Here is a 69,769-nt window from a genome sequence, read left to right as displayed (position 1 = left end):
GTCCTTATTATCACCCCCTCACTGCGTCCTTAGGACCAGCCCCAGGGAGGACAGGGCCCCAGGCCAGAACTACAGCATCAGGGGAGGGCCTTGGGGGTCTGTCCACATCCAGATCACTCATGGCTTAATGTTTGCCCCTCAGGGCCAGTCTCTTCAAAGGGGCCTGTGTCTGGGACACCAGATGCCCTGGGGGTGGGACACAGGGGGGTGTGAGCCTCTTCCCTGGTGGTGGCAGGAAACCCTAGGCCTGACTGCCAGAGAGCGCTGGGGATGCCTGGGTCCCAGCAGGGCTCAAGATCCATCCCCAGCCCCAGTGCTTTGCGGGGGGTGAGGATTTGTAGTGCTCTTCATCCCGTATTTCCCAGGCCATTAGAAGGTTCCGGCAAGGCACAGCACCTTCTCTTGGGAAAAAGAATGGACCGGGCATCATCTGCACGAGGCCATGGAGGGGGCCACTGAGTGGGAGGTCAGCCCAGCCAGAAAAAAACAGACCTGGGAAGAGCCTGAAGGAAGTCCAGCGAGGGGTGGGAGGGCCTGGGGCTGTGCTGAGGGCCCAAGGGCTCCGACCAGTGGGGAGGCGGACCCCCTGTGGGCCTGCTCTGGAGCCAGCCTCAACCCAGGAAGGCACAGACCAGAGCAGCCTTCAGCGTGGGAAGGGGGTGCAGATCGCCTCAAAAGGAAGGAAGGGGTAGCGGGAGAGAGACACGGGCAGGGCTTAGTAGATGAGGGGAAAAGATACATGATGAAGACAGAAGAGCCAAGTGGACAGTCAGACTGAGAAGGGACAGAGATGGAGGGAAGTGGGGAGGCCAGGGGGCCAGTCTAGAGCCCATCCCTGATGGGAGAGGCTCAGAGAGCCAGAGAAGCAGGAACATGGGGGGGAGAGAGAGAGAGAGAGAGAGAGAGAAAGAGATGGAGAAGGGAGAAGGGGGAGAGAAGGCGACAGGAGAGCCAGAACCAGATCGGATCAGAGCAGGGAAGGGAGTGAGCGAGAGGCAGCCTGAGAGGCTCTAATTATGGATATGGTGGTGGAAGCCCAGGGCAGCCTGTTTGAAGTTTGTGGTGAGAAGCATCAAAGAGAGAGGAGGGAGGCCAGCGGGACAAGGGGAGACACAGGAGGGGCCTCCCTCTGCTCAGGCCCACCTGGACCTCCCATCTCCACCCACCCCTGCCCCAGCCGCCAGCCCTCCTCCACCCAGCTGCTCAGCGATGATGACAGGCCAGGGGTCCGGGCCACCTGGTCCTCAGCCCGGCCCCGCTGCCCGCCGCTGCCCTCTCAGAGGCAGGCTTCTGGCCTCAGGGACTGGCCAGCCTGGGAAGGGGGCAGGCTTCCCTCACGGTTCCTGCAGCCACCATTATCCTGCCCATCTCCCAGAACATATGTCCCAGCACCCCCCAGACCCACTTTTGGGGTCCGGAGATGGGTCCCGAACCACCCAGCTTCAGTCCAGCGCCAATTCTCTTGATTTGCCTTTCCTCGGATTTGCCTTTCCTCTAGAAAAGTTCACACTCGAGATGCCCAAGGCCCACCCAGGGAGGAGATTCCACCCCCTTTTGGCTGCAAGGGGGTGTCTCCTGATGGCCTCTGGCCACCTCCCACCCCCCCGGCCCCCCGCCATCTCTGGCCAGCAATGCAGCCGGGCTGGAACCACCACAGGTCACCTTCTCTAAAGAATAGGTCTTGACACCTTTCCTCTTCTGCCCACTGCAGAGCTCTACACCTTGTAGGCCAGAAAGCCCTTCTGGAAACTTCCCTTATGTCTCTCAGACGTGTCCTTCAAGCTGCTGGTCCTTGGACCCATTCCCCGTGGCTGGACCTGAGACTCCAGGAGGGGCGAGGGTCTCCAAAACGAGAGCTTGCACGAGGCGGAGGAGCCAGGCCAAGTTAAATCGGAATCCCGGTGTGTGGCGGCCTCCCAGACAAGCAATCCTGGGCACACTCTTTAATCCTTTGGAGTCTGAAAAATGGAGGGAACAGCTCCCTACCTGGAAAGGACAGGACGCTGTGAGAACTATCCAGCAGGTACTCTGCCTGAGGCTCCTTTCATTGTCATGGAAAGCAAGGCCGTCCAGAGGGAGGGTGGTTTTCCCCAAGAGAGTCCTCTGGGACCCGAGAAGAGGCCCGGTACCTGGGATGGGACAGAGAAAGGGTCCCGCAGCCTACCCCATGCCCACGCCCAGTCCCTCAGCTCTGTGTGCTGTTACAGCTTCGAGTGCCCTCCTCTCATTCAGGGGATCAGCTCGGGGAGCTTTTCTGCCAGGGTCCGGCTCTGCTGTCAGGGCAGCGTTGCTGCTGTCGCCCTCCTGACAGCATGACAGCGTCGCACTGCTTGGCAGATGCCAGGCTAATCCCTGCGATTCTGAGCCTCTCCATGCTGGCTAATCTCAGGGAAACCAGAGGAAAGTACTGGACCCTCAGAGAGTCCAGTCACCTTTCCCCGATCATAGGGAAGGAGGAAGCCCACCAGAGAGATGCAGGAAAGTCACGCCAGTGCTGTCGGCACTCTGTCCCCATCTGGGAGGAGGAGATGCTGTCCTTCCCAGCATGAAGGAAGGAAGGGGGCAGCAGAGCAAGAGGAGTCAGAGCTGGACCCCAAGATGAGTCACACCTGCGTGTCTGGCTGACGTGTCACAAATGCTTAGACCCTCGCACTTCAGAGGTGACGGCCAATTGCCTTTCACCCATGAACAGGACATAAATCAGGTTGCGACCAGTCGGCATTTTCTAGATTTTTCCATGACCTGGTTTCTCTCCATCAGTCCTGATGATTAAGGGTTGACCCAAACCACGGTGGTTGTGGAAAACTCATTCCCTGTGTCTGGCTGGTCTTCTAAAGGCACCTCCAGGCTCCCCAATTTCGACCACAAATCTACTCATACACCCATTCACCCCTGTCCCATCCACCTGCATCCATCCTTCCTTCCATCTCTCCATCCGTCCGTCCATCCGTCCATCCATCCATCCATCCACTCTTCTCCCCATCCATCCTCCTCCTACCTTATAATTTAGCAATTCAACCATCCACCCATACATCCATGTACCTAAATACTCACTCAACCATCCATTCAAACACCACCACTCCCCCCTGCACCCTCGCCATCTGTTCACTGCACCGTCTATCCACTTGCCCACTGACCCACCTATGCACCCCCCCACTCACGTGCACATTCACCCCCTTCTACATCTTTACCCATCCACTCACCACTGTATGGCCATCTACACGTATTGATCATGTTTTATCTTCAAAGCGCCGAACCAGCTCCCAACTTCCAAGGCTTCCTCCCATCGATGGGAAATCCCAGTTTCCATCTTGGCAGTATACCCTCCATGGAACTGACCAAGAGACAGGCCTCATGTGTAGCAGGAGGGGACCAAACCCACAGAAGAGCATTGTCACGGAAAACATTCATACGGAGAGGTCTTCGGGACAAAGTAGATCCTAACCCACTTGGCAGGAAGAGGAAGGGAGTTTCCCCAAACGGGCCCAGAAGCACAGGAGGGACAGCAAGAAGTGTCCGGGGAATGGAGCCCTATCGCTTCAGGGTGGGGTGTGACTCAGGGAGGGGCCAGGTCATCTCCTCCAGCTCCCACTGGTTTCCATTCCCTGGTTTCCCCAGACAGCAGACTGTCCAGGAGCATAAGACAGGGTGCCGAGGAGGCAGAGGCCTGGCCACAGGAAGGAACAAGACCTCGGGGTCCATCCTGCCTCTGCCTCTCACCAGTTGTGTGACTTCCGGCAAACCCTTTAACTTCTCAGAGCCTCAGCTTCAACATCTCTGAAATGGGAAAAGATGCAGTACCTGCCCTATCTGTTGAGAACATCCAATGAGCGTTAAGGTGAAAGACCTCTGAGAATCATGTCTAGCTTTTCACAGCACAAAACGAGGGCTAGACTCAAAGCCATGAGGCAGTGACTCTAACAGTGCCAGGTCGTTCTTCCTGATGGAAGAGAAGCCACAGGGAGCTCGCCAGGTCCACAGTGCCCACCCAGACCCAAGGTCATGCCCAAGTCTCCGCCACTGAGCCCATCCCTCCTGAGCCAGTGCTGACACAGCAGGGGCGCCCACTTCTCCTTTGCTCTCAGCCTCACCGGCCCCATCGGGCCCTCCCCTAGGAAGGCAGAGGGAAAGAACTGGAAGGTCCGAGTGGCAGTCAGCAGACGGGGAGGGGTGCAAGGTCCAGGAACGATACTCCAAGACACAGGGGTGCCAATAAGAACGTGGGCATGGTAGGCATGTGCTTGGCTGATGGGGAAGCAGAAACGAAGGGGAGACCCCGCCCTGACCCGCAGTGCAAGGTGTGAGCCCCAGGACCCCCTTCTCTGTGGGCCGCGCCTCTGCTTCCGCCATGGTTCTGGGGGAGGAGACACACACACACACACACACACACACACACACACACACACACTCCAAGCTGGGGAGGTTGCGGTGAGGGCACCGCCCCTGGGCTCCGAGGTGTTGATGCCAGCCGGGTGGGCTGGCACGAGGTGGGGAGAGGGCGGCGCGGGCAGCTAATCCCCCCAGCGTCTCCCAGACGCCCACAGAGTCCGGGGTGAGCTCTTTGTCTGAGCGCAGAGACACAGAGGGGCGGCGGGCAGGCGCAGGCTCCTCTTTCCCTCCCCCTGCCTCCTGCCCCGGGGCAGGTAGAAGCCTGCCAGTCTGTGGGGATGGTCGGAGGGAGTGGGGTGAGGGGATTAGAGGAGAGACAGATGCTTACAACTTTGTAGGGCTCCCTCCCTCGGGCCCAGAGGGCCTGTGGCTTTGGGGCGGGGGTCCCCGGAAAGACAGTAGGACATGACCCACAGCGGGAGCAGACCTGCTTGGCAGTGGAAAGCCGGCTGGCGGATGCTCGACTGGCTGCACATCCACAGGCCCGGTCGCACCCAGAGTGACCGCCTGCACGAGCGCGCATGCGCATGCGGAGCCAGAGCCCCCCCCCCCCCACTGCCTCCACCTGTGTGTTTACGCAGTCTCTCACCTAGAGACCAGCACCCAGGGGGCTAATGACACGGCCCCACGAAGTCGCACAGCTCTGAGCCCCTCATCCGCCGCCGCACTCGCGGGCTCCCCCCCAGAAACATCACGGCATGCCGTCCCGGCCCCCCGCAGCGGGACCAGCGCCGCGGTCACCCGCAGGTCATCTCCTGCACACCACCTGCACACCACCACCGTCACACGCAGCTCACGGTCCCAGCCCAGGGGCCCCATCACAGCGCCTGGCGACTGCCGGCCGCCCGGAAGCCCGTAGCGCTGGGTCACACAGGGGGACAGCTTCTGGACACTCGGACACGCCACATAGTCCCACTGGGCACCACGTGGTGTCCCCTCTGCGCACCTGCTTCTTCTTCTCTTGTCCACACATGTACCTCTGCCCCCTCCCCCCCATGACCATTCCACTTTCTCCAAACATGGATGCCCAGACAGGTCAGGCTCTTCAGAGAGGACAGAAAGGCCACCCCGCTTCCTATTCCTCATGCTCTGTCCCCTGCCCACACCTCCGGACTAAGAATAGGCCCCCACACCCCCAGATGAGGGCAAAGCAGGTCTACCCCAGCCCTGCCCTCCCATCCCATCCCTCCCATAGCCCCCATCTGCCCTTGAGCCTGCAGAGCCATCCTGAGCATGGCACTCAGTGCCCTGGTTGGCATGGCCCCTGCTTCAGAGACGGGCAGGGTCACCTTCACCCCTTCTCCTCCGTGACCCCACTCCCTGCCGGCCCTCCAGCCCAGGAGCCCAGCGTTGGCAGGCCGAGCCCCACTGTGGCCAGCGCCTCCGAGGATGAAAGACCTCTGGCTCTTCCAGAAACCAGGGCTAAATATACCCCTCGCCAGCTTTCTTGTGCCTAACTGGAACCATCTGGGCTAGACCCACCCTTCCGCCTGCAGCACGGGCCGCGGACCATCGGACGACGCACAGGACGATCGTCATGGTAGGAGCCGTGCCTGCCCGAGCACTGGGCAGTGTATGCAGAGGAGGAAAGCCAGGCCTCTCCGGGCCTCTGTCTGTAAACCCCATCAAAGAGCCGAGAATGCTCTCTACAAGCAGGCCACGTGAGACCAAGCCTAGGGCATGAAAAGTGGGCTACTTCTGAGCCTCGGTTTTCCTCTCTGTGAAATAGGAATAAAATAGCACGCTGACCTCCTCGGGTTGTTGTAGACAGTGTGTGAATTGATAGAGGTAAAGTCCTGGCACACAGTAAGCACTCAATAAATGCGGGTTGTTACTTGGGACATGCTGGGCACCTCTCCCAGGGTGGCACTGTCCTCAGGGTGCTGGGGTTGTGCAACGCCGGACGCACACGGAGATGCGGGCTCGCGGCTCATTGCCTCGAGGCGGCAGGGCTGGGGGCACCAGGACAGAGGGATGGGCCAGTGAGGGGCCAGGGGAGGGGTCAGCGGAGCCAAGAGACGCCCCCACCCAGCCCTGCCTGGGGCCTGGCCACGTCCTGGTTCCCCTCCCCCGCCAGGACTCCGCCCCCGCTGTGGTCTGTCCTGTGGCTACGGCTCCCACGCCAGGGCCCAGTTTAGCGGCTCCAGCCCTCGGCCCCAGGACGGCCCACTCTCCGGCCCAGTCCAGAGGCCTGAAATAGGAAGGAAGAGGGGCCTAAAAATAGCCCTAATTACAGAGGGGCCCAAGGGGGTGGGGGTGGGGTGGCTCCTCTCTGGCTCCTGGACACTGCCACAGCGGGCTCAGGATCCTGCTCGGGCCCTGGGGAAGGGACCCCACCCTGGGCCCACTGCTGGTCTTCCAGTGGGACACGGAGTGAGGGGGTGTGGGGCAGGGCAATGGGCCAGTAAAGGAGCTTGGCCCAGATTAGGGCCACCAGGGTCCCCTCCCCTGCATCCGGGGCTCCAGCAGCGCAGCCCATCTGCTCCCCATACAAGAGGATGAGCAGCCCCTGGTCTGATAGCTGCCACGGAAGGCATTCCTTTCCTCAGACCACCTTCCCCTAGTCTTGGCCCCTGCCTCCTCCAGGAAGCCTGCCCTGATGACCATCAGCTTGCTCTGGCTCAACACCAGTAGGGGGCTCCGAGAAGGCTGTACCTCTGTCTCTCCCCTTCTGTGGCTCTTGGGACAGGGTTGTGCTTTCCCATAAGCCTGGGGGTTCCCGGCGCAGAGAGGGGCCGGCTCTTACCCATTTCAGTCTCCTCGGAAGAGACAGCATCAAGATACAAAGAGAGAACAAAGGGGAAGATGGAAACTTGTCCCAACTTGGACAAGTGACTTCATCTCTTTGGGTCCTGTCTTCTGCATGCGTTGAGTGGGGATGCTCTCCAGGGCTTCCCAGCTTCGAGGAGTAAATGCTGTAATGTGCGCGAACAGCCTTCGCAGGGTGTTACCCTGCAGGGATAGTCGAGCGTCTCCAGGGAGCTCCGGGCCCCCACCCCGGCCCTGCCTATATTTTGCTGCTCTGTTTTCCTCCATGTCTAAAGTCCCAAGAAAGCACTGGGCAGGGTGTGGGTGTTGTGAAGGGTCAGGGGTGGTTAATCATCCTGGTGTGGCGGCCGCGCAGGTGGGGGGGAGGGTGGAGAAGGGAAGGAGCCCCCAGCGAGGATGGGACCCACGATGCGCTGCTGCCATCTGGTGGCCATCAGAAGCAACGCCGGTTACAGGGCTGAGAGAAGAGCTGGAGGAAAGAAGGGGAGAGTGGATATAAGAGAAAAGGAGGCAGGCAGAAAGACCTGAGAGAGGAAGGGAGGGAAGAGGGGAGCGGAGAAGGACAGACGGGGAGAGAGTGAGACGGGAGGAAAGGAGAAGAAGCAAGATGGGGGCGGGGGAGGGGATATGCTGAAGCCCGGCCCCTCTCACACTCAGCCGCGGGCCCAGGCAGGCCAAAGCAGGAACCCAAGAACATTCGCCTGCAGCCTCCGAGAGGCTCCCAGAGGCCACAGGGACACCCCCCCCCCCGCCCCAGGCCCATGGGTCTGAGCCATGAGGCCTGAAAGCCGTGAGGCCGAGATCCAGCAGTTCAGACCAGGTGTTCTGGGGACCCTTAGCCTTCAGATCCAGCCTTGTGAGCCTTCAACTGGTGGCTCCAGACACCAGGGATGGGACGGAATGGTCCCCGTGAGCCCTGGCCAACTTGGCCCCTGGAAGAATTTGGCCACAGTTCCCCCGAGGACATGTGTGAGGGCAAACACACTTCTGCACACACCCCTGCAATAGCCCGGCACGGGCCACATGGGCACTTATCACGTGCACCTGTGTTACGCAGATGGCTTGGGCCAGGTGGAATGTTCGGGGAGCCCCCGCCTCACCCTCTTCCCTGCTTCCTCTCACGGGGCAGGGAGGCAGAGGTGAACTTGTTTACCACTTCTGCTCCGGGCAGGGGTGATGAGCTCAGACTGGCCCATTGCCCTCCATGGGCAGGGCCAGGCCTGAGTCATGGGGGTCAGATGACTGCGGAAGCTAAATGGGTCCCATCCCGCGGCCCCTGGGAGCTGCCGGACACCCCACCCTTCCCCGACGGTGGGCCGCCCTTCCGAAGCAGTCAGGGCCTCCCAGGCAAACGAACCGAGCCGTGGGGGAGGGTCCCCAAGTGGAGGCTGACACGGGTCCCCTTTCCAGACCTGAGGACACCAGCGCAGACCCCCTTCCCTCCGTCTCTGCCCAGCCAGGCCCACTGCACTGAGCACCCATCTAAAAGCATTCCCTACCCTCTGGGGGGCATCTCAGCTCAGGCCAACGCCCTCCCAGAATGCCAAGCACGCCTTCGCTCACATACAAGGCCTCAGACACATCTTAGAAATAAATATAATGTTGAAAAGAATGGTTTTATTGGAGACTTGTGTTGCTTCTCCCCGGCCCTCAGTCTGCTCCATGGTAAAATGAGGAGGGAGAGGGGCACCTGGGTGGCTCAGTCGGTTAACCATCAGACTCTCGATTTCAGTACAGGTCATAATCTCACGGCGTGTGAGTTCGAGCCCTGAGTCAGGCTCTGTGCTGAGCAGGAAGCCTGCTTGGGATTCTCTGTCTCCCTCTCTCTGCCCTTCCCCCCGCACACACTCTCTCAAAAATAAGTAAACAAACTCTTTAAAAAGTTTTTTTAAATGTTTATTTATTTTTGAGAGAGAGAGACAGCATGAGCAGGGGAGGGGCAAGAGAGACGGAGACACTGAATCCAAAGCAGGCTCCAGGCTCTGAGTAGTCAGCACAGAGCCCGACGCGGGGATTGAACTCACGAACTGTTGAGATCATGACCTGAGTTGAAGTAGAAGTCAGATGCTTAACCGACTGAACCATCCAGGTGCCCCAAACTTTTTTTTTTAATGAGGAGGGGGAACCAATGTTCTTCAGGGTCACTTCCCATCGTCCTTGGGCCTGCAGTGGAGGAAAATTAAGAGAAAACCCTTAGCTCTGCCCCCCAATAGACCTAGAGGCCTCAGGATTATCTGTTGATCAGAAGACCCACGCCCTGACCCCCTGGGCCTCAAGTAGCCAAGGTCAGCTCCAGACAGCCAGGAATAATCCCACCTTCATGATGTATCTTGCAAAGTCCTCTCTAGGACCATAGGCCATTTGATTTCCATTGAAAGTAAATTCTTAATGTATTTAGTGCCTCCCCATCACCCCCCCCCCACACCGAAGCCACAGCTTCCATAGCCCCACCCTCTTCCAAAGGTCCCAGGTCCCAGGAGGTACACTCCGCTGTTGCCCCAGAACCTTTCCCCAGGGGCGCGTGTGACCTTCCACTGCTGGCTGGGTTTGGATGTGTTTCCCGCTTCCCAGCCAGGACCACTGACTTCCTTGGCTAAGACTGGAGTCCATCACTCCAGGCACCCCCACCCCCCACCTGCTAGCCCCGGACCCAGCACCCCACAGGTCTGATATGGACCAGGACACGCAGGCAGGTCGGGTCCAGGTCCTGTCACTAGCCTCACTGGGTGGCTCTGGAAAGGCCAGCCCCCGCCCCCCCGCCGTGAGCATCATTATCCCCATCTGTGCAAAGAAGAGACTGGAAAAGATGGCCGCGGAGGGCCCTGTGAACTCTGAAACTCCCCAACAGGGGCTTTATAACTCACCCACAGAGGTATCTGTTTTTGTCGCAAAACTGAACAAGACCAGGGGGAAAGAGTAAGCTCTGGGGCTCCCTCCCCCCAACCCCCAGCCCCAAGCTGGCACTAGCTCTTTACCATTGCTCCCTTGGCACTACCCACTTCCTCCTGGCCGCCGCCCCCCCTGGCTCCACTGATCCCCCTCTTCCCCCCCCAACCCTGCCCCCGGCGGCCTCTTGCTTCAAGCCCTGACAGTGTCTGGGCCCTCCCCCATCCACTCCTCTGATCTCCGGCCCTGGCAGCCCCTCACCCCAGCTTGGCAGCGCATCTTTCAGCCCGCTGTCTGCCAAGCCTGGGCATCGCCCACTCTCCATGCCTGGGCACCAGGATTTGGCTTTTGCCTCCTCAGACCTTCAAGCCTCAACACTGTCCTCGCCCACCCGCCCCCTGGGCGCCAGAGACTCACTGACTCCTGCCGAAGTCATCATGGTCATCCCCCTGCCTCAGGGCCAATCTCCGCCTCCAGCGGCAGGGACCGCCAGGGCTGCTGTCACCCCTTTGGTCCTCAAGGAGTCTTTCCCAGGGTGATAACTGCATTTACTCTCTGGTGAGAGACGAGGACAGCTTCCCACATCAGCAGCAGCGACACCAAAGGCCCTCAGTGCCCCCTCATGTGTCCCAGGGCTGGACCCTGGCTGAGAATGGGTCTCAGAACCTTCTGGTCAGGGCTCTTAGCAGAAACACTGACTGGAGCAGACCCTCTGCCTCTGGGCCTGAAGCGCTGGTGGGCACCCCCTGCCCCAGGGCAACCCAGGCTCCACCTGCCGCCCCGACTTTACTTTTCATACTGCTGACCCTGCCCCTTCCTTAAAACCTCTCTCCCCTGTGATTTTTCATATTGCCCTTCTGGTTTTTCAAAATGGCTTAATAATTAATATCTGGCACATTAAAATGTGTATTTTCAATTCTCCTCCGCCTCCCATACGCAACCTCCCTCCTGAATGTATCTAGGATTCCCATGAGTATTTTCCATGTCCGTATTACACACGCACACACACACACACACACACACACACACACACACACTACATGTTTACATATCCATTTATACTATGGATCCATGTTGTTAAATTCTACACACATGGAATGGTACTATAGGTATCTGCTGCAACTCACTTTCCCTGCTTAATACTTGATGAGTGTTATCCAAGTTGATGTCCACATTCTAATCCGTTCATTTTCACTGCTGTGTAATATTCCACAACCACCATTGATCTATCCCTTCTCCTGTTAATAGGTAGTTTGAATCCTTCCTGTCTTGCTTAATTCATTTACTTATTTTGTTTGTTTAACTTTTTAACGTTTATTTATTTTTGAGAGAGAGAGAGACAGAGTGTGAGCAGGGGGGAGGCAGAGAGAGAGGGAGACACAGAATCCAAAGCAGCCTCCAGCTGTAAGCTGTCAGCACAGAGCCCGACGCGGGGCTCAAACCCACGAACCATGAGATCGTGCCCTGAGCCAAAGTAAGATGCTTAACCGACTGAGCCACCCAGGCGCCCCTCATTTACTTATTTTTATTTGAGAGAGAGAATGCATGCGCAAGCTGGGAAGGGGAGTAGAGAGAGAGAGAGAATCTTTTTTTTTTTTAAGTTTATTTATTATTTATTTTGAGAGAGGGAGAGGGCATGAGCATGGAGGGGCAGGGAGAGAGGGAGAATCCCAAGCGAGCTCCACACTAACAATGCAGAGCCTGACTCAGGGTTCGAGCTCACGAACCATGAGACCATGACCTGAGCCAAAACCCAGAGTCAGACATTCTCAACTGACTGAGCCGCCCAGGCCTCCTCCTATTCAACTGTGAATGTTTTAAATTGTGAAAGTAACGCATGCACGTATCTCACTGTAAAATATTCAAATGACGTTAGGATATGGAATAGATGATGGAAACCCCCATTACCCACTGCCCATCCCGAAAGTACCACCGCCAACTGCCTGTGTGTATTCTGCGGTGCTTTTTCTAGGCATTAACGTTCACATTTGTTCACATCCATACGTATCTTCCGTAAGCATCTCCTGCCTGTATGTCTGTACCTCTCCTCTCTGCCAGGCACCCAACCCCCCTTTTTTTCCCCCTTAAATTTATTTTTGAGAGAGAGAGAGAGAGCGCACAGGTGGAGGAGGTGCAGAGAGAGAGGGGGACAGAGGATCAGAAGCAGGTTCCCTGCTGGCAGCAGAGAGCCAGATGTGGGACTCGAACTCACGAACCACGAGATGGTGACCTGAGCCGAAGTCGAAGGCCCAACCAGGTGCCCCAGGCACCCACCCTTCTAATTTCTCCTGTTTAGTCTCTTGCCCCGTGCCCTGATCACCTGCCTCTTAAATATTGAGGCTGCTCAGATGTCCAGCCTCATCCCTTTCACTCGAGATTTCCCTGGGCTGTCTTGCTCTCCCCTGGCCTCACCATCGTCGCACACTGACCTCTTAAAGCTCTATGACCTTGTCCTCTAAGCTCCGAGCCCTTCCTGGTCCCCCCCAGGTCCACCCACAGACACTTCAAACTGTCAGACTGTCCAAACTGACACCCACCAGCGCCTCCCCACACTCCGCGACCTGTTTTCCTTCCTCTTCATCATCCCAGGGGCCCCCTCTGTCCCTCCAGGGCTCAGACCTGCCGACACCCCTGCAATGCTCCGAGCCAGCCCTCTTCCCCGCTGCCCTGTCTCCTTGGAGGATCCCCATTACCTCCTACCAGGCTCTCCTGTCTCCAACTCCTCCCCACTTTGAGCCCCTCCTCCTGGTCACCCCTTGCAGAGGAGGCTTTGGGAACCCAGGAAGGAAAAAGCAACAACAACAAAATCCCCCCATAAATCCTGTTCTTTTTTTTTTTTTTAATATTTTTATTTATTTCTAGGAGAGAGAGAGAGACAGCGTGAGCAGGGGAGGGTCAGAGAGAGAGGGAGACACAGACTCTGAAACAGGCTCCAGGCTCTGAGCTGGCAGTCAGCACAGAGCCCGATGCGGGGCTCGAACCCACGAACCGCGAGATCATGACCTAAGCGAAAGTTGGACGCTTAACCGACTAAGCCACCCAGGCGCCCCAATCCTTTGTTCTGAAAGCCTTCAGTGACTTCCCATGTCTGCTGGATGAAATTCACACTCCCCAGCCCGGCCTCGTCTCTTCCCTCCCGGCTCCCCGGCTCCCCGGCTCCCCCGGCAGCCTGCTCAGGGCTTCCTGAACTCAGCATTCTTCTGGGAGCTCCATCAGCTCAGGTGTTCCAGACAGCGGTCAGGGAGAGCAGGACGGAGGCTCAGTCCTGAGCCTCTGGCTGAGCCCCAGCCTGCCAAGTTACCCAACCCGTGGGTGCTGGCTCTGGGTGGCTGGCTCCAGAGTCCTCCAGGGCTTGAGAAACAAACTCTTCCGCAGACACTGGGATCTGGAGGCTCCGCTCGGTAGACAAAGGACAGTGCACCATAATTATATTTTCAATTAGCTGTTCACTTTTCTCCCACACTCGCTAACCAACATCCAGGAAGCCCAATTTATATCTGAGCTTCTCTTCTCCCACTAATGGGGTCAGACTCTGGATGCCTGGGAGAAGCAGACACTCAGAAGAGAGACTTCTTCCCACCCCACAGATGTGGGACCTGAACCCACACACCCCCCTACAAGGGGGGTTCACCCGCCTCCCTCCGCTCTCAGGCCCGAAGCTTCTGAACCCTACCTTTATTTTTGTTTTACCTTTTTTAAAATTTATTTTTCAGGGGTGCCTGGGTGGCTCACTCCGTAAGCGTCTGACTTTGGCTCAGGTCATGATCTTGCGGTTCGTGAGTTTGAGCCCCGTGTCGGGCTCTGTGCTGACAGCTCAGGGCCTAGAGCCTGCTTCGGGTTCTGTCTCCCCTTTTCTCTGCCCTTCCCCTGCTTGCAATCTGTCTCTGTTTCTCAATAAAAAAATAAATGCTTAAAATTTTTTTAATTTATTTTTGAGAGACAGAGTGTGAGCAGGGGAGGGGCAGAGAGAGGAGGCACAGAGTCCAAAGCAGGCTCCAGGCTCTGCGCTGTCAGCATAGAGCCCGACACGAGGCTCGAACCCATAGACTGTGAGATCATGACCTGAACCGAAGTCAGGCACCCTTGAGCCCTACCTTTAAAACCTGGCTCACTGAACCTTGTCTAGGAGACCTGGCCACAGGGGAACTCCTAGTCTGACAGGTGACACCCAGTCCCCATGTTTAGGAAACTCTCAGTCTGATGGCAAAATATCAAGCAATGCCTGAAATCACTTTCCTTAATCTGAGCTTTCCCATAAAACATGGACAAGGGTTATTGTTTAATTATATGATTAATGGCAATAAACTGCTACCATTTATTAAGGCTTACAGTGTGCCAGGTGCTGCATGAAGTTCTTTTATGCATCATCTCATTGAAACAAATCAACAGCCTTTTGGAGTGAATATCTTATTATCCCCACCTTATGGATAAGGTAAGTGAAGTTCAAAAAGGTTAAATGACTTGCCGCAGTCACACAGATGGTAAGTGATGGGGTCAGAACTTGAACCCGGAATCTTATTCTTAACGGCTTATTCTTAATGGCTTGCTTCTCCTCTTCACTTAAATCCTTCTTGAAGACAAATACTCCCCCTGCCCCACTGTGTTCTTCATCTGTCCTTACAGAGCCCAACTGCAAAAAAAAAAAAAAAAAAAGATGTGAGTGGGTGCCAAGGCCCTATGGAGAAAGGTGAGAAGACAGGGTGACATGATTCCAGGACCCGCCCCCTCCTCCGGGGGGGCCCCAGGACCCGGGATGTGCCTTTCCTGGTGGGGGAGGTGCCTGACCATCAGGGTGAGGTCGGAGACTGTTCTGGTTCATTCTAGGGACTCTGAGAATTTCTTTCGGAAACAAAACACCAGCAATAACACCAGCTCTTTCCGGAGATATTCGTCCCACAACTGAAAGGCTAGAGGTCAAAACCGAGGTAGGCTCGGGCCCAAATGTCTGGCATGAGTCTGGGCAGAGATATCTGCACATACAACCTCGGGGCACAGAGGACCACTCTGCCTGCTTCATCTGCACTCTGGCTCTTTGCCAAACCCAGGGTGTCCTGTCTAGGACAAATGTCTGCAGGGCACCTGCACCATAAATGTGGCTAAGGGAGGTTTGGGAATCGTCGTGTGTCCCCAAATGCCCCTTGCGTGGCGCTTTCCACACTGGGTTACTGTTACAAACGCTCGTTGGCTTCTTTCAGCTCTGTTCTGGAACAACTCCCATGCTGCAAGGCGCGCAGGAAATCCGGAATCGATGACCCCAGTGCGCGAGGGTAACCTCCGAGAGGCGGGGGAGTTGCCTTTTTCAGAGGGTTGTGCCCAATCCGGCACTCCGGCCGCTTTCACCCACTGCCCTCCCTTAGACGGCCCACGCCGGCGGCCCAGCCTCTCCTTTACCTCCTGTTCCTCTATCCGGAGGACAGGCCGTGGGGACCAGCACCCAGCTCTTGCCCCGCCTGGACCCGCCAACCTCCGAGACCTAGGAGGGGAGCTCAGGCTTCAGGAAAAACTGCCACATGGGGGCGCTGAAAGGGCGTGGGAAAGACAGGCAGGACCCCTGTGGCGTCATCTGGGGTGGTGGAACCAGGCCGCCACCCTGACGGCCGCCCCCTCCCCGCAAGGGTCCCCACGGGGCAGCCGCGACCCCGCCCTGGAGCCCCTCACCTCCACCACCATTCTCCCCTCCCAGCCCCCCTTCTTCCTCGCTCCGGGCCCCGCCGCTCCCCCTCCGGCTCGCGTCTGCGTTCTCAGTCAAGGCGAAAGAGCACGCGGCGGCAGGTTCGAATCCCGGGGCGGCCTTGTCCACGGCGCGCGGCCCCCATCCCCCCTCCTCCTGGGGCCAGAGTGGGCGCTCGGGAAACGTCAGCTTCCTGCCCGCATCCCGCCCTCGTCTCGCGTTTCCCCTCCTCGCTGCTCGCCCTCAGCTTTAAAAAACTCCCTCCCTCCTGCGCCCTTTCTCTTCTGGGCTCCGCGGTCCTTGCCAAACCGCAGCCTTTAGCAATCCTGCGCGCCCACCCGGCGCCCCGGGAGCCTCGCCGCGGCCGCGCCCCGCCCCGCGGCCCCACGGCCACCCGCGCCCCGCCCGCAGCCGCCTCCACGCAGCCCTCCCGGGTCGCGCCCGGCTCCGCGCCGTCGGCCCCAGCCCTCCGGCCGCCGGGGCCGCGAGGACGGGGCGCGCGGGCCAGGGCCGTGCCCGGGTGGCCGAGGGCACCGGGCGGGGCGGCGGGCTCGGCCGCCAGGGCCGCGAGCGCCAGCCCGACCGCAGCCCGGAGGCAACGCTGCAAATAGCCGCGGTTTCCAACCCGTGCCCTGCCTTCCTCCCGGCCTTCCGGACCTCTGGGATTTTCTCTCCCTTCTTCCCGCCGCCCTCTCCTCTGCCCCGTGCCCCCCCCCCCCGCCTCCTCCCCGCTGTGCACCCGCCACATCCTGTCCCACGCGGGGTGGCTTCTCTGCTGGCGGGGCCGGGAGTCAGCACCGAGGCCCAGGGTTCCAGAAGTCGAATGATCACAACGAAATAGGTTCGGATTCGTTGAGCGCCTACTAGGTCCCCGCCAGGCACCTCGCTGAGCTCTTAGCACCTGTGGGGGGGGAGGGGGGAGCGCGGAGGGAATCATGGACTCGTCACCACCGCCTAAGGCCTAGCAGCTCCGGTTTGCAGATGGAGAAACTGGGGCCCCGGGAATCTCCTGAAGTCCTCGGGTCACCCGGTCTGGGCCTGTGAAATGGGAAGCCGTGTCCCGGTGCAGTGGTCCATGCGGTCACCGTCTCCAGCCCTGTGTCCCCTGCCCTTACAGGCTGAGGCCCTCGTGGGAGGTGGGAAGCAGCTGCCTGGGGTCCCGGAGGCCAGCTGCCGCCAGGTCTTACTGTGACCTAGGGCAAGCCCAGCCCACCTCAGTGTCCTCATCTGTAAAATGGAGACTGAAGGGGCAACTCTGCTCCCTGTAAGGAAGAACCTGCCAACAAAGGTGGAATGCGGGGTCCTTGGGGAGGTTCAGTGGGAGGCTGAGTGGCTGTCACCTGGAGGGTTGAGACAGACCCAGAGACCAGGGCTGACTGCCAGACTAGGGCCGAGCTAGGGACTCTGTACTTTAGCACAGGTAGGTTCTAAAGCCATCAGGATCCACCAAAGGGATTGGAAGGGGGAGGGGACGGGGGAGGGGATGGAGGGGGAGGAGGGAGGGAGGAGGCTGGAAGGGTGGAGGGGCGGTGTCCTCCCCCAACCCCGCACTTGCCTTATCCATGTCTGTCTTCACTGGCCTAGACTCAGAGTCACTACGTTTCTTCCTTCCTTCCTCCCTCCCTCCATCCCTCTCTCCCTTCCTTCCTTCCATTCATTCATTCATTCATTCATTTTTAAGAGAGAGAGAGGACCGGAGAGGGGCAGAGAGAGAGAGGGACAGAGGATCAGAAGCGGGCTCTGCCCGGACAGCAGAGAGCCCTTATGTGAGGCTGGAACCCACGAACCTCGAGATCATGACCTGGGCTCAATAACTGACGTGCCCCCTGACTGCACTTTTCTTAAGGACCCACTGCGTGCCAAGCACATGTATATCACAGCCCCGTGCTCAGAGAGTTTGAGGCATAACGCAGCCGAGCAGCATGGCTACCCTCAGCCCGGCCGTCCCCTCCGGGAGAAGGGGAGCCAAGTACCTTCCTCCAGGAGAGCAAAGCCTCGAGCCAGGCTGTGCAGCTCAGTGAACAGATGCAGGGCTGGGTTTCACATCCGCTCTCCCCGCCGGCTGCCGCTCCGTACAGGACACACCCTGCACCCTCCCGTGCCCCCCCAGACCCCCCTCCGTGCAGAGCTGCAAGAGATATAAGCAGGAGATACTGGGAAAGCGGAGGAAAAGAGCCCATCGATCCTTGCTGGAGTCAGGAACAGACGCAGAAAAACTCTGCCGTGGAGGTGACCGTGAAGCGGGACCTTTAAGGCTGGGTGGGAATATGGCAGGTGGAGCAGGAAGCCCAGGCAGAGGCAACAGCCAAGGTCAAAGCAAAGCCCCTCTCTGGCTCCCGCCTCCAGGCCGGCACATACCACGCCGAACATAGCTTTTACCTGCCAGCCAGAGGTCTCCTCTCCTGGACTGTGAGATTCTGGAGGACAGGAGTGACAGCCCCTGTGGCCCAGCGCCTCACCCGGTCAATAATAGTAACAGTAATAATAGTGAACGGTGTGAAATATTTAGCGTTGCGCCCGGGGCTGAGCGCTTCACATGCATGATCTCATGTCATCCTCCAACAACTTTGGAAACAAGTGCTATTATTAACTTCATCTTACCGATGAGGATTCTAAGGTATAGAGGGGTTAAGTAATGTGCCAAGGGCACACAACTGTTTAGTGGTGGGGCTGGGATTGGAATTCAGGTCTCCGACCGCAGGGCCCTTGCCTTCCACTGGCAGATGGACCAAAGGATGGATGGATGGATGGATGGATGGATGGATGGATGGATGGATGGATGGATAGGAGACAGGGAGGAACTAAGTGGAGAAAAGCCTTGAGTGCCATGCTAGGGGAACTTAAACATTATGCCAGGGGCCATGGCGGTGGGGGTGGAGGGGGGGAGACACTAGAAGGCTGTGAGCAGGGAGAGACAGTCAGGTCAGGGTTCTAGAAATATCGCTCTGACAGCAGCGCTGATGACACCTCAGCAGGAGGCCATTTTTCTGGCGAGTCCCAGTCCTCCCTTGTGAGGAGTCCCATCCCTTGAAGCGCTGCATTCCTTCTCTTGGGGTGGGACGCGTGTTTCTGTACACACCTGGGGACTCTTGACAGAGGGGAACGTCGGGAAGGGGGGGCTCCACGATGGGGAGGCAAGCAGTAGAATAAGATCTGGGGAGAGGCCTCTCACAGGGGAGCAGAGCCCCAGGCAGGGAGGAGCCACACAGTCACCCCTCCCTTGTCACCCACCATTTCCAGGGTGACAAGCCCCCCCCCCCGCCCCCTGGGCTTATAGCCAGGCCCCACACAGTGCCTCATTGTGCCACCAGGGGAATGCAGCCAAAGGCCAGGCGGGTGTTGCATCAGAGCGCTGAGCCCTGGGATCAAGTGGCGGAGCGGCAGTGGAAGAGTCTGGTTCCTTCTTTGGTATCGCTGGCCTTTCCAGCCGGGGAGGGAGGGAAGAGAGTCACAGGAAGTGGCCCCAGGGGCCAGATAAGCCCAAGGAAAAGCAGGTAGCAGGAAGGACGGAGACTAGGTGGAGCTTCACATGCGCGCGCGCGCGCGCACACACACACACACACACACACACACACGAAGGGAGGCAGAGAGAGGACCCAGGCCTGGAGGCAGCATCTACGGGCAGAAGGGGCTCCCAGAGGGTCCCGGGACGGAGCGGTACTGACCATGCTGCCCTACCTTCCCCTGCTTCTCCTGATGGGGCTGTCTGTGTGCGCTGGGACAGTTGATGAGGACCTGGCACTCGGAGCTGAAGCACGGTCCTGGGTAACCGTGACCCTGGAGGTACCTTTGGGGTGAGGCAGGGGCTGGCCCGTGGCGGAGGGGACGGAAGATCCCTTCTGCGGTTGCCCGGAGAGCAGGGTGTACGTTGTCAGCCATGTTGTCTGACTCCTCTCTCTGTGGGCAGGTTCAAGGCCGGGGCCCCTGGCCTGGCAGATGTCTGAAGGGGCACACGTACACGGGAGCAACAGTGTATGAGTGTGTGTGTATGTGTGTGTGAGAGTGTGTGTGTGTATCCTAGTGTGTGTTTGTTTCACCTTAAACTATGTTCCTGGCACTGTCCTAAATGCTTCGTAAATACTCTCCAGTTTAATCCTCATATCAGCCTTGTGGAGAAGGTACCGTTACTATCCCCATTTCACAGATAAGGAAACCGAGGCACAGAAAGGTCAAACAGTCTTTCCAAGGTTATGCAGATTCAGAAGCACAACTGCACATTTCCGCAAGGTTGGGTTCAGTGTATCTGTCCATCAGAGGACATTTTCTAGAATTTCCTTTCAAGGGGCAGGGTCACTGTTGCATCTCCTATATAGAAACTCTTAGGTATTTGGTTTGATTGCCAGTGTCTTCTACTAACCTGGGGAGAAATCCAAAAATTAGGCACAGCTGTGCCCCCGGCTCTGCCTCATTGGGAAGGCAAAGATCCTGACCTTGGGCAGCTCCCGGACAGGGAAGCGAGGCCAACAGAGCAACAGGACCAGTGTTCAATGAAGGGGTTTAGGAGGGCAGCAGGGGCAAGCCTGAGCCTGGCTCTCCCAGTCCCGGGATGGTCAGGACCCTGGGGTCACTGGGCAGAGCCATCGAAGGAACAGCCGTTCGTAGTGGATTTCCAGGGTTCCTTGCTTTCTCCAAACGTGGAAGCGCGTGTAGTCGAGAAGGCAGCGGGGTGGGCAGACCTGGGTTCAAGTCCCAGCTTCTCCACTGACTCTGTGCGACCTTAGGAAGGTCATGGCTGCCCTCTGGCTGTGAGTTTCCTCACCTGTAAAATGGGAGGCGAGGGGAGATGAACCCCAAAAGTCTTTCCATCGTTTGCTGAGCATCACGGGACCTGGCCCAGGCCCAGGGACACCGTGGCGGGGAGCTCTCTATGCGGCCATGTGAGAAACAGCACCCACCTCACCGGGTCTGCAGGGCTTTCCACCCACCGGTACTTCCCCCTGCAGCTGGGTCTTATGCGTATTCTGTTTCCTGACACACAGGGCCGGGAGTAGAGGAACCATTTCCATGAGGGAGGTGACAGAAGGAACAAGGCAGTGTCAGGATGACTTGTCACCTCCCCAGCTCTGAGAGATCCCCTCCCGGGAGCTGTCCCTGGAGTTGGGGGGTTGGGTTCAATGCATGAGGAGGGTTTTGGGTGGGGGAGGGGTCTGTCCCCAGAGAAAGGGAACCAGTGTCCGGACACCCAGGAGGGCGAGAGAGGGGTAAGTCTCATTTAATTTCGTAAATAGCCATTTTCCCCAGCTTACATTTGAAGGCCGCCTTTTACCCAGGCAGAGTGGTTTGCATGAGCTTTTAAAAAATGGGTCCAGATCTCCAAGGAGACTCTTCCGGCTCCTGGCCAGGCTAGGCGACTTCAGCCAGAGACAGCTGCCCCAGCCCTGGAGGAGACAGACTGTCAGTGACTGAATCAGTCCGGGGCTTAGACGACAATCCACTCTGGTCCTGAAAGTCGAGACCAGATGAGCTGCGAGAGGCCAAGTGGGGTCCGCTGCCTCCCGGCCAGGTGCCTGCCATTTCTGGGAGCTCCAGCACCGCCCCCGGGAAGCTGGGGAGGGATGAGGGAGCCCCTGACACAAGCTGGGCTCCCGGCCTCCTGGCAGGGGGCTTGTGTTACTTGAGGGCTCCAGTTGCCTGGAAAAGGAGACCCCTATCCTCCTCCGGACTGCCAGAGGAAGGGCCCCTCTTCAGCTTTCGGTATCCCTCACAGGCTGTGGTCTAGGCTCTGTGCCGGGCACTGGGCACAAAGAGATGTGGAGACGGTCTAGTGACTGTCCCCCACTGTCGCTCTCTCCACTAGCAAGCAGCTCCCCCTCTCCGCAGAGCTGAGCAAGCCCTTTGGGGGCTCAGGTTAAGGCTGGAAAGTGAGATGGCATTGGCTAGCATCACAAAGGCTGATGGGAAAATGAGAACTTCAGTCCATGGCCCTTGACCCAGAACTTGCACCCCATCAGCTCAAGGATGAAAATGTCTCTGCCCAGGTTAGTGGCCTCCACCCCAGGCCACATGCCATGTTCCACACGGGAGACCCAGGCTGTGGGGTAGGTAGGTACACATGGGGGGATGTGGGGGGAGCAGCAGTGAGAGTGGGGGTGCAGGGGGAGCAATCCCACCTTGCCCATGGGGTGCCCACCGTGAGTTCATCAGCTGCCCCTCCTTGTCTGTGCTTGGAGATATGCTCTAACACGGAGCGGAACTCAGGTTCTGGAGGCAGAATCCTTGGGTTCGAATCCTGCCCCCACCACTTCCCGTGTGACCTTGGACAAGTCACGTACCCTCCTTAAGTCTCCGTTTCCCCATTTGTAGAGTGGAGATAAGGCAAAATCACTACTTCCTATGGTGGTTGTGAAGAGTAAGTAAGATTGGGCTGCCGTGTTTGAGCCTTTGAGCCTGGTGACCTGGATTCAAGTTCTGGCCCCATCTCTGGACAAACTCATCTCTCCGTGCCTTGGTGTTCTTGTCTGTAACCTGGTGCCCATTCCAGTTCTTACTTGGTGTGGTTTCAGTGGGGATTAAATGAGATCACACACGGAAGTACGGGGAACAGTGTGAAGAACGTAGTACGCAGAACGTTAGCTATTTATGGTCGTGTCTAAGCACAGTGTTGGGTAAGGAACACGCCAGAGCCACGTGCCCGCACAGAGCAAGTGTCATGACGTTGCTGTGGCTCAGGCTGCCCTCCCCCTCTCGTCTCCAGCCTCTAACGATGAACCTCTGCTTCTCCAGGATGGTGGCATCCCTCTCATTCAGCTCCCACTTCAGGAGGTGAAGAAGGGCAAAGCGAGCCAGTTCTTTGGGCTGATGGGGAAGCGGGTGGGAGGTGAGTGACAAAGGTGGGCGCTGCCCACACAGGAGCGGGTTCGAGCCCAGACCCCAGGCCGGTAGGGGTCGCCCGTGGGATAGAGTGTCCGTATAAATGATCGTCAAACACCGGCACTTTGTGGAGAGTTCTTTACACCAGGGCTGTCTCTGGCATGTGGAGGTGCAGCGACCCTGAGGGTGAGGGCATCAAGAGTCAGATACTTAACCGACTAAGCCCCCAAGGCGCCCCCGTTTTTGGTTTCTTAACAACTACATGCTTACACGTACATATACATATGCGCAAATACGTAGGGAAATTTCTAGAAGGATAGATATCAAACCGTCAGTAGTGGTTACATCTAGGCTGGGAAGTGGAGGTGAGGGGAAGAGAGTAAAAGGGACTTTAATTTTTACTCTACAAACCTCTCATTACTTAACTCTTTTTATAGTAGGCATGTACTCAAAGACTGCTTTTGTAATTTAAAAAAAAAACAAAAACCTATGCACATAAAAAAAAAAACAAAAACAACAACAACAGAGAAAACCAACTTGTGACCGAACACTTCTGGCCTTCGTTTCCTCCTCCACAAGATGTGTTTGGGTCTGGGCGCCTGCAGGGTTCTCTTCCCAACCCAACAGCCCACGAGGAACAGGGGGTGGGGATAGAAGAGAACGATTTATTGAGCCCCTAGTGTGCTCGGATATGAGGACACATTACAACAGCATTCCCTTTATCACCAGCGGGGAAACTAAGGTTCAGACGGATGCAGTGCTTTTCCAAGGCTGCCAGACTGGAGTAAGGCACCAGTGCTTCCCAAGCCTGGGCCCCTTCTCAGTTTCCCACGCTGTCCCCTCCCCAGAGTAGCCAAGTGGCCCAGCCACACCAGGACAAGGGGAAGTGAGTGGTTTTCCACTGATGACCCACCAAAGGTACTGAGCCCCCAAAGAGCTATGAGCCCTTCCTGCCTTGCCACGCCCCTAGGTGCGGCCCTCATTCCTTCTGTCTCTTCCCCCCAGGAACACCTCTTATCCAGCCAGAGAGAAGAACAGGTAAGTGCTGTCCAGCTCTGCCCCTCAGCATGCTCTCCGGGGAGGGCTGGGTTACCCCAGCCACTGCCAAGTCGGAGGTGGGGGAGATGCTCTCGCCGGGGGCACGCCAGGCTGGCGTTGGAGGGGGTGGGGCCAGCGTGGTTTGGCCACACACTAGGCTTCCTGGTTGTTTCCTTAGAGACGTGGTCTGTGCATGGGGAGGGAGAGGAGGGGCACAGTTGCCCTGTCTGTTAAGGAAGAGACAGGATGAATCTAGTTTGGCAGACGGTTCAAGATCACTTTGGGTCTAAAGCCTGGAATTGGAAAACCTACCCGATCCATTCCCCACACGGAGCCCAGAAGGAGCTGAAAGGTGCAAGACTGCGCAGCCGGGTACCCTGCCCCAAATCCCTGGTGAAATGCGGGGAGGGAGGAATATCAAAAGAAAACCGACCAACCTTTCCCCACCGCACCCTCAGTACTCAGGATCAAGTCCAATGCTCTGGCGACTCACCACATCCCCCGGGCCGCTCTCACTGACTTGATTCCGAGCCCCACCTCTCCTTCCCCCGCCCCCTGCCCTACCCAGGCGGAGCTGGTCGCCGTGGCCTGGGCGCCATGCCGTCGTTGGCACCCCGCCCTGCCCTGCGCCGCTGGGTCACGCGGCTGGTGTCCCCGGAGTGGAACCCCTCCCACCGCGGGCAGTAGCAGGTCTGCCATCTCCTCTGTACCCACAACATGAATCTCTATCAAGTGAGAGGTGCCCGCAAGGCGCCTGTGGGGAGAAAGGCAAAGGTGGGGACAAGGAAGGAGAAAGAGATGGGAATCCGTGAATGAATCAGCGAGTGAATGAACCGTTTCCACGCGGTCTTTCTCCATCCCGCAGGGGGCTTGAGCGATGACTGCGCTGGTGAGGCCCCAGCGCTGCCCTGGCCTGGCCTGCCCCGCTGGGGTCCCAGCACGGCCTTACTGTGCTGCCCTCTTTCTTCTCTGTTCTAGCTCCACCTCTTGGGCACCAGCAGGGGCAGACGGCACAGGGCCCCCTGGGCGGGGCGGGGCCCTCTACAGAAGGTAGGTGAGAACCTCTAGAGGATTCCCAAGGGCATCACGAGAAAGCGGATGCGATGCCTCACTGCCGGTCTCCGTGCTGGGGCCCCAGCAGCTGGACAGACAGCAGGGGTCCCACAAGCCACTAGGCAGGTGTCCCAAAGAAGAAAGCAATTGAGCCGCAGGGAGGTGGGTCCCTTTGATGATCCAGGCCTGGGACAGCTGGGCCCTGTCCATCCCCAACACACCCGGACGCACTCTGCTCCCCTCTCAGGACCCGCGGAAGCCACAAGAATGATGTGTGTTTTTTCAGACCCTGGAACGTCCCCTCCCCCCGCACCTTATTCCCTTCCTAACCAATGATGGTTAGAAACTCATGCCTTTAGTCTGGAGATGTTTTCGGCCTTCCACAATTGTGAGTGTGAATCACTCCAGGAGGGAGAACACCCTAAATTACGCTCATCAGCTAACACCTTCTGGCAGGGGCCACCCCCCAAATGGGTCCACTCAATAAATGAATGAACAAGCATGAAGGCAGTTAAGGGAACCAGGCTGGGGGAACGATCAGAAGCCCAAGTGAGCCAGCCGGCGTAGGAGCGGGTCGGAAATGCTGAGCTCCAGTCGAGTCCCCAGGCCTGGCCTCATCCTCCGGAGCTGCATCCTCCACCAGGAGGCCTTCCTGGCTTCCCTGATAGAGCACCTGCTCCTGCCAGCATAGGCTCTCCGGAATAAAGATGCCAAGTCCTCTACCTACCCCCGCCCCCCCCAAGACTCCTTTCTAAAGGTTTGAGCGATTCCACGTGAAGGGCTGTGGAAGCCACCTCAGTACCAAAAGGGAGTCAACGTCCCTCCACGCAGAGTGCGGGCAGGAAGTGTCATTTTGCAGGGATGGAAAGCCACTTGCCCAAAGTCACACAGTGAGCTGAGAACAGCAGGGGCGAATGCTGGGTCTCCTGCTGCCTAGTCCCCTACACCTTATGCATCTCCAGGAGGTCTCTGGCCTCTCAAATATCGGATTAGCGGATTAGTGCTGCCCTTCTTTAAGAGAGGATAGAGGAAGGGTGGCTCATCTATGCTCTTATTGTTTGCGATTGAATACTGGACGGTATGGCAGATGAACTTGGCATTTGTCCAAAATACATAGAGCCCGGGGTTAGGGAAGTAGAGGGCCCAGAGAGGAGTGACTGGGGAAGCCCTCCAGGGCTGGGCGGGGACAGACAAGGCTCTTTTAACCACCTGTCGTGCACAGAACCTTTCCCAGGCAGAGAGGACGAAGACCAGGGGTCAGAGTGAGAGCGCCCACTGCACACCTCCCAGGGGACGAAACCCCGTCTCCAAACCTGGACATTACAGCTGACGGCAGCCAGGCCCGCTCTCCTCTCCGTGCGCCTCCTGCGCCCGACGCTGGTGTGTCCCACCCGGCCTCCCTGAACTCACCGCGGTTCCTTCCGGGACTCTCCGGTGTTAGGCAATGGTGATGCATAAATGCACTGTTGTCTCAGTTGTGAGCTGGGAGCGACCCTGCCCTCCCCTCAGCACTCAGCACCCCCCCCCCCATCTCACTGCTAAGCAGGGCCGAGTGCTACCCACTTCTATGTCTCCTGTGCCTGGAACGCAGTAGGAGCTCAATAAACGGACAAACCGTGAGTAGTTTCTTCTCTGGTACAGGACAGACAGCAGGAACGGCCTGGGCTCGACACCCTGCCCAGTGGCCTGGCAGAGCAACAGGCCAGGCCTTTTCCAGAACCGCAAAGGGAAATTCTAAACAGCCCGGTCCCCGCCTTCGGGGCGCAGGTAAGCAGGACAGCACCGGCCCAAAGGCAGACACCCTTTCCCTACTCATAGTCACCATCTCAACAACCCAAATCCACAGTCTGCTGACCTGGAGAGGAATGGGGTCCCAGGTCCTTCATCAATTCTCATGCATAAAGTGGCTCTTAACTAACTGCTCTGCTTTGGGGACACAGGCATTTAGTCATGCTCTGAGCACTGGAGAGAGCTCCAGAGGAATGAAACACTTTCTACCCTCAGGGAGCCCCCAGCCTGATGGGGAGATGGCTGTCACAGCGTCCGGGGTTAACAGGGCAGGCAGGACACAGAGACCCCCCGGAGATGCTTAGAAAGAGGCCCGTCAGGGGCGTCTGGGTGGCTCAGTCAGTTGAACGGCCGACTTCGGCTCAGGTCATGATCCCACGGTTCATGGGTTCAAGCAGAGATGTCTGTGCTGACATCTCAGGGCCTGGAGCCTGCTTCAGATTCTGTGTCTCCCTCTCTCTGCCCCTCCCCAGCTCGTGCTCTGTCTCTCTCTGTCTCAAAAATAAATAAACGTTAACAAAAAATTTTTTTTAAAAAAGAAAGAGGCCCGTCAGCCAGAATGAGGCCATGGAGGGCAGGGCTAGGGAGTAAGTGTGGAGGGGCTGAGTGAAGGAGCAAGAGCTGTGCGTGTTCAGCAATAGAAGACAATTCGTTCATTCCCTAGGCTACATGACACTTAGCTTCTGTGTCCCTCTCTCCACAGAGAGAGGAATATAGGTTTGAATTTTTTTGGGGGGGGTACATCTGATCCTTTGGGAGTGGGGTGGCCAGGATGCTTTAAAAGGAGGGGAAGAAGGCACTGGAGGAGAGGGCGGTGCCGGGGAAGGTTTTGGGGACAGCAGAGGCCACGCTGAAGCCGCCAGATGGTGTCAGCCCAACCAGTAAGATAGATCTGCCTCTTTGATCTGTAATGAAAGAGCCTCTATCCTAAGACCATTCGTCGTGAGCCCTGAATAAGCCTTGTCTCCCCGATCTTCCTTCTCCCACCTCACCCACAGCTGGGGAGCCATATGGGAGCTGTCACTGCTGCAGAATTCCCCAGTTAATGCGTCCTTTATTCCATCCACTTCTGAACTCCTAGCCGCACCCCCACCCGGCACCTTCCCCATGTCCCCTCATCCAGTGTTGTGGTCCCAAGAGGCAGTTCATTGTCATAACCCAACTTGAAGGATCGGCAAAGAAGACCAAATGAAGATTTTATTCTTGCGTGTGAAACGGGGGGCGTTTAAGAGAAACTGGAGTCACCAGATATTTAGTGAGTTTCCTCTCTGTGCCGGCACTTGGCCCGGAACTCAGATGGAAGAAGTAGGCCACAGATTTGTCCTTGGAGATCTAACGACCTTACAGGGGCGGGGGGGGGGGGTTGCGGATTGAGATGTGCATACTCCCTGCTCTCCATTGATCCTTTTTACCCCCCGCCATGTTCCCTCAAGCTTCTGGTTTCTGGACAGGCCATTCTGGGGAATTCTTTAAATATATTTATTTTAAGGTTTCTACTATTGACAAACAGAGCATGAGTGGGGGAGGGGCAGAGAGAGAGGGAGACACAGAATATGAAGGAGGCTCCAGGCTCTGAGCCGTCAGCACAGAGCCCGACGCGGCGCTCGAACTCAAACCGCGAGATCATGACCTGAGCCGAAGTTGGATGCTTAACCAACTGAGCCACCCAGGCGCCCCTGTTCTGGGGAATTCTTACTCAGAGGTCAATGTCTCTGTAAAGCTTTCCCAAGCTGGGAACTACCCATTCATTCCCTCCTGAGTTTCCAAAGCACCTTGCACATTCTTCCAGGATATCACTTAATATAGGATGCTCTAATCCGCAGTTCAGCAGGGTTTCTCAAGTACATGGACCACATCCTTTATCTCTATCCCAGAGCCAGCTAGTGCTTGGTGCATAAGAGGTCCCTGGAGAGTGTTTTGACAAAGGACTCTCACTTCCTGTCCTCGGGGAGTCTCTAAGAGACCCATGAGGAAGCTGAACTTAATACAAGTGCCTGAAATAAATAATAGCAGCTACACCTTGTCAAACACATATCCTGTAGTTCTCAAAGTTGGCGCGCTAACGCTGAACTTCACCTACTGCCCCAAGCCAGTCCTCACCGTGGGGGGCATCGCCACAAATGGCACCTCCCTCCGTGAGCCCGGCTGCTCCAGTGGAAACCTGGGGGCCGCCCTCTACTCCTCGCTCCTCACATCGAATATGTCCTTCAGTTCTTAGTTTCTCCAAAACTCATCTCAAATTCCTGGCCCCCTCCACCACCACCCTTCGTGCAAACCATGGTCTTCCCCTGCCTGGAGGGTGGCAGCCCCCACCCCCCCACCTCCTTGCTTTCTCACCTGACCGCCAGACCCACCCCCATCCACGCTCCACCCAGAGCATGACCTTTCAAAATGGGAAATCAGAGCCTGCCAGCCCCTGCTGTTCAGAAATCTGTTCAGCTTCCTGGGATAAACCCAGCGGTCAAGGCCTCCGAAACCCTGTAGCTCTGTGCCTTCCCCTCCAGCCCGGCTTTCCCTCAGGCCCTCACACACACCGGGACTCACCTACACCCGGGTCCATCCCTAGGCTCTCTGCCTTGGGAACGCTGCCCCCATCCGTCCACTCCCCCCTGGGCTAATTCCTCATTGTTACGGCCCAAGATAAAGGGTCTTTCTCGGGCCTTCCTTGATAACCAAGCTCAACTAGCTCTCTCCAGTTCTGCTCACACACCCTGTCCTCCCTTCGTGGCACACTAATCACGACTCGCAATCCTATGGACTCCTATCTGTCTCTTCCTGGAGACTGCAAGGTCTTCTTTCCCGTACAAATGAATATTTGTGTATAAATCAGGCATTCTGCAAGACAATTTCCCTTCGTAACTACTATCCTTGCTCTGCAGATGAGAAAAAGCCGCGTGCTTGAAGTCACACAGGAAACGGCAGAGCCAGGATTTGAGCCGAGGGGACTTCAGTCCAAACACCCAATCCCTACGCTTACTTGGTCTGCGTCATGAGCATACAGACAAGTCTCAGGCCGAGTTAAGACTTCACAAGGAATTCCTTTTAAGCTGGGCCATTTCAAGGGGTAGGAAACTTCCGGATGTCTGCCCCCAGCATACAGTCTTTCAGGAGTCTCCTTCCAGATCCCGATCATTTTAGGAAGTGTTACTGTGTCTTCCTCTAGGAAAAGCCCAAGCAGGATGTTACTCAGTCGCTGTCAAGAAATATACCGATACTTTGGATGGAACACACTTAGTGGAGGGTTTCCCAGTAAAAAACAGGGAAGGGGGCAGAGACTAATCCAGCTGCACTTTGAGGCTGTGTGTAGGGGAACGATGAAGGCCATGCGAGCTGAGTCAGCTAATGGAAAGACTTGAACGCCAGGATAAATGTGGCCTTAATCCAAGGAGCCATGGAAAGCCTGGTGGATGAGCAGGGGAGTGGCAAGCCGTGTCTTGATGGCAGGATATTCTCCACTCTTCCTGATCCTCTTCCGGAAGGTGGTTGCTGAGATTCCAAGGCCAGGAAGTGACCTCAGAAGCAACTGGACTGACAGCTGACAACAGTGAGGCACACCTGGTCTCCAATCCCAGGCAATCAGCTGCCGCAGCCTAGGAGGCCACACTGAATTCCTGTTCTGGCCTTTCAAAAGCTCTCTTCCTGAATTTGCCCGCTGCTGTGTATCGAGCCACCTGCCGGCAATGAACGGCTTCAAGCAGGATTTCACACTTGCATTTCTTTAGTCTCGGGTGGTGCCAGCAGGGGTCACTGGCGAGGCCGCATGCGGTATCTCGGGGCTGCACTCTGCACCTTCTCCCGCGTCCGGACCTCACTCTTCACTTGCGCTCAGGCTTTGGGTGTGGAAACATTGCAGCTGGTTTCCTGCAGCGAAAGCGGAAGCTGCCAGAACACCACTTCTGCCACATTCGAGGACTCAACACAAGGGAAAGTCCAGCGCACACTCCAGAAGGAAGAAGACAGTGCTTACTGGGAAGGAAGGGAACACATAGCCAGGAAATGCTGGTGGCCGGCCCTGGAGATGATCTACCACACCAGTGTGTGTGTGTGTGTGTGTGTGTGTGTGTGTGTGTGTGTGTGTCAAGAGTGTAGGCCCTGGAGATGATCTACCACACCAGAGTGTGTGTGTGTGTCAAGAGTGTAGGCCCTGGAGATGATCTACCACACCAGAGTGTGTATGTGTGTGTGTGTGTGTGTGTGTGTGTGTGTCAAGAGTGTAGGCCCTGGAGATGATCTACCACACCAGAATGTGTGTGTGTGTCAAGAATGTAGGTTTCTAATAACTCTGGAATAAATAGAAAGGTGAGCTGTTCCCAGAAACGGACACCCAGTTAAGACGGAAGGACTGGCTGCTTGGAATGAACACGAATGACCAAGGATAAAGGTGTTTATATCTCAGAGAACATGGGGGCAGGGGGAGGGGCAGTGGAGCCAAGTTGTGCAACAGCACAGGTCATTTTCTCCACTCTCGGGCACAAATAAACAAACCCCCAAACTCACAAACGGAGGAGGCAGCATGACCTGCATCTGCAGGCACTGCACGAGGCCCAGGAGACAGGCTGGCATTTCAGCACCAGGGACATTTGTCACCACCGGGCGGTCCTTTGTTTCCTTCTTGGTGACGCTCACTGGCGTTGGGTTGGAAGCTACCACAGAGGAAGTGGGCAATTACACTGCCCTCATCGGCAGGAAAGAGTCTGGGAGAGGCAGTGATGCAAGTTTGTGGCAGAAAGTGCTGGGCCAGGAGTAGCGCGTCTGGTGCGAGGATTCCACGATCTCACCGAAGAGCCAAAGATCCTTTCTACAATTCTACGTACACCTGTCAGCCAGTTTTCCGGGCAGCCTAGTAACACACAGGACCCCGCGTGTGTCTATGTGCACACGTGCGAGGCCACGAGGGGAAGTGAGGAGCCACAGGGTGGCAGGCCTGCTCCATTGGCGGGCCCTTTACCTCCCTCCGTGGGCCCGGCCATATGAGCCTGTGCATACAAGCCACAGGCTTTGGGGTGAGTGAAGGGTTCAGACCTGCTCACAGAAGCTTTTGCAAACCAGGGTTTCTTATTCTTTATTTTTTTTTTAATTTTTTTTAAATGTTTTATTTCTTTCTAGGAGAGAGAGAGAGAGACAGTGTGAGCAGGGGAGGGTCAGAGAGAGAGGGAGTCACAGACTGAAACAGGCTCCAGGCTCTGAGCTGGCAGTCAGCACAGAGCCTGACGCGGGGCTCAAACCCACGAACCGCGAGATCATGACCTAAGCGAAAGTCGGACGCTTAACCGACTAAGCCACCCAGGCGCCCCTCTTATTTACTTTTTAAAAAAATTTTTTAAATTTTTTAAAATTTTTTGAGAGAAATCAAAAATTTTTTTAATGTTTTATTTATTTCTGAGAGAGAGAGAGACAGCGTGAGCAGAGGAGGGTCAGAGAGAGAGGGAGACAGAGTCCGAAACAGGCTCCAGGCTCTGAGCTGTCAGCACAGAACCCAACATGGGGCTCGAACCCACGAACCGTGAGATCATGACCAGAGCCGAAGTTGGCTGCTTAACCAACTGAGCCACCCGGCCGCCTCCAAGGTTTCTTATTTCTTAACCTCAATGCAAGAAAGGGCTTCGAAGGCCCGAGTTTCCTGAACTGTAGACAAATGTGCGCGTGTATCAGCATCGCGCACATTCCGGAAGATCCAATGCTAGGACTTTTTTCTCAAAAGGTCACAAGAGTAAAAGTAAAGGGTCTCTGCGGAGAGCTACAGTGCTTGGCCCCGGCACGGCTCACACAATCTGCACCTTCCTGGATGCCATTGGGCTGACTGGTGGCTCTTCAGATGAAAACGCAGGAAGGTTCAGAACTCCCCTTGAAGCTACAAATACCTCTAAGATGCTTTTCATTCCATTCAATATTCCAGGAGCAATGTGTACTGTAAGCTGTGGTCTATTTTCCTACTGGCCTTTTGTAGGTAGCCCTGACCTTCACCTGCATCAACTGCCTTCGCATCAGCTCCGTGCGAGGCCATCCCTAACCCGGGGCAGGTAATCTGCCCAGAATTGCAGGGACAAGAAACAAGCCAACAGTCAAAGGGGAAGCCATATTGTTAAAAATTACTTGACTTCCTAGACCCTTGTGAGAAAGGGGACTAACATGACAGTGTTGCTAACGGGTCTGGACCCGGAGGATCAGGGCTTGGTTTCTATAATCCGGCAGCAAGAATTCTGAGCTCCAGTTTTCCCATGAGGAAGAGACAGAGGTGTGAGGAGGGAAGGAAACCTCAGGAAGGGACGATGCTTCCTGAACAGCTCAAATGGACACCTGAACAGGGCCTGGCTTCCGCTTCTGGGTTCAGGGCTCTGGCCCCTAGCTGCTGCGTATAGGATCAACTGAAGTCCTTGCTTTCATCTCAAAGTTTCCATGTTTTTTTGGGCAATGGAAATCGCTAGAAGCATGGGTGCCTGTGGCTGAAGTGAGGAAATCTAACTAAAAAGGGGAGAATGACCGTTCATTATGGAACCAAAATAGTGGAGAATGTAAATGGTGGCGGGGGGTGGGTGCAGGTTCTGAAGCTGGACAGACCAAAGTGAGTGTGCTGCCTTCATTGCTTACTGTCGCTTTGGGCTCCAGGTATCCCCCCTCCAGAGGGGGTGTGAACGTTAGCGCATGGGCCGAGGGGAGGCGGAGGCAGTGGGAAGGCCCGCAGCAGGGCCACTCACTTGGGAAGCAACCGGCACACGCCAGGGCTCCCTTCTCCCTCTGGAAATAGAGGAGGTGTTTCCATTTTGAGGGTTTCAGGAGCTGGATCCGGGAGTTACTATGGACTTGTTCCACTACTGAAAGAGCCCATGCAGCCGAGTTGTTTGTGTGCAGGTAGGAAGAGCCAGAGGGGACAGTTCTACACAAAACCGCCCGGGAGGTAAACACTGTTCCCATACCCGTGAGGGGTTGAAGATCGAGAAATCTTCCTTCTGCTCTTCGGTAAGGCACGCTCGGTGCCCAGTGGCTGAGTCGGTGCACACAAAAACGTCCAGTGCACGGGCCTCAGCATTCCAGGCTCCTGGCCCAGTTACCCACTCCAATGTTTTCAAAATATGAGTGAGCAGAATTTTCTTTGATACGAATGTCTAAAATACGGAGATATGGGCATACATCATTCTAAGGGTTTAAGAAGGACCACCCCCCCGCTTTTTTTTTTAAGAACTTAATTACTTTGAAAGAGTGAACAAGAGGGGGAGGGCCCAAGAATGAGAGAGAATCCATCCCAAGCAGGCTCTGTGCTGCGACAGAGGAGGCTGGGCACCAGAACGAAACTAGGGTCATGACCTGAGTCAAACTCAAGAGTCAGATGCTCAGCTGCGCCAGCCGGCCTTCCTTTCCCTGTGCAGGGTACGTGCTCTAGGGCGATGCGGCGCCTTTCAGAAACCCTCCCAATCTGGGTGTCAATGACTGGAGGGGACAATGCTCATTATTAACAAAGGAGCTTGGAGAGGAGGGGGGATCAATCTGTCCCCACTCCACCCCAAGTATCCATTGTACCCCAGCCATCCTAACTTCCTGCTGGTTCCTTGGCCCTTGAAATCACAGGAAGATGAACTTAATAAATAATACTGGGGCGCCTGGCTGGCTCACTTGGTAGAGCATGTGACTCTTGATCTTGGGTTTAGGAGTTCGAGCCCCATGGTGGGCATACAGCAAACTTAAAAAAAAACAAAAACAAAAAACAAAAAACGAACAGTGAGCAGTCACTGCTATGCATGCCTATTAGCCGCAACCGAGTGAGGCAGAGAATTCACTGCGCTTAGAAGAGTTTGTAGCAATCACCCCCTCTATAGATAGCCTGTATTGGAAAAAAAACATAATTCCGCAGCCACAAACCACATCCCTCAATAGTCAGCTTGCTGCTGGGGCAGACAAACCCCAAGTGCAATCACCACAAGCGGCCGGCCGTCTGCACCCTTTCCAGACGTAAAGAAGAGCCCCTGCGTGCGACAGCCTTGAGCAGAGAACATGCTTTATTGAGGAGTAGATACAGAACAGCACATTCTACCACGTGTGGGGAAGGGTCAGCTTCGGTAAAAGGCCTTTACCCCTTAAGAAAACCCCCAGTGAAGTTGCTTTTGAATAAACAGTGAACTGAAACTGGCAGGGAGCTGCCACGAACATGCGTAGAACGACTGCCCCCGGGCCACAGTGAGTGTAAGCAGTGTACAGAGAGGACAGGAGAAAGGCACGAATGACCGGAGTCGGGGCTGGGGGAGGGCTCCGCACAGGGACAGCGGTGCCGGAGGAGACCGCGGTGGGGAGGGTGGCACGTCCTACATCAAAAGCTGCCCCAAGATAGCAGGTTATAATGGGTTGGAGGGAAATTAGAGGGAGCATCTCTTCCCTTGCTTGAAACCAAAAATAGGAGACCAGAGGCTGGGGGGCGGGGGATGGTGGCAGATCCCAAAAAGGAGATGGAGTTCTCGGAAGGGCACGAGCACTTCAGTTCAGGAGGGAGGGGGAGGCACCGGAGAGGAGGTGCAAATGCTGGGGGGGGGGGGGGGGGGGGGGGTTGGCCGCTGCCCTGCTGGGCCGCGGGCTGGGCGGAGACCGGGTCTCATTTGCAATCACTTCCTACTTCCCCAGGGCTGTTGGGCTGGGGGGCGGTGTGCCAGAGCGGACTGGCCGCTCCCAGGGGAAGGTCTGGGAAGCCTGATGACCCAGGCAGCGTGCAGCAGGGAAAGTGAGAACCAGACAGCGTTTGGCACCTGCAGATGTAAGTGACACGGGGCGGGGAGCCGTGTGAGGGGCAAACACTGAGGCCTGGGAGGCCACGAGAAGTACGAGAAGTACTCGGTTCCTTCCACCCGGAATCAGCCCCGCCCGCGAACTCGGAAGGACAGAACCACCGCCTCACAGTCCTTCTCTCCATTTCATTCACATAAATCTCGGGCTGTTACCAAGATGAATCCCTGGGAGCGTCAAAAAAAACACACTTGTGCCCGATCAGCTGGAAGCTGATCAAAAACAGGCCCCTGGATAAAAAGGGCGGGCAAAATGCCAGGTGAGATAAAGTCCAAAGGGATCGGACCCCTCTCGGCTCGCGCACACTCACAAGTGTCACCTCTTCCCTGCTCTTCCAAGAAAAAGGGAAAACAAAAACAAAAACAAAAACAAACCCCACGCGGAAGGAGTAACTGGAAAGGTCGTGGCGGCGGCCACCATTATCTGGAAGTCTGGTGACCGGGTGGCGAGAAGCACTATTACAAAGTTCAGAAGACACCACACAGCCTCACGGGGCGGGAGGGCACGAGAACCAGTGACTGGACAGGTACAGTACCGAACACAACACCTTGGGTCAGTGCTACGGGGGATCTGCGCTCACGTCTACGGGAGATCCCATCCGGGCAACCTCACTGAGGCCGAAACAGCAGTTCCTCAGAACCAGCGTCTGCAGTGCACGCGGGGCTCGGAGCCAGGACAGTCCTGAGGGGGGGTGGGGGTGGGGCCTTCCCAGAGGATACTGTACTTGCCAATCACGAGAGCAACAGAAATGACAGACAGATCCCTAGGGTATGGATTCCTACTGCTGGGGTTCACTGGCTCAGAGTAACAGGTCACTTTAAGTGCCCTTGGGAGGGGTCCATTTTAAACAGCTTGGATCCATGGTTTTATTGGAGTTAGATCTTTTGGCCTCTTTGGCTATCCACTCGTCGATCAGGTCCTGGTGGGGGGAGAGAATGATGGGAAAACATATTACATGCATTCACCGAAAATGTCCTTATACACGTTAACATTCCAAAATGTCAGTCAGTCAAGGAGGAATCGCCAGAAGTTTAATGATACGCTAGGGTACAAAAGAGGTGTCAAAATATCTTGACTTACAAAACGCTTTGCTACAGGATCCATTTCTTCCTACTGTGTTCTCAGTAAGAACTGAAAATCATTATGTGTCTTCCCTTATCACACAGGAGTCAACTAAAATGGATTACAGGTGGGCCATGGCCTGACGTGGCATTTGTTAAAGGAATTTAAAAGCACTTCCACGAGCCCTGCAGTCTAGGAAGGCTGCCCGCTACAGATGGGCAATTTTTTCCAAGCAAAGAAAACCATCCAATGACCCACGCGCTGGGTGACACAAAACTGCTTAACTGATCTGCCTTACTTGGGCCCTCCAAATTTGAGACAGGAGCTTACCCGAAGCTTCTGAGAAGGGTAAGATGGGAGACAAGCTTAACAGGCATCAGTGCAGAGAAATAGGCATCAGGGCAGTGCAGAGAGGAAAAAAAGGAGACCCAGTAAAAGGTGCATGTAAGCCCACTCCATTGAGAAGAGAAGGCTGGGGGCGCCTGGGTGGCTCAGTCAGTTAAGCGTCTGACTTTGGCTCAGCTCATGATCTCGCAGTTCATGGGTTCGAGCCCCATGCTGGGTTCTGTGCTGAAAGCTCAGACAGCAGAGCCTGCTTTGGATTCTGTGTCTCCCTCTCTCTCTGCCCTTCCTCCTCTCACACTCTCTCTCTCAAAAATAATAAACATTTTAAAAAAGAAAAGATAGGGTTGTGTTTTGGGTGTTAAGGCCCCAATTTGCCATGTGAAGCCTTAAGAGGCATTCAGCAATGGGCCAGCAGCAAAGAAAAACTTTACCTGTCTCTTTAAAACTAGGTGTTTTCCTTTCCAGTACTTGAGCATCTGAAGGGCCTGCAGAGTGCTGACAATGTCCACAGGATTCACAGCTGTCTCCTGGCTAATTTCTGAAATAGAAGCAATACTAAGAACCTGACCAAAATGCAGACCCAAGACCCCCCGAACTCAGCCACCCAACCCAGCTCCCTTGCCCCCCGCCCCAAGGAAATCCAAATGGTTGGAATCTTTAATACTCAACCCAACCTGTTCAGGAAAAGCCTACATTCATTTGACCAATCCTAACTACAGAAGAGGCATATTACAGCAAGAAATCACTCCGGCCTCTACAGAAATCAAAGTCTAAGACAGTCCTGATTAAATTCTTCCAGACTTACGTAAACATACAGGGAAGTCTTAGCTCCTGTGTGTGCCAAAAGACTTCATTAAAAAAAAGGGGGGGGGAGGGGTCTTCTTTCTTGCCTTTTGTTAACAACCCCAGGTTTGTGAAACCAAATCCTATAACCATTCCCAAGAGGCCAAATGCTCTGGGACCCTGAGGCCTCTTTAGTGAGGATCTCCACAGTGCCCCACAGGCAATGGGCCTTCTATTCTCCTACTCAGGTGAAACACAGAATGAGGCATTCTCTTTGCAGGTTACAAGCAGAGCAGAACCAAGTGGAAAAGCCAAAAATATTCAGCAGCATTAACATCTTGGGTACCAACCGTCTCTCCAAGGGTCAAAACCAACCTTTGATAGAGATCTCTTTGCCTTGGAAATTATGCAGGTAACGGAGAAGCACTTCTTTCCAGTAACTGCGATAGCTTATGAGCCCCAGGTCAGAGAGAGGACGTTCCGGGGAGCCAACCTTTTCTTCCACTTTGGAAAGCAGGTAACCTGCCGGGGAACCGAACACAGACACTGTACTTCACCGGAATAGTAAAGGGCACCATGCCGACAGGGCAGGCCTAATGCCATCTGCTCTGCAGTCCGTTAGGATTCAGACATCTGATGAAATACATGGCGGCTGCTGCACAGGACGCTGCCCTGGGATACACCAGAGGGAAGAATGCGGTGTTTACATTTCCTTGGACGAAACCTGAAGAAAACTCTACAAGGTTTCATGTGTAGAATCATTTAACAATGGTACCTGTAGTTGTGTGTTGGGAACAGGGTGGTGGGGCAGAGCTGGGAAGCCATTTCGTTACATCGTTTCTCATTTTAGCTTGGAGACCTTTAAATTTTATTCTAAAAATTTTTTTAGGGTTTTATTTATTTCTGAGAGAGACAGAAAGAGACACTGTGAGCAGGGGAGGGCCAGAGAGAGAGGGAGACACAGAATCCAGGCTCCAGGCTCTGAGCTAGCTGTCAGCAGAGAGCCCGACGTGGGGCTTGAACCGATGAACCATGAGATCATGACCTGAGCCCAAGTCAGGCGCTTAACCGACTGAGCCACCCAGGTGTCCCTGGAGATCTTTAAAAAAAAAAAAAAAAAAAAAAAACCAGTGCGCCTGGGTGGCTCAGTCAGTTAAGCATCTGACTTCGGCTCAGGTCATGATCTCGCGGTTCGTGGGTTGAAGCCCCACGTCGGGCTCTGTGCTGACAGCTCAGAGCCTGGAGCCTGTTTCAGACTCTGTGTGTCTCTCTCTCTCTCTGACCCTCCCCTGCTCACGCTGTCTCTCTCAGAAATGAATAAAACATTAAAAAACATTTTTTTTAAAAACAGATTATTATCTCAGTATCCTAATCTCATTACGGGGACGCAGTCCATAAAATCCACTGAGAAACCTTAGCGAGAAACTCACCTGCTTCCGCCAAGTAAACAGCAAAGAAAAACAAGAGGCAGATGGGACTGTGAACTTTCCGACTACAAGTGACTGACAAGTCACATCTATCAATCCCAACGTATCAATTCTATTTGGAGCAGGGTAAAAATAATTACATGTGCTTTTTTAAAGGAACAAAATCGGAAAATTAAGGAAATCTGAATACCGTAACTTAGGGTAATTAAGTTTAGGGAGGTTTGGTTTTTTTTTTTAAACCTGAAATAGACCTTCTCTGTTAGAGATGACAAGGTTAATTGAGGGTAGAAATAAAGGTAAGACAAGATTGGTCATAAAATGCTAATCTCTCATTACAGGGGGTTTTATTATGCAACTATTCTACTTTTATGCATGGCTGGAATTTTCCAGAAAAACATGTTTATGCTGTTTTATAAATAGTTACCTGTTACCTGTTCAGAGTCACAGAGAGACTCCTCCCCCCGCCACCCCGGCCCAGGCCGTGCTGCTTCCTCACTGCCTCCCTTCCCAGGTGGTTGAAACATGGAAATGCTGGAAGGCTAACTCTAAGAATTCTAATTGTGACTAAAATATATTGTAGGACAGCGAACTCTGAATAAAATACAGTGGACTCTCCTCATATACAGGAGTTGAACGTTCTCTGAAGTGCGGCGAATACTGCACCACTGCTCCCAGGGGGAAATGCAGGGTTTCAGGTCCTATGAGCCTTTGGTTGTGTTTTCATCAACCCACCATTATGTAACCCTGTCTTCGACTTGTTAGCATCCAGCTGCCGGCCATCGGCGCCACAACCTATGCCTGAGCGAAGCCTGTCTAACACAGGCATTTATTTCTTCTGTGAGGCACACCTCAGCCTTTCTCGATGGCATTTCCGAACTCCACTTAGGGGCCACTTAATAGCACCCACAGGGGCGCCTGGATGGCCAGTCAGTTGAGCGGCCAACTTCGGCTCCGGTCATGATCTTGCGATCTGTGGGTTCGAGGCCCGCGTCAGGCTCTGTGCTGACAGCTCAGAGCCTGGAGCCTGCTTCACATTCTGTGTCTCCCTCTCTCTCTGCCCCTCCTCCATTTATGCTCTTTCGAAAATAAACATTATTATTATTATTAGGGGCGCCTGGGTGGCTTAGTTGGTTAAGCCGACTTTCGCTAGGTCATGATCTCACAGTTCGTGGGTTCGAGCCCCACGTCGGGCTCTATGCTGACTGCCGGCTCAGAGCCTGGAGCCTGTTTCAGTCTGTGACTCCCTCTCTCTCTGACCCTCCCCTGCTCACGCTGTCTCTCTCTGTCTCTCTCCTAGAAATAAATAAAACCTTAAAAAAATAAAATAAAATAAACGTTAACATTTTTTAGAAATAAATGTTTATTTTTTTAAGGTTTTATTTATTTCTAGGAGAGAGACAGAGAGAGAAATCAGCAACAAAACAGCACAAAAATATGAAAAATGTGGCATTAACGGACCGTGAGATGAACATCTGTTTACGTTACGAACGCTGAAAACGAGGCAGCTGGCTGTTTGCAGCCGAGAAAATGCGGCACCTTACTTTTTGCTGCTGTGCACGCGTGTGCAATCTGCAAGTGCCAAGAGTATTGGTTCGGGGGTTAAAAATAAATTCCAAATACAGAACACACAATTAATGAGGCCCGAAGCCTCTACCGGGTATATGGACCACCTCCAGACAAGGCCTTACAAAACTGAAACCCCCAATCCAGGAACAGACGTGAAGCCTTAGGCATGTAGGTGCTGTTCCTAAGTCTCCAATGGGGATAATCCCGCAAAGCTTACTTTCCTAGCCCCTCCGTCTCCTACTGTCAGGGACCAACTCCGGATTCATACAATGAAGGGTCAGCGTGTACCAGGCTCACCGGAAAGTGCTCAGATATTCTCCACACGTTCACTCACTTGCTACATGCCTGCCAGGAACTAGAGACCACGGGGCACAGAGATGACAATAGTCCCGTGGCCCAGGCCCGCTGTTGAGTGCGGGCCTTAGCAGATTCACTTACTGAAATCAATGAGCATCTTGCCATAACCCTGTCGCATGTACTGAGGCATGGTAAGGATACAGGACACGTTGTAGTTGAGGAACGAGTTCTTTTCCTGAAATCAAGAGCAAACAGATGAAAGTAGGTCATGAGGGCTTGGAACCAAAGGCGTCTGCAGTCCCATAAATTCAAAATTAGGCGCTTGCAAAAATATCTGGCTAACCAGTCCTGGGGCGTGGCTGTCAGGCTCACAGCTGCTCCGTCCACATCTGCCGGGGCCAAAGCCACTCATCCCAGGGGTCCCCTAGCTCCAGGCCAGTCTCCTACTCAGGGGGCAGACTCAGAGTTCTTTATAGTCACAGCGCAAGGCAAGGAGGTTTGAGGCTTTGACTGCTGAGTTGGTCTGGGGCAGCACTCTGTGAGTGTTATGTTTTTAAAAGGGGGCTGCCCGCTGGAAAGGAGGGAGACCCCAAACAGTAAGCCCCCAGTTTGGAAGGGCTGGTCAACAGCAAATCAAATACTGTAGGATTCCACTTATGTAAGATGTTCACGAGAGGCAAACTTCTAGAAACAAGGGGCTGGGAAGGGTTGTGTGGAAACGCAGAATGTTGCTTAGGGGTTTCTTGCCAGGGTAATGAAATGCCAGGGTCTGTGTCGTTGCCGCCTAACCCACCAAATACCCCTCAAGTATGCACTCTGAATGAGTGATCTGTATGGTATAAGAATGACATTTCAATAAAGTTTGTATTAAAAAGTCACAAGCAAAATCTGCCCTTCAGTCTTCAAAGGCACAGGGGCGTTATCAAGAAAAAGGCCAGCTAGAAAGCCAGGCAAGAGCAACAGATTCCTGGTTCTCGGCTAATAACAGAGGGCAAAGCCAGGAGGGTTGGCCTGACTACAGAATGCGGGCTTAAGGGTTATTAGCAGGCAGGGCCTTGGCCAATAATTAATAGGCAGCTCCAGCCCGCAAGTCCAGAAATGAATAAACCAGAAGCTTTTAATAAAAGAATCGCACATTTTCATTAAACAACCTTTGACACATGGATTTCCGAGCGCCCCGCCCCTTCCTGTCAGTGATGTGCGTCCCCACAGGGCAACATCATTCACCCTGTGCTGGCCATTCGCTTAACCCCCAGATCCCGCTGACCTTGGAAAAGTATCCAATCAGGTGGCAACCGGTGTTGTCCGCCTCGGTCATGACATAGAACAGGAAGGGCTCCACGTCGTAATACAGCGTCTTGTGGTCCAGAAAAAGCTTGGCCAGCAGGCACAGGTTTTGGCAGTAGATCTGGAAGCAGAGAAAGAGGATTCACGTGTGGGCCAGGAATGCCTAAACCTACCAGATCAAGGCCTAAAAATTACAGATGCGATCATGGCTGTTGAGACAGAGAGTGTAGTCTGGTCAAGAGTGGAGCTTTCTCTTCCTCATGAGGTGAGATGGAGAGCAAACGCCGTCGGAAGCGTGGGGGTCCATTCCGCCGCCACTGCTCTTCCTGCCACGGTTCACTTACCTTGTTTTTCTTGCCATCCACTTCGAAAACGGAGATGGGGCCTTTGCGGTAGATTTCATCGCCGGGCGGGTGTTTCCACACACATTTAGCCTGCAGGAGAATGGAATGCACATCAGGGACACAAACCTTCCCCAACTAGACTACTACTCAAAAGGACAAATGAATCACAGGTCAGATTCAGTTAGGTGATATGACAGACAGACAGCTGGACACACTGGAGAAGGTACTGCAGGAGAGAGAGAGTTTCTGTTTCAGTGAAACAAAAGTTTCTAAAATCATAGCAACCTGCTTACGGTATTTTTATAGCAGTTTAGAACAAGTTTTCTAGATCGTATCCTGGCCTCGTTTCAACCCAGGAGATTAAAAACATCTACTATGTAAAAGACAGATAAATAAATTTAAAAAATACCCTCACTTATTATAAAACGCCGTGTGCCAACAGGAAATTCTTAAGCAGCTTATTTCCAGCAGCTTAGAGTTGCTAAGGGCAGGAATACTTTGACGTTCACCTTTATCAGTAAACTTTGTTACCGCCTAGCCATTAGTCTTCTTTTTTTCAGATAAGAGAGGCCTGTAATAATAAAAACTACCCCCACCAAAAGTGTGCCCTTTGTTACATAAGGAATAGGGGCAAGTCTTTTCTGCAGCTTTAAAAAAAAAATTAGGCAACAAGAAACTGGGGGGGGGGTTACATGGGCACCTGGCCACAAGGGGGCACAAGATACCTCCTTTCCTCAGCTTCAGTGTCTAACACATTTAAAATTTTTCCTTACAGTTTACTTTTGAGAGACAGAGAGACAGAGCACAAGCAGGGAAGGGGCAGAGAGGGAGGGAGACACAGAATCCGAAGCAGGCTCCAGGCTTCGAGCCGTCAGCACAGAGCCCGACACCGGGCTCGATTGAACTCCCAAACTGTGAGATCACAACCTGAGCCAGAGTTGGGTCACTTAATGGACTGAGCCCCCTACGTGCCCCTACTCCCAGATTCAATGAAGCTTCAGTCATTGCTGCATACAGGCGAATTCTTTTGCAAAGTTGTACGTAAATACATTTTATTTATTTTTTTAAATTATTTTTTAATTTTTAAAAAATGTTTCATTTATTTCTGAGAGAGGAGAGAGAGCGAGCGTGAGCAGGGGAAGGCCAGAGAGAGGGGGAGACACAGAATCTGACTGAAACAGGCTCCAGGCTCTGAGCTAGCTGTCAGCACAGAGCCTGATGTGGGGCCCGAACCCACAAACTGTGAGATCATGACCTGAGCTGAAGTCAGCTGGCCAACCGACTGAGCCACCCAGGCGCCCCTAAGTAAATACATTTTAAAATGTCATTTAAGAAGTGTATGTACATGGAACATTTTCTACTAAGCTTTATTGTGACTCTTGGTCAACTCAAGAATCATGCCCCAATCTGTCACATGTAGGTCCAAATATGAACTGGAATTACGTCAAGAAAGCTCCACCCAATCTGTTCCCATATCCGCCTCTATCCTCATGCTGGCTCTTTCAAACAGCCCAATGAATATAAAGATTATTTGTTTAGAAACAGAAGCCTAACTCTTGGCCAAATGGCCACAGAAGGCCCGAGTCAGCGATTACCCCTGAAGCAACGGGAACCAGAAGAGGTGTGGGCGAAAACAGGTTTTCACTTCCTGAAATTCCATTCTTGAACCTCATTTACCGCAGTAGGTCCTCGAATATACAAAATGTTTCCTTGACCTTCAGGTTTGTCCAAACCCTTTGTTTACCCTGTCTACTACTATTTCCTGCCCTTTTCGGCTACTTCTTTGGTTAATGCCACTCAAATAACCAGAAACAAAAAGGAAGAAAGACTTAAACGGGAAGGAGTTCACGCCAATAAATATACCAGCCTTGCTTCCACGCAGCAACATGGCATTTTAGCTTGTCCTCGTGTACGGTTGGAGACTCGTCCTTCTGGTACCACGCCCTGGGGGTGTCCCCCCCCCTCGTGTCCCCACCAGCCCTGCCCATCCCTCCGGCAGTCCCTCTCTACCCCAAGCGTGCAGGGGTCTGGATGGCTTACCTCGTGGGGCGGTTCTGGGCCACAGCTCTACAGACCTGTGCTCAGCGACAGGAGCACAAAAATGTAGCTATCGCCCAACCCAGCTGGGGAGAAGAGCGGAAGGACAGACACCCTGGGCTGAAGGACAGACACCCTGGGCTGTAGATGCTCAAAATATGGAAATCCCGGAAAATAACGGGGAAGGGGCCAGAAGAAAGGACACCCCAAAAGGTCTTAGAGCCAAATACGCCGTGACTGCAGAAACAGGGAAAGGACGGTTCCCTGCCCAGAAGGCTCCAGTCTTTCCCCATCTCTGCTCCCAGAAATCCCTGGCTCTTAGGCAAGAGTCTTCATTCCACAACTAGGGAAAAACAGTTTCAAGCTATCTAGTAAGCAACAAAGTGAGTGTCACAGCTTTATTCCTATTTTCATAAGGACGATGTTCAGGAACCAGAAAGCACTAAACTTGAGAAGGCACCAAAGGACCCATATTGTAAATTCATAATTTGCCTCCTTTAAATGAGCATTCATTCAACGCCCATTTACTGGGCATTTACTGCCCACGCTGGTTGCTAGGGATATGAAGGGGCGTCAACACTGTCCTTGCTCTAATGAAGTCCATTTGTTTTCACCTAGTTTGAGACACACAAACACTGCAGGCAGAGGGAATTCATACCCCAGGGAGGAATGGAAAGGAGCAGGCAGTGTGTATGACAGGACATGGGTAAGGAACAGCAGCTATTTCACAGATGCTACACTGCACACGAGCCTGGTCACAGGGCTGAATCCCCCAACCCTGAAATGTGACTTTCAATGTCCTATGCCTTTAGCGCACTGCTAGGGGCCACCAAGAAATGCACGGATAAAGGTCATCCATTATCCAGAGGGACACCAGCATCTAGAGCTCCCCAGGTCATCACCAGCACGATCGCGGAACCCAGGCCCAGACAACTCACCATGTGTCGGCGGAGGATCGTTTGGCTCTTCATGTATTTTAAACAGAATTCGCACATGTACAGACGTCCCAGGCGTGCGTACTCTTCAGGATAGGGAGAATGGTACCAAGTGTCGAGCTCATAACGACCAAAAGCAATTGTTTTAATCATGTTGCTCCCCTCTGTGATCTGGCCTTGCAGCCTTAACTTCTCCTGGTGTGGAGAAGAAACCAAACAGTCAGAAGAGGAGAATTGCTCACCTTTGTTTTTAAAAAGCCCGGAGTTAATTTATACACACGCCACCATGCTAGGCTGTGAGCAAAACAGAACTGGCTTCTAACTCGGGAGAAACCTGCACTATGGAGGGCTGCCTACTGGGGCACGGATAATCGGGAAGGCTTCTAGAAAACTCCCGGTCCACTGCCTGGGGCACAGGTCTCGCTCCACAGACAGCAAGTGGTTTCTCTCTGCTCCCTACCATGATCTAGGCCTGGTCTCTTGAATCTCAGAACAAGTCATTGGTAAAACTTTGTTTCTCATCAGCGTGTGCCAAACCAAATTTTAAAGCAATCTACCAAGAAGGCAAATGTGTCTCCCACCCTCCTTACAGGACCCTTCTCAAATGAAACCAAAATGAGTACCTGGAACGTGCTCTGTCATCTGCTTCTAAAGCTTACGGATCATGGGGACAGAAACCCACAGGTATAAGGGGCCATCTTTTCAATATAGGTCCCTGAGAAAACATTTCTGAAACATGGACGGGTGCTTTCATGCTGTAATCTAAACTCAAGATAAAGTAGAAAATACTGCGGCGCCTGGGTGGCTCAGTTGGTTGAGCGTCCGACTTCAGCTCAGGTCGCAAGCTCGCAGTTTGTGAGTTCGAGCCCTGCAGCAGGCTCTGTGCTGATGGCTCAGAGCCCGGAATCTGCTTCTGATTCTGTGTCCCCCTCTCTCTGTTCCCCCCCGTCTTGCAGCACTGTCTCTCTCTATCAAAAATAAACATTAAAAGAAATTTTTTTTTTAAAAAGTAGAAAATACTTTTGGGGATCTACCTCCACTTAGTGGCTAGGAGAATCTTTAAGCATAACCAGGTGCAGGGTGGTGAAACAGACTAACCTGGGGACCGTTCTGGAGCAGACTAGAGAAAGCCAGCCACAGCCTAGCAGCCCAGCCCAGTTCAGGGCAGCTATCAAACCCTGCCTCTTCCAAGTTCCCAACAAGTCTATTTGAGATTTGTAAATGAAATATTTGAAATAATTAAAAAAAAAAGAGGGCGGTTAACAGGATGTTCACGTTTTCAGCTAAGCTTCCCTCAACACATTTCATCTGTTAAATCAGAGGTACCACAATTTTTTTTAAAGCAAAGTTGTTGCGAATTCTGCCTAGGGCATCAAAAGTAAGTGGGAAACTGTCATTAAAGATCAGAACAGGAAACCAGTTTCGTATACAAAACTCGGCTAGATCGAAGCTGAATTTTCTAAAATATCTGCTACAGCCTTTTGCTTTATTCCTCTTTGCTGCTCTTTTAAGTCTTTTAGAGCTAGACTGGAAGGGCTGAGGCCACTCAGCTAAGCCAAGTTCCTGGAGGGGGTTAAGAGAACAGAGTGGCTCCTCACCTAGTCTGCAGGCTCTCAGAATTGCAAATTACCCAACCAAGGGACGGAGGGGCGCCTATTGTCAATACCTCAATACCGCCACATACCTGGACTGGTCCTTCCGGAAGGTGAGAGGGAGAGAGAAAACCCAACAGGGAAAGGAAAGGGAAGGGAGGAGGGGTAATTAATTTTAAATATGAATGGGGTGGATCACCTTGAAGCAGGAGGGCTGGGGGAAGGGGACAGAGATTCAAGCAGCAAAGTACGTTTAATTCCCAGCCAACTGATTGCTGATCTTTTTTCTTGGCAGGCCCACATGCCCTTCACAAGTGGTCCGCAGCTGGAAGGTTTTCATACTCACCAAATCCTCTGAAGCCCGGGCTTGTGCTCTTCGGAAAAGATCCAAGTCATACTCGCTAGTCAGGTTCTCCAAGAGAGGTTCCCGAGTATTCCCATAGGTCTGTCTGTGTTCCTAGGAAAATAACCAGAGCATGATTCTCTCCGCTTCTAAGAACTTGATCTATTTCATTTCAATCAATGCCAACCGGAGGGCCAAGCACAACTATAAGCTATTTACTTAGTGCCTACTATATGCCAGGCATTATACTAGGCACTAGGAATCGAGCATAAGACACACTATCAGGTTATTGCCAAAAATCACCACTATCCACCCTAATGAATCTAGAAAGAAAATGCTCCTACACCTTCAAAAAGGAGTTTCATTCTTCTATCTCTAAATGAGCACCTCGAGGATCAGAATTCTATACCTCCATTTCTTCATCTGAAAATGTGCATGACAGTACAAATAAGTAAAATACATCAAGCCCAAAGGCACTCCACATTCCTAGACTCTTGAGATCTGGAAGGAGCCTCGGCAGATACTCCCAGATTTAAACGCAAAGCAAAACAAACCAGCAAAAACCCCAAATCTCTGACACTCAAGAGTCTGAGATTTTAGACTGAAAGGGAAAGCTGCGATGGGGAAGGGTGAGCTGTGCCGAGCAGTCCTCCAGCCCAAGTGCACAGGCACAACAGGCTGGCCTCTTCAAAAAACGTTTTACTGAATACTAAGCAAGAAGAAAGAGGCAATATTCATAGAAAACCAGAAGCACACAAGTACGGCAGTCCTCAGGAAGTATCAAGTCTCACCATGAAAGTCAGTGAAAAGTATCCTTGCGCAGGGAAGGAAGGCTGCGAGGGAAACTTCCCTTTTAAACTTAACTCTGATTCTAGCCCTTCCCACTCAGTCCTAGACTCCACCTCCCACCCAGAGATAGAAGATAATGGTTGTTAAGTGCAGTGGATGGCTCAGCTTAGAGAGAACATTCCAGAGCTCACACACGATTAGCATATGAACAAACCATTCACCAGTATCTCGGTGCTGTTACAATTTCTTCAAGTTCTTGCGCACCCCTCCTCCCCTTCTGCCCTGTTATCTTTCGAACTTGGACTGTTATCTAAGATGTAGGTTCTCAGTATGAACTATTTCTTCTGGTTTCATACACATTTTAAGTTATAAAAAAAAATATCCCACCCAGCATTTTTAACAGGAAGGTTGGGTCCAAATAACCTAGCTCAACTTATTGTAAAGTAGATGCTTGTAAGATAAATTTCAGTTTTTCCTTCACACAGTCCTTCTACCCATAAGATTCCTGGGCAATCACTACCTCTCTAAACCTCGCTGTTCTGATCTATGGAATAGTTAAGACGCCATCCATAATACAGGGCTGTCCTAGAAATGATGGGAACAGAACCACGACACCTAACACCCACGCACTCAATAAATGCTATTATCGTAGTATTTATTCTACATCTACCCAAGCAGATAAAAGCCCTGAACCGGGCCAAGGGAATCAGCACCCGGCCCCATTCTAGAGCCCTCCCTCTACCAACCCAGGAGTCTGGTGTAGGCATGTAGCTACAAACTAGCCCACCAGCCATCTCCCATTGACCCGTTTCCACTCATTCGTAAGATGATCATTCTCAAGGCAGGGAGGACCGCCAAAAAAAGTAAATACATAGTTTGGCATGCTTTTGCGTCAGTGGAGCCATGCTGACGATCGAAGCACTCACAACCCATCTCTTCCAATGACTCAAGAAGCCAAAATTCCAACTCCATCAAAAAATCAAAATTCACATCAGAAAAAAACCCAGAGAGCACACACCAAAACACCCAGGGGGTTATGTCTCAGACAGTGATTTTTATTGGAATTTTTCTTCCCTCTATTTTTGTTTTTTTTTTTTCTGATTTTTTTAAAAAAATGTTTATTCATTTTTGAGAGACAGCAAGCACGAGTGGGGGAGGGGCAGAGGGAGAGGGAGACACAAGATCTATTACCTCAGAGCCTGAGACGGGACCCACCCACCCTCCAGATGACGACCTGAGCCAAAATCAGAAGCTTAACTGACTTGAGCCACCCAAGTGCCCCTTTGGTATTCTAAATAGTAAGCATTTATTAACCCGTTCATAAATCTTTATCAATCACATTTACGACAAATCTTTACTTAATAAAATTTTATGCAAAAAAATGAAGAGTTTTTCATGAAATCGAGGAAAATTAGTTCAAGCCATGTAAATGAAAACACAGAAATTCAAAGCTGTTACTTACAGTAATACCCAAATGACATAAATGAGGCATTATGTAAAAGGCCAGGAGGCTATTTCCCCAAACGCTAACTGTGGTTAGTTCTAAGTAATCACTACACCCAATGTGGGGCTGGAACTCACGACCCCAAGATCAAGAGTCAGATGCTCTTCTGACTGAGCCAGCCAGGTGCCCCTATTTCTGTACTGTTCTTAATTGTTCTGTATCTCCTACGACAAACGTGGGTTACTTTTAAAACTAGGAAAAAAATGAAAATACTACCCAAGGAATCTTATTATAGAATATATCACCCAATTAATATTCTTTATCAGGTAGGAATGTTGTTTTCCCATTAAAAATACACAGACCACCCCTTGGTGGAAATACTTTTTCCTTATACAGACATCTCCAATATCCTGGGTATTTGTTCAAATGGCTAAATTTAACCTTTTACAACTGAAGTGAGGTTGACACACAACTGGAGGACTGAATTTGTTTCATCTCAATTCTAATGGCATTTTGTTTTTCAAAGACCTCCCGTTCCCGTTCTTAACAAGTCCACTTGGGGGGGATGATGGGAAACGCTCAGGGCCAGAGGAGGGCCCTTCTGTTTGAGAAACCCGAGCAGCGAATCTGAAAAGCAGAGTTTAGAAACCAAGAGCCATCGAATGCAACTGCAAGGGTTCATGCCCACTGTTGAGCGTTTTCTCACCATGTATTTCTCTTTCTGCTCTTTGCTCAGCCCGGAATTCCTCTTCTTCCTGAGTTCGGCCACCTTCTCCTTATACCGCAGCTGCCTCTCGGTTGGCGCCTAAAAGGGAAGAGAGAGCTATGAAGCTAGCCAGAAAACGCATCATGTCATAAAGTTTCAAAATGAAGAACAAAACACAACACGGCAGGGAAGGGAAAAAATGTTAAAGCCGCCCTGCGTGTACTACGGCGACTTTTAAAATTCCAAATTGGGTTCCCAGACCACCATAGTTGCAGTCAGTTCATACTTCTTTTAACATTAAACCCAAAGGGACATGAGTGAAGGAGGGACGTCCCCACCAAACCAACAGGAATAAAACAAAGATTATTTCAATTCGATAAGCATTTATTGAGTGTTTACTGTTTTCCAAGTACTGATAGGAGAATGAATAAAATTTTTAAACCGAGTAAGACCAGCACCCAAGACGGATAATGAAAAAAAGTGCAGCTGCCACTTACAGAGTGATTATTACCTGCCAAGCGATGGGGATACAAACTTTGTCAGCTGACTACCTTACCAGGTAGGGATTAGTCACCAAAAAAATGCCAGATGTGTCACAAGAACTAAAGTTTAGGGAAATTAGCCGACCTGCCCAAGACCACACAGGTAGAGTAACAATCACCGTACTCGAATCCAGATCCGCTTGGCTGCAAACCAAAACTTCTCCCTCACCAGGCTTCCTCTGCTACCCCCTATAATCTAACCACAAAAACAGACACCCGCACAGTAAGCTACGTATGTATGGTAAGTGATGAGGGCTGAACCAGCATTCTGAGAACATTCCGATGGAACAGATGAGGAAGAAATTCATTAACGATAGATCTGGGACGAATTCCTACAGCAGCTCAGAAAGTGCTCAAGGCTTTGAAGGATAAATGGAATCTCTTCTAGGTATAGGTACAGTCAGGCAGAAAAATGGCAAGAGCAGAGACCAAAGGTATTCATGGAAGAACTAGGAACCTAAGCGCCATCAGTGAGCACGAATGTTCTGAGAGATAGAAAAATTAGGGCAAAGCAGCATCTTGGAATCCAAGGCAAGAGAGAAATAGAAGAAAAATGACCCAGTCAACAAGTATCAGATGCTAATAAGGAAAAGTTGCCGGTGACCTTGGAAACATGTCAGCGGAGCGAAGGGGCTTGAAAGCAACAAAGGGCTAAGCAGTGGATGCGGCGGGAGGAAATAGAGCAGCAAGTGCGGCTTTCAAATAATCAGGAGGATCTCTCAGGACTATTACTAGTATTTTCATAAAGAGCAGGAATCCTTCACTTACAAGGCGGAAGTGTTTGTTTCGTGAAATTTTACTCTTTGGGGGGAAAAAACCCCAAATAGGCTTCTGAGCTTCTGACGGAACACCGGTGATTCGGTAATGCCGCGGGGAACGAGAGGCATGGCGGCGGCTAAAGGCCCTTACGGGGCAGAGGGGATCCAAGACTCGGCTCTCAGACTGTGAGCGGCCGGAGCTTTAACAAGGCCCGTACCTGGTGCCTGGTTGCATGCCTGTTGTTGTCATCTTGCCTGTGGGACAGCGTTCTTTCTTCTATCTGCTTATCCCGGCTCTGTGCTCTCACCTGCAACCATCAACAACGTCAATAAATCCACCTGCTTCTAAGACTAAGTTTCCTGAAAGCATGAGAATTCAAGGTCGTCCCTTGAATTTACGGCGAACTTTTCCTCTCAAAGGGTCTTCAGGCTCATTAGCACGATCTCTACAAGAATGGGGGAGCCAGGCGCCTGTTTTCTCGGCCGTTCACTGGAGCCCAAGAAGTGAAGCCCTGACAGCTACTGGGTGGCGCGGCTAAGGTTTTAATTCAGTCCAGTGATGCAGGGCCAGGACCCTTCCCACCGAACAGTGGGTAAGAGGCAAGAAACCACGAGGAAGTGTAGACGCGGGGCGAAGGAGCGCGAGGGAAAGGGTGGACGCCCGGGGTCAAGTGTACGGGGGAATTGAACTCTGCGGTCCAGTGGCCCTAAGACCGATCACGTCGGCTCTCTGGCAGTTTCAGTGTCCTCTCCCGGAAGGGAGTGCTCGCTTCCCACGACTTGTTCAACTTCACACCAGGACTCGACACGGTCGAAACGCGGTGACGGACACCTTCCTACAGATCTGCTCCTCCCAGACGTTCCCTCTACCGACAAACGTCAACACTTTCTAAACAACTCAGCAGGTCAGAAAGGCCTTGCTGCTCTTCTCAGTCTCACACCTCGTGTCCAATCCATCAGCAACACATATCCTGAACCCGATCAATTCCTCCGATCTCCACTGATACAAAGCGAGTCCGGGCCACCAGCTGTCTGAGCTCCAGAGCAGCCTCCCAAGTAGTCTACCCGGGTCAGCTTCTGCCCCTTCCAGTCCATTCTCCACAACGCGAACCAGCTGTGACTTTTAAAAAAAAAAGTGGTCACAGAAATTCTATTACCCCGTGCGGAAGCCCTCCACGTGCTTCCCACCGCCATCACCATAAAGGCATTCTCCCTGTGCCCGCGCCCTCCAGGCCCTTCGTGGTCTGGACCCAGCTTCGTTTCCCATCATGCTCCAGCCAGGCTGGCCAGCTCTCGGTCCCTCAGACCCAGCCGTTCATCCCCACCTCACGGCCTCCGTGCTTGCCTGTCCTTCCACTTAACGCGTCTCCTCCTGGATCCAGACACAACTGTCTCTCTGCCATCAGCCGTGTCTCCGGTCAAATGCCAACTCCTCCGGGGGGGGGGGGGGGGAAGTCCCCCTTAACTACCCAAGCAGAAGCAGCGCTGTATCCCCAGCACCCCCAAACAGCCAGTCTCTGTATTTTTAGGGTTTGTGTTCCTCACAGCATTTTATCACTGCTTGAAATTCTCATTCACGTACTCATTTGTATGTGTTTTGCCTCCCCCCGCCCATGACAACGTTGGCTCCTTGAACGCCGTCTTCTCCTGCATTCCCACAACCCTCAGGTATCTGTCACGGTGTCCGGCACAGCACTCTGGGACTGAATAAAAATGGTCCTAACTTGGACTGCAATCGTCCACTGGGAAACAGAGCAATCATGTGTGTGAGTACTTTAAAAATTACAGAGCTTCCAATATATGTGAGGAATTAGTCTGATTTTTCCACTTGGGATCCTAAATATAGTAAAACTATTATATCTGTCAGATATATACATATCCATCAGAAATTCCCTGGATCCTCCAAGTTCCAGTAGTAAAGACGGATTAAGCTGAGCCTGCTTTCTCTTGCAAAGAAGAAAACACGCCCGAGGAAAAAATCAGGAAATGCTTTCCTTTTCTTCACAACCTTCTTCCCCAAACTGACGTTTCTTTTTCTTTTTTAAAAATGAATTGCTTAAGGTAAGTCATTCGCATTGCTACTAGCCAGCAATTTAAAAAGCAGTTCCTGAGGAAGGCCCCGATGCAAAGCCACGCATAGTACCACGCATAGTATCGGATCATGATAGTCGAAGACAACAGCCCTAGAGGACAACTTCCCCCAAAAGAGGTCATGGTTATTTTCAGAGAATGTAAGACCTAAAAGCCCTGTCGGCTTCTGATGCCGATATTGGCAGAGCTGTTCCTGTCTGGATCTGGATCTGGTCTCAGACTAATGGGAACATTAACGGGGAAGACCTACCACTTGCTCTCACACAGAGCAGAGGAAATGATCTCGTTTATACAGAAGATTTGGAATAAAGAAGACTAAAAGTGTCTTCCACCTTGAAATCTATGTAAGCTTTCAAAGTATACTACTCTGCTGAAAGACGAAACACGCAAAGAAACTTCCCAACATGTGGTGTCGTTAAGAAAGAGAACAAATTCCTGAATCAGAGGCAACTGGGGTTCATTGGGGATTCTAATTTTTCTTAGGAGGAAGCTGGCTCAGACAGGAATAAAGCTGTGACCTTGGTGTTGTTAGAAAATAGCAACCGCAAGAACAGTTAACACTTTGGTGTAATGAGGTTGGATAACCTGTCTACCCACACAATCCACTTAATTAAGAACATCTGCGACTCTTGCTTCCCCATTATTAGTTCAATCCTTGGTGGCAGCAACCTAAACATACAAAATAGGATCTCAGGCTCTCCTGAATCCATCACCCCCAAATCCCAGAGGTCATTTAGGACTATATTTTTCTTTCTTTTTTATGTTAGGACTATGTTGTCCTAACATAAGACAAAAATTGGCCAAGAGTAGGTGTGACTGAGAGTAACAAGAAGGAAAAGTATTCTACGGAAAGAAAGAGGAAAATAATCATGAAAAAACTTAAAAAGCAAAATGTCTTCACAGACTCGTGAGAAGAGAGCTTCACATGTAAGTACCGAGATCACGTATTTATGCCAATGATTTCCTAGTGGAAAAGGTCCCCAACTCGACATCAACGTTCAGTGGAAAATATCAATGCACTAAGGATGACTTTCCAAATATTCCAGATCTCCCTATTTCTTTCAAAGCATTCATTCCACACGATAATTCTTTTACTTATCTGTTTAAATCCTTTTTTTTTTTTTTAAACCCAACTGTATTTTTACTGTCTCCTCCGCTAGAATATAAGAAAAAGGACCTTGCCTATTTTGTTCACATGGTATCCCCAGTGTTTAGCAGAGTGCCTGGCAACAGAAAGCACTCGCTGGATTAAGTACATAGTCAAATATTGAACACAATTACCTTGCATTCATCAGCTGACAGGTTATGATAGAGCGGGCATCCTGAGATGGAGAAATGTCGCTCATGTTTTCCTGTGAGGTGTCCTGTGAAAAGAGGGAAAAACTTAATCTGGAGATAGAACACTTAAGCTCACAAAGTGATCATTTTCTATACGACAACCATGTTATTCTGCAGTATCATCTCTATCCAATATATATCTGATCACAGACATATACACACACACACACACACACACACACACACACACACACACACACACACACACACATGCTGCCAGGGCCATAACTTGCACCCACTAATAAATTCTTTTTTGCCAGAGGTTGATCTGGCAATCTTTGAACATACTTGTGTATGTTCAATATAAACTCTAGTTCCTTCTGGGTTTTTTCTTTTTTAGGTTTATTTTGAGACAGAGAGAGCGTACGCGCACAAGCAGGGGAGGGGCAGAGACAGAGGGAGACAGAATCCCAAGCAGGCTCTGTGTTGTTAGCACAGAGCCGGATGTGGGGCTCGAGCCCAGGAACCGTGAGATCATGACCTGAGCCAAAGTCAAGAGTCTGACACTTAACTGACTGAGCCACCCAGGCGCTCCAGTTCCTTCTGTTCTGATAACATATTTCTCAAATTCCAAAAAATCATAAAGCCACATATTTATAAAAAGGAACAAAATCACAAACAGAAACATTTTCTTGTGGTGAAATTTCACTTTCCTGTGCTAAATTACCAAGTTACATGTGTAACAAGTGCTCCTTCCTTTCTAGTATGCAACGCTACCCAATCTGAATGGAACTTCTTTCAACAATCAAAAGAAACTTACAGAAAATGAAAAAGAAAATGGACTCTTGTATCCTGCAGATGAATGTATGTTGATAATTTTGAATGGGATAACATATATTCTTTTTTTTGGAAGCGAGCTGATTTTATATAAACATTTAGGCTTCTTCTGTAATCAGATTTTTTAATAGGCAGTATTTACAACAGCAAAGATTGAAAAGAAGTCAAGTGTCCATCAACAGATGAAGGGGTACAGAAGCCGTGGTGTCTGTGTATAATGCGACATTGCCCAGTCATAAAAAAGAATGAGATCTTGCCATTTACACTGTGGATGGTATAGGGGCACCTGCATGGCTCAGTAGGTTGAGTGTCTGACTTCAGATTGGGTCATGATCTCGCAGCTCATGGGTTCAAGCCCCACAATGGGCTCCTCGCTGGCAGCACAGGGCCTACTTGGGATTTTCTCTCTTCGTCTCTCTCTGCCCCTCCCTCACTTGTGCTTTCTCTCTCAAGATGAATAAACTTACACGTAGCTTGATGAGCACTGGGTAGTGCATGAAATTACTGGATCATTATATCGTACACCTGAAACTAATATACCACTGTGACAAAAATCAGTGCAAGTTAGCACAAGGTGCTCCCTCTTATGAGGGGACAGCTCTTATGAGGGGATAATGTGAGGAAGAACAATACAGAAAGCTCATTTTCTCTAAAGGGGTATCTCTTCATTTTTCTAATTTTCAAATGGTTTAGAGAAACACACAGGAAACTGAACATGACTTCCTTTTTATACATCTCTTTACCCAAAAAGTTTACAAAACATTTGTGTCATAGAGACACTGGGATTTTAAAAATCATGTATGATTTATAAAGTAAGCTTTAAAGAACAACAATAGTTCATGTAGTGGGGGAGAAAGGAATTAATAGGTTATGCAGACTGTGTGATTCTCCAAGACTGTGTGATTAAAAATGTGCTTATAGAGATCTGTTCAATTTATCTTGCACTAACACTAACCTCAGTGATGAAACACCATGTATAAAATGTAAAGCGTCCATGTTATAGAAAGTCTTCTTTCTATAGATTTGTTTTTAAATTTTTTTAAATGTTTTATTTACTTCTGAGAGAAAGACAGTGTGAGCAGGGGAGAGTCAAAGAGAGAGGGAGACACAGAATCAGAAGTCGGCTCCAGGCTCTGAGCTAGCTGTCAGCACAGAGCCCGACGCGGGGCTTGAACCCACGAACCGCAAGATCATGACCTGAGCCGAAGTCGGAAGCTTAACAGATTGAGCCACCCAGGCACCTCATCTATAGATTATTTCTAAGAAATATTTCTATAGCTATTTCTAAGACATTATTCATCTCTAACTTCTGAGTAAATTATTCAAGTCATGTCTTCTAATACATAAACTAAAACCAATCTAATTAAGTCTATATTTAAAGTTTCAAAAACAAGTTAGCTAATCTAGTGATCTAGCAATTCCATTGCTGAAAATTTATCCTACAGGTTTCCTAGGAAGACATCAAACAACATACATAAAAGGTTATCCATTACAGAAATATTCACAGTAGCTAAAAATAAGAAATAATCTAAATGTCAATTTATACTATACAATTTTAAAAACTTACAAGCTTTCAATATAATGGAATTCTCTGTATTCTTTAAAAAGAAGGAATCCTAATATAAAATATCCAAGATGCCAAACCAACCACTGTGTTTTCCCTTTTGTGAATAACGAAAAGAAACATATATATAATATATATTATATATACACATGTATACGTGCACACACACGCACACAAACTTACTAGAAGCATTCATAAAAAAACTACCAAGAGTAGTTTTATATCTGAGAATATGAGTGAAGGAGAACTTTTACTTATGCATTTCGGGGCTTTTAAGTTTGTGCAAGCACATAATACTTTTATATCAAATTTATTAAAAAAAAAATTAACATTATTCTCCCAAACATAAAAAGTGGAACAGAATCAAAAATAATTTTGGAGGGACACCTGGGTGGCTCAAATGGTTAAGTGTTTGACTTAGGCTCCAGTTACAATCTCACGGATTTTGAGTTTGAGCCCCACATCAGGCTCTGTGCTGACAGCTCGGAGCCTGGAGCCTGCTTCAGATTCTGTGTCTCCCTGTCTCTCTGCCTCTCCCCTGCTCACGCTCTGTCTCTCTCTCTCTCTCTCTCAAAAATAAATAAAAGTTAAAAAAAGAAAATTCTGGCAATGGATTTTTTTTTTTTTTAATTAAGTAATCTCTATGCCCAATGTGGGACTTGAACTCATGACTCCAAGATCAAGAGTCACATGCTCTACAACCAAGCCAGCCAGGTGCTCCCTTATCAAAAATAATATGGGGAGCTCGGCTCATACTTTTCAAACTTTGCCAGCACACTGACACCGGAAGTCACAGTACACTTGCCTCTGATGCAACAGATTTGTATCTGTCCTCTCGTCTACTCCATTAAGGGGGTTAAGGCCTGAGCGTAAGTAACACGCAGTCAGGCCCGGCTCTGACCTCATCTCCCCGTCCCTGCAGCTGCCCTGCCCTAGGGCATGCTGGCCCCTACATGGACCTCGACCCGCTTCAGCACACTCCCGGCCCATACCTCCGGCGCCAGTCTGTGAGCGGGTGTGCAGGGCTGTACGGCCGCACAACGCCTTACCCTCTCGGCACGCCCTCATCTTTCTCCAAAGAACCATCTCTAGTTGACATATGGTAGATCTGTTTTGCCTTCCCTGTTAGGACTATAAGCTCCATGAGGGTAGGAACTTTGACATGTTCACAGCTACATCCCTACACCCTAAAATGACGTCTGGTACATAGCAAACGTTTAATAAATACGCACCGAATCCCTAATTAAACACAGTACCTAAAAGGAACAATTGGGGGCTGCATGGATGGTGACCGGCAGCGCTGGAGTCCCCTCCCTTACTGTGCGGCAAGCCGATCCCCTTATCTCTTAAAGCGCGTTAGGTAGCTCTTAAATACTGGTGTTTATAGGATGAGGGGTAGTCTTACTTTTCCGTTATTTGCGCAAGGAAACAGATTTAGGATTGAAGCAATTATCTTCTTAGAATGAAGGCTGGTGTGATGGTCAGAGGAATGCTCTGTGCATTCTGAGGAGTTCAAATCACCTGAGAAGCTAGTGCTAAGACCAGGAAAAGATCCAAATAAATGAAATCCTAGGGAAAATATACCGTGGGCCCCCAAAGGAGCAGCTTACTCTGTTCTACCTTTTCTGAACCTGATGCCACATTCACAGATTCACAAATCTGAGCAGACCCGATGGAGAAAAGCCTGTGATTTCAGAAGTCGGCACCTTCCAACTCTAGACAACCACTTAAGTCCCACATTTGCACGGAAGCTCACCTGAGGAGCGTTAATAAGGTTTAAACCAGTACAAGAATCTGTGAGTCAGGGGTCAAGGTCATAAAAAAAGAGAATACTCATTTATCTGAGAAGAAATACTTGTCCGGTTGGTATTTAGGAGGCACACGAGACCTAAAACCACTGAAGTCACCAAAGGCCAGCGTCTCCTCTGTGCCCTTTTAGTTTCAAAGCTATGAGAGAAGAGATCTGTTTTTCTCATTTCCTTAACAGCTCTGGCTACACACCACCAGTGCTCTGCATTAGCTTATGCTCAGCAGGCTTGAACTATGCGCTGTAAGATCAGTTATTTGAAGATAACTGGTCTGGGGGCACCTGGGTGGCTCAGTCAGTTAAGCGTCCGACTTCGGCTCAGGTCATGATTTCACAGTGCGTGGGTTCGAGCCCCACGTCGGGCTCTGTGCTGACAGCTAGCTCAGAGCCTGGAGCCTATTTCAGATTCTATGTCCCCCTCTGTCTCTGAACCTCCCCGGCTCATGCTGTCTCTCGGAAATAAATTTTAAAAAATTTTTAAAATTTTTTTTAAATAAAAAATAAAAAAAGATAACTAGTCTTTGGTTTTGTTTTTGCAGGAAAAAGGAGGACATTTTTCACGGGGGAAAGTTCTCAATAAGCAAAATGGAGCATCACAGTGAATTTCTTCACAATCGCGTCTATTATTATGGACAACAGGACAAGAGGCAAAAGCATTCAAGTGGGCAACCCAGCGATACTCCGGGGAGTACTGACGAACCTAAGGGGCAAGGGAACAAGGAAACATGGAACATTTCTTCCTGATCCTAACTCCAGAGGGTGAGAGCCTGGAACACAGGCATCGTGACGCTGGGTGCACTCACCTAGGGAGTTACAGCCTGGAGTGGGACACTTCATATTGAAATTGTAGCTTTCATGGAAGCGACGACGCTTGGGGCGATGAGACAGATCGCTGCCCGAGTCCTTCAGGGACATGTCCTTGGCCATGCTCTCATCATGAGACACGTTAGGGCTGGAGATGTCTATGTCCGACTCAGAAGAAGGTGCGTTTCCAGTTGGGGTTCGCGGTGGAGACTCATCCTGATCAGCTGTATTTTTAGTCTCTAAAGCAAAAGCAGTTGGTAGAGCTCATGAATGAAGTTCATTTATTTGAGGTTTACTATTCAGAAGAGTTTATGGGCTTCCCAGATCCTCTGTCGTTTAACCAGTAACGTCTGACCACTTATCTGCTAGAAACCACTCATCCGCCATATATGAAAACGAAGAGAAACTAACATCATTGCTTTGTTCAACTTTGCACTCTGATTACAATAAAGTCTGGGGTTTCCCTGGTACATTCCACTTATCTGTGTTCCTCATAAACCCCCAACCACAGATAATCAAAACTGGATGGAGGTAAATTTTTCTTTAAAAGCACCATCCAGGGGTGCCTGGGTGGCTGTTGGTTGAGCGTCCAAATTTTGACTTCAGCTCATGTCACGATCCCAGGGTCATGGGATCAAGCTCCGCATCAGGTTTCTCACTGGGCATGGAGCCTGCCTGGGATTCTTTCTCTCCCTCTCTGTCCCTCCACTGGTGGAGAGCACATGCATACACGTGCTCTCACTCTTCCCCCCCAAAAAAACAAAAATAAAACAAATATAATAAAATGAAACAAACAAAATAACCATCCCACTCCACTCCCAGGAGACATACAAGATGAAAGAGAAATAGACATGAGACTTGATATGCAAGTGTGGATGAACTTGACTCTCGAGATAGCTTGTGAGTAATCTAACAATGTAGATTATAAATCATGGGCTGTAAAGCAAATGCCTAGAAGAGCTGGGCGAGGCCAAGAGGAGACCCGACTGTCCATCTTGAGGGAACAACTACTATTCCGCTCCAAGTCAATACTGCAAGTGAATGGCCCACCTCATTCACGTTCCTGGAGATTTGCATTATTTTTTTTTAAGGAAACTAGTAACTCGGGTTTTTATATGAAATCTCTGTATTTTCAAATGCTGGCAACTAACTTTTTTTTTTAAACTGTTCCATGTAATCTTTTTTTAAATAGTTTATTGTCAAGTTGGTTTCCATATAACACCCAGTGCTCATCCCCACAAGTGCCCTCCTCCATGACCATCTCCCCCCCCCCCCCCCCCCCCCCCCAGCCCTCAGTTTGTTCTCAGCATTCAAGAGTCTCTCATGGTTTGCCTCCCTCCCTCTCCCCCACTATTTCCCCCCTTCTTCTCCCCCATGGCTTCCGTTAAGTTCCTCCTCACCCTCCTATACGTGCAAACATATGATATCTGTTCTTCTATGCCTGACTTATTTCGCTCAGGATAACACCCTCAAGTTCCATCCATGTTGCTACACATGGCCAGATTTCATTCTTTCTCATCGACAACAAACTTTTAAAACTGTAAACACAATGGGGCGCCTTGGGTGGCTCCGTCAGTTAAGTGTCCCACTCTTGTTAATTTCAGCTCAGGTCATGATCTCACAGTTCGTGGGTTTGAGCCCTTCTCTCTCTCTCTCTCTCTACCCCCCACACACACTGCTTGTGCTCTCTCTCTCAAAAAATAAACTTTGAAAAAATAAAAATAAAAGTGCAAGCAAACGAGCAGAGCGTGCTCACTCCCCAGTCTATAACCTGTGCTCCAAGGGGTTCAGGCTAGTGAGTCACAACCTCAACAGCTCGCCATCCCCCATTACCGAAGGTCACCTGTCCCCAGAATGTCAGAGATAAGTGGACAGATAAGCACGAATGGAAGAAAAACTGGTTTAGTCCTTCTTCATCTGTGGTAAGAGGGCCACAGTCCCTTCAGCCTGTTACAGGCCCCATCGAACGTACTCCAGACACTGTAAACTTAAGAGCACTCTGGAGCAAGACTGTCCTCAGCCGGACGTTCAAGAGAGGAATCAGGTTGGGGCCCCTGGGTGGCTCAGTGGGTTATGCGTCCAACTTCAGCTCAGGTCATGATCTCGCGGACTGTGGGTTTGAGTCCCACATCAGGCTCTGTGCTGACAGCTCAGAGCCTGGAGCCTGCTTCTGATTCTGTGTCTCCCTCTCTCTCTGACCCTCCCTTGCTCACATTGTCTGTCTCTGTCTCTCAAAAAAATAAATAAAACATTAAAAAAAGAGAGAGAGAGAGAGAGGAATCAGGCAAACAGCATTCACCTAACAGCGTGTTGTCGGTACCAGGCATCTGTCTGCAGTGGCCCCAAGCCTTCTGTAAGAGGAAACTGACCAGCTCTTCTCTGTAATTGACCAAATCACACTATACTCACTCACCTCGATCTGAAAAGTCAACCACTTGCTCAGTTTCTGAGCCAGATGAACGAGTCTGCCGAAGAGGGTACTTTTTTGGAGTCACTGGGGTAGGCTGCTGCTGACTACGGGTCACTCTTCTGGTAGAATAAGCAGGCTCCTCGGTGCCAAAAGATTGCAAATTTCGAACAGGGCTGGAATCTGATCCCCAATTTTAAGGGATAATAAAAAGAGAAAAGAAAGAAATGTGCTTTATTTCTCATCCAGATGACTTACTATCATCTATGTCCTCCTCTTCACATTTCACAAAATCTAACAAATCATTAAAAGGCCTATTTTATTAAATAAAATGTAAGCTAAAGAGACTAGATCAGGTATAGAAATGCAATATAGTGTGGAATTATTAATTTTAGGGTCCAGAATCAAGACAGATTCCCATTTGATTCCCCTGAGCCATAACCACTAGCTATAGCATCTTGCACAAGTTCATCTCTCCAAGCCTGTTTCCCTGATCTATAAAAGAAAAAAAAGTAAAAATACTATCTGCCCATTCCTCACGTTTGTTGTGAGAAGCGAGTGAGATAATTCATAAAAAATGTGTAACATGATCCCTGGTGCCTAGATCTATAACTTTCTAAGTATTAGCTGCAACGTCTCTGTCTTCCCTCATTCCAACCCACCATACAGCAGGTACTCTACTGCTGAACGTAGAATATATGTTTCCTTTCTTCAGGATCTTGTGTTCCTCCTGATTACCCTGTCTGACGCTCTGAAGCAAAGTCATAATGGATTCATGAAGAGTGCGGCAAGAACAGAGCTTCTGAAATTCTTCTGGATAACAAAGCCTATTCTGAAGCACCCAGCAGGCCTTTTGACATCTCTAATTTGATGACACTTTTTAAAAAAGAATTAGAGGGGCGCCTGGGTGTCTCAGTCGGTTAAGCGTCCGACTTCGGCTCAGGTCAGATCTCATGGTTCGTGGGTTTGAGCCCCACATCAGGCTCTGTGCTGACAGCCCAGAGCCTGGAGCCTGTTTCGGAGTCTGTGTCTCCCTCTCTCTCTGTCCCTCCCCCACTCATGTCTGTCTCTCTCTTTCTCAAAAATAAACTATAAAAAAAAAAGGGGCGCCTAGGTGGCTCAGTCAGTTGGCATCCGACTTCGGCTCAGGTCATGATCCCATGGTTCGTGGGTTCAAGCCCCGCGTTAGGCTCTGTGCTGACAGCCAGCGCAGAGCCTGGAGCCTGTTTCAGATTCTGTCTGTCTCTCTCTCTCAGAAATAAATAAAAAGTTTAAAAAAAAAAAAAAAGGGGCGCCTGGGTGGCTTAGTCGGTTAAGCGTCCGACTTTCGCTTAGGTCATGATCTCGCGGTTCGTGGGTTTGAGCCCCGCGTCGGGCTCTGTGCTGACTGCCAGCTCAGAGCCTGGAGCCTGTTTCAGTCTGTGACTCCCTCTCGAGCCTATTTCAGAGTCTGTGTCTCCCTCTCTCTCTGACCCTCCCCTGCTCACGCTGTCTCTCTCTCTCTCTCCTAGAAATAAAAAAAAAAAAAAAAAGAGATTTCTTAAAAAAAAAAACTATAAAAAAAAAGAATTAGAAAGAGATTCAAAGATGATATGTAAATCTTATTCTGCACAGAAGAAAATTGAAATTCTCAAACTTTTGGGTAAAACAAGCACACAGGTAGGTTTCTGGCCCACACACGACCAGGGGGCTCAATTCATAATGGGGTCTACATCTTGCGTTAAGGACAGCGAGCTTACATCGAGAACACTGTGCATGATGCCCCTAGGGGCTGTGCAACTCCACACTTAGGAAGTAGAACAACTAGCAAGTGACCCAGGGCCCAGTTACTTCCTGGCTGGGAAATATGAGTATGTTCAACTTTCAGGTGTCCCGGCAGAGCCAATTATGCTTCAATAGAACTTTACGCCCCTTCCTTTGCATATACTGTGGAGACCCGCCCCAAACTGCCTGCCCATCTCTAAGCTTCCATAATACGCCATACAAACATCTCGGAGCCCTTACCACAAGGCATTACTACAATCAGCTGACACCTCTAACTATATTTTGCGCTGAACGGTGAGCTCTTAAGGGCAGAAACTATGATTTTTCTATCATGGTATTCGAGTACATAGCACAGTACTACACAGCATACAATACATAGTGCTACTATAGTATTACAGGAGTCATTTATCAATGTCCCCATTATGCTAAAAAAAATAAAAACTTACAAATCGACAATCAAAAGACAACAGCTATACTCTGAAACGTTAAATACTCTGGCTGAAACTTTATTCAAAAATAAAGTTAGGAACAGTTGTTGAGAATGTTCCCATTTTCTTGCTTGAAAAACTGATGGTTTCCTTTCATTCTGCAATGTGTTCGTAAAGAACTGGATCAGCACTATTGATGTGCCTGAAGCACGTTACAAAAGCTTCCTCCTTTATCTATAATCACCTACTGATCATTAGCTTTGTGTATTAACTGCAACTTCCTTTCCTCCCCAAGAAAGCCCAGAGCAGAAGCAGGAGGGATCAGGGGTACCTTCCAAATCAAAGCCCAGATGAACCTTCAAGGTACGTTCCAACACAGAGATCCTCGATTCTTTACAACCAAGGCAAAATCCCAGGTATTTACAACTGAGAGTTGGATGCAACTACTTGTATCTACTAATCATGTCTGACTACGTTATGGAATTAAATAGAAGTTCTGGAACCTCCTCCAGAAAGCTCAAGAGGCTATGTTAAATGCCTCAGTCTAAACCATTCTAACAGAAAGTAACAATACGGTCTTCCCATTTTACTCATGGAAAAACTGTATTACCCTCAACAAAAGTTTAAAGGCTGAAGACATACGCGTGCCACACAGATACAGTCCTTTGGGGTCTACAAACTGGACAACCCCCAAGAGAACCATTTTTAAGAACCTGATACTTCGGCAGGCACTGACTCCACATTTTACCGGATTCTGTCGTCTACACCAAGCCGAAGGACCAGTTTCCACATGAACACAAGAATATGATGCCCAGTGAGGTGCCTATGAGGCGCGGTCGGGAGAAATGAATCCTTGTACCTTGGGAACTCTGGCTCAGCCGGGCTGAGGAGCGGGTGACACGGGCAGACCGCCGGGACGTGCCGTCACTCTCGGAACTGTCTGTGTGCTCGAGATCTGTAGAAAAATCGGAATCTTCCGTTCCATCTGAACTACTGCCTGCATTCCTCTGTAACACCATAGATCCAGATGTTAGCACAGAAGCATTTACTCGGTGGGTTTGTGTTAACACTGGAAATAAAACGAATTATGATACTGAAGACACTAAGAAATGATTCCACCTCCAAATTCCCCTTAAGGCGTTTAAATGGAACGGGCTGCAAGTAATGTTCCTTTGTTAAACGAATGAAAAAGAGAAGGAGTGCTTATTTTATTGTCGCTAAATCTGAAACAAGGACATTTAGTCAGGACCACAAAGTGGAAATAAAAGTCCCCAATTCAAAATGGTCTGGCTGACATAACTAACTATGCACTTGAAGTCCCTGGGATTGAGAAAAATGTCCGTGCTAGACTCCTTTTAACTTTAGAGTCGCTTTTGTTCGAACTCTCCATGAATTCAGCCATCACCTTTTTTAAAACCATATACCAATTCAAAATATCAGGGGCCACAACTCCGATCCCAAAAGAACTTAAAGGAAAAGACTAAAATTCCTTTCTTATGGTATCTCCCCAGGAAGTTTCTCCACGTGACTGCCGAAAGGCCTTTAAAAAAAAAAAAAAGCGACTTGCATGTGAAGACTTGTAGATATTTAAGAACAGAGATTTTATCAACTTTTCAATAATCATTCGTCAATTTTTAGCCTCCTGAAGCATGATAAGCCATAAAGATAACTTTCATCGGTGGAGCATGAACACTATACCCCTTACGAAGCCAGAAAGGGAAAAGTGTTTGCTTAGAAAACAATACCAAGCTTCAAACTACAAGTCCTCTATTTTTTAATCCAAAACTCTTAGGGCTGGTTGTGCTTGAAATTCCTAACGTTTTGGCTTTTTGGAAAGGGAATACTTGGCGTATATCCCTCGAGTAACACCCCAGAGTCAAACACACTTATATTTCTACAGCAGAATAGATAAACAATCACACCAAATCAGACACACAAAAATTGTAAGTAGCCTCAGGATAGTTTAGGACAGGTTTTGCCACCAAATAAGTTACTAAGAACCCTTACATTTTCAAAAGCTCTTTGTATTTGGAACCGCAGAAAAGGGACTGTGGAGCTATTCTAAGGCATCTATACTATTCCTGCACTCGGTTAACTTTCACGTAAACACCACCTATCGATGTAGGCCATTTTAGGAGAAAATAAAAGGTTTGCTGGTATTTTATTTGAAAACCTCTGTGAAAATAAAGACTTCTGCAGAGATGAGCAAGAACCCCACGCAGTTTTACAAATATTTCAAGGGTAAACTGCCCAGAAATGAGCAAGAGACTTCAGAGTCATAAGTTCGGGGTGGGGTGGGTCTTAAAGGTCATCTAGTACAGTTGCCCAGATATTTGAATCCCCGACCAACCCTTCCTGATTTGACCCTGGAATTCAGCTCTTCTGTCTGGCTTTGACCAATCTCCTTCCCATCTTACTCCAGAGCAGACTTAATTGCTCCCGTAATTCCCTCCCATTACACTCTGTATATACTGCTAAGTAGAGAATTTACTAGCTCCTTGTGCAGTTACTTATATGTCTGTTTCCCCATCAGACTGTGATCTCCTTAAGCCAGGGATCATATCTGACTAATTTGTGAAGCCCCAGCAACTAGCACAGTAGCAAGGAGTCAATAAACATTTGTTGAATTAGATTTGTTCTGTCGTCCAGGCTCTGCTATTGCCTAATGGGAGTGGCTTGGGGCACTCCATTAGGCCTCGTTTGTTCAGCTGCAAAGAAAAGGGACGGGGGTGTCCCTAGGTAACCGCATAAATCCCATCTAATTCTGGAAAGTTTTTGACTTTACGATCTGCGTTTTCTGGACGCTGTCCAAATGAGCAACGAAGGAAAAAATTACGTCTTGGGCGCAAAAGGGCCTGAGTGGGCTCCCTAGGGAGTGGGCGCTGGTCCTCTACCACCCAGTCTTCGGCTTTGTTGTGCCCCCCGCCTGGAGAGGAAGGATGCTCCAAAACCCCGCCCAGGCACCTATCAGCATCACCGGCCGGAAGGGCGGGGATTCGTGTCCCCCAATCGCGCTACGGCTACACCGCGCCCCCACGGGACAGACTGCCAAGCCTAGCCAATCGAGAGAGGAGGGATCGTTCTCTGCAGCCAGTCGCAGAGCCTTAGGGCCAGGCCCCGACACCGCCCCCGCACGCGGGGAGGTGACCGTTGGACCCAAATGGGCGGTGCCACCAGCCAATCAATACGCTTCTAGGCGTTTCAGCGGCCAATTACCGAGGAGAACGCCTCCGAGCCAGGCAAGCAGAGGGCGGGAATAGTTGCAAGCATAGGCCGAGGCCAGGATCGGGCCCACATTTTTCCGTCGGGTACGGACAGACGAGAGGGCTGCTGAGCTAGATTGGGGGAAGCGGGAAGTTGGAACCCAACCACTGTGAGGCGTGGCCAACTGCGTCACGTTGCTCAGTCGACTGTCCTTAGCCACCCGCCATCCCTTCTGTCCCGTTCCTCTCACCTTCCTTCGCGGCATTGCCGGCGGCTGCGGCCCGACAGTTCCGATTCGGGCGGCGGCGGCAGCAGCAGCAGGAACGGTGGCTCCGGCGGGCTCCGTGGCGGCCTCTGTAGCAGTCCCAATCCTGCGGACGATCCCAAGTGCCTCCTGCTTCACAGCGTCTAGACCCTTCTGCGCAGGCGCCGCGGGCTGAGGCGCTTTTTCCTTCACTTCCGGCTGGGGCTCGCGTCACCTGATGTTCCGGGCCGGAGAGGGTGCTGGGAGGCTCGCTCCTTCTGCTGAGGCTCGTGGGCGCCATTTTGGAATTGGGCAGAAAGTAGCGCGGTACTAGAACCCCGGACCAGCCATGTTTAGTCAGGGGATTGACACCTTCTGTGGACGTGGGTAGCCATCCTTGTTTGGGGCTGAAGCCTGACCGTTGAAGTTAACTGTTCTCATCTTTACCTTGGGCAAAATTTCCCTTCCCGTTCGTTTTAATTTCTGAAGTAGAGGAAGGAAACCCCCCAGAATCCATCAGGTGGCTGAGGTTTAACCCCTTCGTTGCCTAATTGGCCAAAGGACGTTTCTGTTTATCCTATAAACTCGAAGTTGGAAGGGCATATTTTGCACAAGTAATTGCATCTTAAAAAGCCATCCTGTGTCTCAAGGTGATGGGAATGGAACTTGTAAAAGGAACTGAAGGGTAGCGTCCATCATCAGGAAGTTTGTTGTCTGGTAGAGGAGACATTGTCCTTGCCCTTAGCGAACAGCGAGTAAGTTAGTCGTTCAGGTCGCGGAAAGAGGCAAAACCATTTTCCAGAAGCTGTATCTCCAGAGATTTCCCCGACTCGCTCTGTAGTGAGCGCCCACCACCTTCCCCCATTCTGGGTGACACGCAGGGGTGCGGTAACCAGAGTTGGGGGAGCAGTGAACCCCATTTAAGTGACCTCTGGAAATCTAGATGCTTGAGCCAGGAATTGGGGGAGGGAAGACAAGGAAGGAGTATTTTTAGCGAAGCTGGAGCTTAAAAAAAAAAAAAAAAGGCATAGATATTTAAATAATAATAATAATACGGCCCGTCTTGAGAGGAAGGAAGAGTTGGTGGAGGATATAAGGCTAGAAGAAGAGCCATTTTAAAGGCTGGCAAATGGAGAGTAAGCGTTGAGGATTTAACTTCGCTGGAGGAAATGATTTTTTGCGAGGACAGAGCTTGGTGAAGAGAGACCGGATAGAATCAAGGCATGCTCAGTCCTTAAGTTAGAATACTAGACCCCCCCCCCACCTTTTACCTGAGGCCAACCGAGTTTTCCCCCTAGAACAGAGCTAAAGCAGGGGAAGGTAAACATCTGATGAATACACCAAACAGAGGACCCCGAAGAAGAGTTAAAAAGTTCCAGACCCTTAGCCAGCACTCTCCTGGGGGCGGGGGAATTCTGGGCCGGTGCTAAATACAGGCAGCCTTCAGTATTTAGTATTTAGCTTTTAGTGTTTAGTATAAATACTTCTAAATAACCTACTTAAGGCTGAACTGCCAATAAGAACTTGTTGGAAAAAGGCTCACGTTTCTTCCTTCTGTACCTCTTCAGCATTTAATTTCACACTGTTACTGTTATTTTGCACTTTCTGGTTTGTTCCTGCGGTCACTCTTAGATGCTTTGGTTCCCAGACTAATAGTAAAGGCATATCTGAGTTTTGTGTCTCATCCTTAAAAGTGCCCGCTGCCCTCTCTGCGCAGTAAATGCTTGCTAGTCAATCAAAACATGTTTACCCTTTCACGGTCTCTGAATGGATAGCACTCAAAGATGGTGCAATGTCCCTCCCTGGGAATTAGTATGTTAGAAGATCACATTGTGACTTAACCCCTCATCATACAAACACCAGCATTACCGACGTTCAACATTAATCTCTGACACTGGATTCTCGAACACTGCA

General features: G+C 51.2%; 2 protein-coding genes and 1 long non-coding RNA gene across 7 annotated transcripts; 1 reads left to right on the top strand and 2 right to left on the bottom strand.

Moving 5' to 3' along the window:
* Nucleotides 1–14,534: 14,534 nt before the first annotated feature.
* LOC120229001 lies at nucleotides 14,535–16,495 on the bottom strand. Its single transcript, XR_005527647.1, has 3 exons — nucleotides 16,455–16,495; nucleotides 15,436–15,517; nucleotides 14,535–14,674 (listed from the first exon to the last, which is right to left on the bottom strand). It is a non-coding gene; the product is annotated as an uncharacterized LOC120229001 (long non-coding RNA).
* Nucleotides 16,496–19,277: 2,782 nt separating this feature from the next.
* TAC4 (tachykinin precursor 4) lies at nucleotides 19,278–26,237 on the top strand. 3 transcript variants are annotated; one of them, XM_039227680.1, is made up of 5 exons: nucleotides 19,278–19,480; nucleotides 22,439–22,532; nucleotides 23,531–23,563; nucleotides 24,542–24,617; nucleotides 25,839–26,237. In XM_039227680.1, exons 1-5 carry the CDS (start codon nucleotides 19,382–19,384, stop codon nucleotides 26,065–26,067), a joined length of 531 nt encoding a protein of 176 aa, XP_039083611.1. In that variant the 5' UTR covers nucleotides 19,278–19,381; the 3' UTR covers nucleotides 26,068–26,237. The 3 variants fall into 3 exon arrangements, with proteins under 3 accessions (XP_039083611.1, XP_039083612.1, XP_039083610.1); XM_039227681.1 differs by having other exon boundaries at nucleotides 19,278–19,498; nucleotides 24,542–24,613; XM_039227679.1 differs by having other exon boundaries at nucleotides 19,278–19,498.
* Nucleotides 26,238–34,377: 8,140 nt separating this feature from the next.
* KAT7 (lysine acetyltransferase 7) lies at nucleotides 34,378–68,020 on the bottom strand. 3 transcript variants are annotated; one of them, XM_039227807.1, is made up of 15 exons: nucleotides 67,862–68,020; nucleotides 65,267–65,476; nucleotides 62,222–62,398; nucleotides 59,808–60,047; nucleotides 54,800–54,882; nucleotides 51,646–51,735; nucleotides 50,128–50,226; nucleotides 47,192–47,302; nucleotides 45,257–45,448; nucleotides 42,282–42,371; nucleotides 41,918–42,058; nucleotides 40,792–40,885; nucleotides 37,736–37,882; nucleotides 37,009–37,115; nucleotides 34,378–36,089 (listed from the first exon to the last, which is right to left on the bottom strand). In XM_039227807.1, the coding sequence occupies exons 2-15, from the start codon at nucleotides 65,424–65,426 to the stop codon at nucleotides 35,988–35,990; spliced, it is 1,833 nt and encodes a 610-aa protein (XP_039083738.1). In that variant the 5' UTR covers nucleotides 65,427–65,476; nucleotides 67,862–68,020; the 3' UTR covers nucleotides 34,378–35,987. The 3 variants fall into 3 exon arrangements, with proteins under 3 accessions (XP_039083738.1, XP_039083737.1, XP_039083739.1); XM_039227806.1 differs by having other exon boundaries at nucleotides 65,267–65,414; XM_039227808.1 differs by lacking the exon at nucleotides 51,646–51,735 and having other exon boundaries at nucleotides 65,267–65,414.
* Nucleotides 68,021–69,769: the final 1,749 nt, after the last annotated feature.

Source organism: Hyaena hyaena, unplaced genomic scaffold (genome assembly GCF_003009895.1).
Source record: "Hyaena hyaena isolate Hyena2069 unplaced genomic scaffold, ASM300989v1 scaffold_29, whole genome shotgun sequence".
In the NCBI taxonomy this organism is placed as follows: Eukaryota; Metazoa; Chordata; class Mammalia; order Carnivora; family Hyaenidae; genus Hyaena; species Hyaena hyaena.
This window is presented reverse-complemented; position numbering and strand designations above follow the sequence as displayed.

Bases quoted from the DNA above. Each gene is read 5' to 3' on its own strand.
- KAT7 (XM_039227806.1), bottom strand. The intron at 47,303-50,127 runs GTGAGAAAACGC...TTATTTTCCTAG, and splicing joins AGCAGAAAGAGAAATACATG to GAACACAGACAGACCTATGG. The intron at 45,449-47,191 runs GTGAGTATGAAA...TCTCCACACCAG, and splicing joins CCCGGGCTTCAGAGGATTTG to GAGAAGTTAAGGCTGCAAGG.
- TAC4 (XM_039227679.1), top strand. From the start codon at position 19,382: ATGCTGCCCTACCTTCCCCTGCTTCTCCTGATGGGGCTGTCTGTGTGC. The intron at 19,499-22,438 runs GTACCTTTGGGG...CTGCTTCTCCAG, and splicing joins GGGTAACCGTGACCCTGGAG to GATGGTGGCATCCCTCTCAT. The intron at 23,564-24,541 runs GTAAGTGCTGTC...TCTCTGTTCTAG, and splicing joins CCAGCCAGAGAGAAGAACAG to CTCCACCTCTTGGGCACCAG.